Here is a 71796-nt window from a genome sequence, read left to right on the forward strand (position 1 = left end):
GCACCGCGTTTGGACAACACAAGGGGGAGTGTTTAAGGATATCTCTATTTTGTGTTTAGTCCGAACTTTAGGTTACTTGACCTAGTGGTAATAGGATTTAATTAGAAGGATCTAGAATCCTAATCAATGTAGAATTACTTTCCTTGTATGATTGAGATTCTATGCATTGTAATCCTCTATATAAAGAGGCCCCTATTATCAATGAGAATACACAGCGATTATCTCTCAATTTCTGATTTCCTAAAACAGTTTCATTATTTTGACAATATAAAAGAAAACATTGGTGGAATTGCCATGAGATTTTAAATAAAAATGTCTCATATTCAAATATCATCATTGTATTTTTTTAATATTTTAAAAAACAAAATGAAATTTTTGTGTTTGTAACGGGCCGGCCCACAATATGTCGTGGTCCGGCTGTGCTGGGCCCATTTCTGGCTCGGGCAGGGCCGGGCCAACGGGCCAATATTCTTAGGCCCAGCCCGACCCGTTATTCTAACATGCTCGGGTCATGCCGGCCCACTAACAGGCTTGGGCCGTGCCGGGCCGCTTTTAAGCGTGCCGGGTCCGTGCCGTGCTAGTGCTTAGTGGCCCGTTTGCCACCTCTACATGAAAGCATGCAGTGTGGTTGGTGAATGTGTAATGGTGGATGATTTAGTTAAGAGAGACCATGTGGGGTGAACTTATGGGGTGAAATGTTGATTGCTAGTGTGAGGAACCCTATGATGAAAGACCAACAAACAAGAAGTTTAAGAGAAAAAGTAGAGAAGGAAAATGTATGGTAGCAGTCGCATAAGAGAAATAAAGAGAAATGGCTGAAAAGTGTTGCTTAGTATGACACAAGAAAGAAGGAAATGATGAAGTATGAGAATTTAGATTCAATTCTAATTCTAGTAGTGATGGTTCAGACTTTTACATTGATAGAAACTATGATCAAGATGGAGAAGAAGATGTGGAATTTGAAAAAAAACTGTTGCAAATCTGAAATGTTGAGAAGTATGATGAGATGGGCTACAAGAGTTTATGTTCTTTTTATGGTCTTCACTGGATGGCGGGTTTGTGATGAAAGAAGATGAGGATGGTAATCCAATTCCTAAGAGTTTTTTTTGGGTGGGGGGAAGCAAAGCTCAAAATGAAGGCATGGAACATGACAAGGGAATTAGGGATTCCATTTTATTTTTTCTCTCATTGGTTTAGCATTTGCAAATACACAAGAATTTAGAGAAAGTAGAAATATGAATGGAGGGCTGAATTGCAGAAATGTCTGAGATTGCATTTCGATATCATAATAGGCGTTTTATCATGTGCTCCTAATTTGACCATTAAAATCAATCTCTGCCATCTTATCTTGGGGAGATCTGTAAAATAAAAAAATTTCAAGCTCACCCACCTGATTTAAGATCTAGTATTTGTTTCATAACTGAAAGAATATATGTACTTGTTCTCGAGTAGATTCCTCTCCGAGTGAGCAGAGTAGCATCCCAACTCACTACATAGTCATCACACATGGTAAGCATTGTTCTTTTTATCAATCTGTCTATTTTTTTTTTTTTTGTTGTGATTTTTAGATTTTCTTTCTTGTAAAACACCTTTATGACATGAGCACATTATCAAGTTCTATTTTATCTGCTAAACATGGATGATTAACTAGAAATTATGCAATTTGATACAAACTTAGAGTTCAACATTTGTGAAGAAAATAACTGGGACTTTCATTGGTACTCAACAACTTCATATTTTTCTTTGATAAATTTTAGTGATAGAAATAACTGGGAATTTCATTTATTTATTTTTTAAAGTATATATGCTTTTTTATTTCACTGTGAATTGAAATAGAAGCAAAAACAAAAGGGATCATAAGGCGTCATTCATGGACAGTTAAGGAAGATCAGAAGATGAATCATTATGAGATTCTATGAACTCATGATTGAAGTACTTCAACAGAAAGTTAGGGTCAAAAGAACTTCGAATTTGCAAAAGTAGGTGGACAGTTGTCTTAAACTCCAACAAGAAGAAAATATTATCCAAAAAGGGGAAATTATAAAATGGTCCGGGATCATAGTACACGTGGTGGTCCGGGGTGATATTATTGGCTCATATGACTTGAAGTTATTTCTGATTATTTAATTATTATTTTTTCACCCATGCATAGTTTCCACCAAATTCGAGTAATATTATTGGTTGGGACCACCACATGGCAGTATCACGTGGTACTCCGGGGTCACATAATAATTCTTTTTCAATTTTTTCAAAAAGAAAGTGAACAACTCTTTTGCCAACTATGGCTAGTGATGGCACCACATTGCACACGAGGTAACAACTTGTTAACAGTTCTAATTGAATAACTGGTTACACACATTTTCATATGTATAATTGTATCTAATGCAGTTGTTATATATTTATCCAATCCACTTTTATTTTATTCATAGCAAATAAGCGGAGTTGTCGATTTCAGGAGAAAATGGTGTGAAATTAGGGCAATTCGGGATTTTCGACAAATTGACGAATTAGTTGGCGTGGTCAAACATGATCAATGTCAGCAAGAAAACAAAACACGATCAAGAATGAGAATGTCTACAATATTACTTTGAAGAAATTAAAAGAAAAGAAGAAAAACAAAAATAAACTAATAATAATAATAAAAAATATAATTGCATCATCATTTAATTAACCAAATAGTTAATTCACATGTTTATTGATTAATATGATCGTTGCCACTTGCACATCATCCTTCATCTTCTTTCCATTTTATTTTATTTTCATAATGCCACAAATATGAGGATCCATGAGATTTGCATATGCAATTGCAATCTGTGCCTAAGTAATGTAATCTGTGTCACTTATTGCATACTATTAAGTCTTACATTGGTTCCCATTTATGTTGTAGGAAAAAACTTCGCAACCTTTAGTAATGAATATTAAGTTTTTTTTTTTTTTTTTTGATGGTTGCAGATTGATCTTTCCCACACCATTAGACATTTAAAAATTCTTGTGCCAAGGTATAGAATCATATCACACATAATGTCCGTATACGAATATTAGGCATTTTGTTGTTCTATTTGGAATGACTTCTGCTATTGGAATATCTTCGATGGGTTGAGAAAATTTACAAAATTGGGACAACATCACACTTACCCTACAAGAAGTATTGTCTGATGCTATCATACACAATAGAATTACTCTCGCTGTCGTCCCAAAAAATCAAACTACATTTAAAAATTTCGCAGTTGTCTGATGCCATTATTGGAGTAGCATGATGCTAATTAGACCGGCAAACGGTTGGGTGACGAGTGAAATTTAACAGGTTGCAGTCTTAATGAGACGTTCAACCCGTTTAACTTGTTAAGATATCAAATTGTAACAGGTTCAACCCGATGGGTTCGAGAATTACTCATTAGAACCTTGTTGCCTCTGAAAATCACCTCGGCCTATACAGCCGAGGGATCAAGGAACAAATGTCCTTCTTGATGAATAGATGCGGAGCGTGCCAGCACACGGCCAGAAGGCCAAGTGTGCAACTGTAGGTGTAGTGGATGTAGATCTGACTTATCAAGCAATCGTTAGCCGAGGAAGGAACTTATTCTCGGCTGCGGTTCGATGCCTCTAGATTAAGGACTTGGTGGCTGAAGGTCGGGTGAGTTAGGTGCGGTTGTGAGAGTATGAGCAAATATGAGAGTAATAGCTACTATGCGACTACGAACAGTAAATAGCACGATCAAACAAGTAAAGCACAAAGACAATAAGGAGCAAATAAAAGATAATAGCAACGAAACTGAAAACTAGAATGGCTGCAAATTATTAACTGTTGTTTGAAAGAAAACAAAGAGAACAATTCAAAATCGATACTAGGCTACAAGAAAGATAAAGTAACTGAGATTGTAACTAGCAGAGCAAATAAACTAAAGTAACAGACGGAAATTCTACCTAAGCAAAAGGTAAAACGAAATAAGAAAAGCTTGATGGCTTGAGTTTCTGGAGTTGTGTGTGTTTGTCTTCTGTCGATGCTGCTATTTATATTGGCTGCTTTGTGACTTGAACTGATCTCTTGACTCTTTGAAGTTGAGTGGAATTCGGCCTCTTCTTGCCTCAGTGACTCTATCTTGATTCGGCTTCAATACTTATCGTCGGCTGACTTGACGCTGGACTCTATCCGGATTGGCTTTGATGGACGTCATCAACGGCTGCAATTAATCTTGAAGTAGGCTATCTTGGATTGAATTCTCCTTATCGGCTGACATGAATTTCAAGTCGACTGAAATACTACTTGATCAAATTTCATCTTTATCGTTTATTGGCCTCTCTGACAATCGGCCATTATCCTTCTAAGTTGAGTTCGGATTGGAAACCAATTAGAGTATTGGCCAATGGGCTTTTAGACAATAAACCAATGACTACGAGCCGGCCGATAACCAATAACCTAGCTTCGTCTGACTCATCTTGGACTAACTGAAGTGTCCACTTATTCATCGGCCAACATTTCTAGCTACCGGCCCAAATTACTTGTAGAGCGGCTCATTGTAATCAGAAATGACTATGCACATTAGTTATGACCTAGTGGCCATGCAAATGTGGGTACAAACATTGCCCCCCCAAGTTTCTTAAGCATCGGCGAATGTCGCCGAGTGGTTGAGAAATTTGAGTCAACTTGGCCCCCTAATCGACTTCGAAAATTCATGTATTAATGCTCCACATGACCTCCCTGATGGCTAGAACATACTTCCTTCGTTGAATGAGATTTCGGAAAATTGACTAAATTGGCGAACCAAATTTAATGGCCGAAATCCAAGTTGATAAGTTGGCATCTATACCTATGTTCTAGTGAGTAAGTGACAGGACAACTTGAGAAAATGATATTCGAGTAAGTAAGTGAGTTGTTCGTTAGTATGCCAACACGGAAATATAGCTTTTGGTGGCCAACAATGCAATAGATACAAGGAAGCCAATGATTATTAATCAAATCGGCCAACAAAAGAATGAAGAGGCAAATCGGCTAATGAAGGCCAACAAATAACTTACTCGAGTTTAGCCGGTTGATAGAACTGGAGTTGGCCAACAAGTGAGAGTGGCTCATGGAAGCCAATTTGTAGTTCATGTTGGCCAACAAGTGACAAAAAAAACTTAAGTTAGCCATTAAATGAGTGGCTAGTGGGAGCCAGCACATGAAAAATCTTCAAGGAAGCCAACACATGAAAAAGTTCAAGTTGGCCAATAATTTTCAAGTTGGCCAAAGTAAGGAAGTGTAAGCCAACACATGAAAAAATCTAAGTTGGCCATTGAGCTCAAGTGAGGGAAAGTAAGCCAACGTGGGAGTTTAAATTTTAAGTTGGCATCAAGTCAGCCAACGTAAGGAAAATTTGGACAGCCAAATGAAAACTTGGGTAGCCAACGCAAGGAAAACTTGAGCAGCCAAATCAAATAATAGGTAGCCAAAACAAAAGCTTGGCAGCCAAATATTCCCTTCTTCTTTCGTTCTCTCTTTTTTTTATTTCCGGGTTGGCTGCACACCCATTTTGCTACGGGTCGACCCACTTGCAAGTTTCACTTTTCCCTTTTATATCACTTTATCTCCTTATCTGCTATTATCACCACAAAAATAAACTCTTCCATTTCTAGTAAAACACGAGCTGCCCTCTGTCAAAGCTTGGGATTGAATCGTGCAGCTCCAATATCTTCAAATTCGTCAATTCCTCCTCTTAACAGTGATCTGGGTATGAAGTCGATCCGATCCTCGTGACCACGAAAGGTATTACACATTTTGAATTTTGCATTCGAGTTTGTAAATTAGAAAACTCAGATCTGACGAATATGATGAATCTCCCTCTGTATATTTCGAATTTGGCTTTGCATAATCACCCCTCCTTTTGTTCCAGAGAATGAAATCATAGCTGGGAATCTCTTGATTTTGAGTAATCTCACTCTATCAGAGCTATACAGTGACTGGGTATATCATTGAATTGCAGGTACGGCTCTGGGTTTTCAAACGCAAGTTCATGTTCTGGGCTATCTAGTTATGCAATTATGCCATTCTGCACTTGTTTTCTCAATTTCTCAGCAATCGAAAGCACATACCATGAACTAAATAAACAACTTCATGATTGCAATTAAGCTTGCACTGACCCATAACAGCTTGTTCGTTGTTCATAATTGCTCCCGTTCAATATTTCTAATCAATATCCAATTACATGTAGCGTAATGATGTGATGCCCACCACGCAATTATATATGTGCTGCAATAACTTTCAAGTACCCAGATTTAGCTTGATGCAATTAACCAAACAACACTTTTGGCCTTGTCATTCACAGGCCCCGTAGTCACCCATATTTAATTAAAGCAATTGTTTATTATGCTGTTCATCATAGAAATGCTTTTCCTTCACTTTTTTGAATTATGCGCTATTTATTAATTATGCTGTTCATAATTGCTTTATTGCTTTTGCTCACAATTTCTGGCGGCATGTTTGCTCTCTGCTCATAACTTCTAATCAATATCCAAATATATGAGACCCACCATGTAATTATGGCTCATAAATGCTTGCTGCATGTTCTCTCTTTTTTTTTTTTTTATAAACACAAGCATGAATCTGCGTTTTATCATATAAACACAAGCATGATCTCACACTCCTTTAAATCATAATTCACCCTGGTCCCCATTGTATATATATATATATACACACACACACATATGCATACATTTAATGCTTGCTTCCTCCTGCCTGCTGCATTTGCACGTCAAAACAAAAAAAAACTTCAAGAATGAGCAGTCGGCCATTTTGCACAGTAATTAGACATGGAAGCCTGGGTCAATGGCCCATGTGTCGGCCATTTTACTTACCAATATTTTAGATAAATATGAAGAGTGTAATCAGACACAACTTCATAATTATCTAAACCTATGAAGTTACACTTAATGCCATTTTGCATACAATTGCACCCATTTGACTAACCTTTCCAAGACTTGCTTTAATGCAATTAGTCAAACATAATTGTATTCCCGTGTACAATTGGCCATATATATATATATATATATACATTTTTTTTTTTTTATATCGAGAATGTCTTGGCTCATATGCATGTAATATGCTTTTGCCCCCCCCAAGTTTCGTGGTTTTCGGTGAATAGCACCGAATAACTAGAAACTTGGTTTACGCTGAGAAACATGGTGTGCTAACCAATTATGCTCTATATCATGTAGGACTTGGTTATCCAAGCAATGGCTTCGAAAGGGACCGGAGAAGACAATTATGAAGGCAAGCAAAAAAGTATCACCAAACGCTCATTTGCATTGGCGGAAGCACTAAGTCAAGCCACTGAAAAGAATGCCTTGGCCTTCATGAATAGAATAACACAACGAGTCCAGAATGAAGGTGGGGTACGTCAACTTGGCCCAAGTTTCCAGAGTGATATACCGGCTGATGTGGAAAAAATTTTGAGCCAGCATGAAGTGGATGATTCTAGCTATTTCAGTGAAGGAAAAGCATGGGGAGCATGGGGAACAAAACCAGGAAAATGGCCTGGTGAAACAGCCAACTGGATTCCGTGGGTAGAACGAGTCGAGAAGCGATTTGGGGAAATATGGAAACGACTTGGGATCTATGACGCCATCAAGTTGTCCACCATTACTATTCCTTGTGACCGCTCCTTGCTGGCTGCCGCTATGTGTTTTTGGAGTTCTCAAACAAACTCTCTGGAGCTTCAGTTTGGTGCACTTAGTCCGACCTTGATTGATATAGCGGCCATTATAGGCCTGCCGCCACATGGGCAAGTGGTGGACATTGTATTTGCAGAAGGAAAGTTTGACATTGATCTTGGTGGTGAGCTAAGAGATCGAAGTAAGGGCAGACCAGCCGTTGCCAATTATAATACATGGATTGAGGTGTTTAACAGCGGCTTGGGAAATAAGTCACTTGATATTATTGGTAGTCCAGAAGAGAAAGAGGAAAGCCAGCAGGAGACAATGGAAGTAACTCATGTAGAGCATGCTGCGTTTCTTGCCTTTTGGATATGTAAGTACTTGGTGTGCACAACTTCTAAAAAAGTGAATGTGGAGTACTACAAGTTGGCTGAAGCATTAGCAAGTAAAGAAGTACAAGAGAGCGATCAGCCATTAGCTCTTGGTCCATTTGTGCTTGCCCACTTATACAGATGTCTTCACCATTGTGTGACCGAAGGACTGAACCCAAATTGGTCTGGGCCATTGTGGATTTTTCAGTTATGGCTGCACACTTACTTTCCCACTTTCAGACAGCCGGGTTTAGCATTGGCCGTAGACACCACTCTTGGACAACAATTGGCTCCTCTTGATTTACTTCCTCATTCGGCAGAAGAGTGTTTTGAGGTGTTGTTCAAGTGTCCAGGGTTTTCTGCAGAACAGTTTGCCGTTTGTTTCAGTAGGAAGTATCCATCCTACCTTGCAATGGATATCAGCAAACACGCCTCAGAAAGTGAGACGAGATGGGAGACTGCGTGTTCAGCTTGGAAGAGTGCAATAGGTATGAGGGATCTCTTCTGGGGTGCCTTGTCTGGTAAAACACTCAAGTGTGGAGTGGAGTTATATTCACCATCCTATTTCAGTCGTCAGTTGGGATATTATCAAGCTATACCGGCTCCGGTGCCGGAATCGTCAAACCGATATAGTTCATTGCGAGCCGTTTTCGCCAACAAGGACGACATTGAGCAGAATAACAAGGCGTTTGTGTACAACATGAGCTTTCCCATGAAGACAAGAGTAGCAACTAGCAAGAGTTCCTCCCAGTTCAGAGAGTGGTGGGCGAAACGAGTAGGTAGCCGCTTTAAAGATGGGTTGGTGTCGGCTAGGCGATCGGCTTTTGCAGGAAATCCATGGGCACAAGAGAAGCCGAAAGCTGTAAGGCGTGGTAAAATAACAAGCAAAGTTGCTAGAGCAATCCCAACTATAAGTAAGTTGTTGCCCCCCCAAGTGTACTTTCATTTATACACATGTTAGTTTGTTCACTAACTTCGGCTTTGTTGATTGTAGGTGGCCAAGAATCTTTGAAGAAGTGTGCTAAAGGGAGCACAAAGAGAAAGGCCATCCATAGTGCGGCCACTGAGGCGGCCAAAGGTAAGCCGAAATCAATTTGAATTGCAGTCGGCCATTATGTAAGGAATCATGGCCGATGGCTAATGGCATTTTTGTTTTGTCTCCATTGAATAATAGATGGTGCCACTTTGTCTTCAACGTCTCAATCTCCTCCAAAGAAACAACCGGCAACACAAGATGAGCAATCCTCTGAGAGTGAAGAACAATTGTGCGTGGCCAAACGAAGTTGCCTAGAGACATTCAAGGTATGACACATCACTAGAGTGAAGAATTGGCTATTAGCTTGAGCATAAATATGACATACTTTATATGATGAATTTGCAGAAGGCCAACGTCCAAAATGCCATTCCTAGTGAAAAAGAGGAATCCGTGGAACTAACCATTGATAAAGATGGCCAACCAAGTAGTGACGAACCTGTAGGGGAGATAATTTCTCCTGAAAGAATGGCCGAAAGCGAAGTTGTGGTAATGAATATGGGGGAAACACTTGTGCTCACCCAAACTTCAACGCAAGCCAGTATTCCTTCCTCGTCGCTTAGTGAGCAACACCTGGTGTTGGCTAACGAACTAGTAAGTATGCACCAAACATGTTTTGTGATTACTTCCCTTTTATTATGTTGAAGAACTGATTGTTAGTGGCTGACATTGTAGGAAGGTAATCAAGGGTTTGAAGCCGAACTTCAGGCTTTCATGAGGGCATTTTCGGCCGATGCTCTAATCCAAACAGAATGCTGCTCGGCCATTTCGCAGTTACCAACCGCACACTTGACATCAAGGGAGGAAGTTGATGGGGCTCTGAAGGTGGTAAAGGAAGCGTTAGCGCAGCCATTAAAAGAATTTGTGGAAACAGGCCAACTATCAAAAGTGAAAGTGGCCATGGATTTCTTACTTGGAGCCAAATACTTTGCCCCTCTCAAGGTAGCTCTCATTGGTGAGAAGCTAGAAGTGTTGACCCAACAAATATCCCGTGTAGCTGGTTCATACCAAGAAATAGAAAAAAGGAGACAACAAATCTTGGCTTGTGAGCAAATGAAGAAAGCCTTGGTTCCCGAGTTTGGGTGGTGTATGGAACAAAAACGGGTTGTGGAGTCTCTTGAAGGCAAGATAAATGAGTTGGAAAGACAATTGGCGACTTAAATGGAGGGTTGAGATGCCACTGGGTCAGTTGTTATAGTTTCTGGAATACCTATGCAAGATTACTATTTTCTTAGTAAGGTTGAATGCAAGGGAAGGAGGTTAGTCAACAAAAACAAGACAACCCATACAGTGTAAACAGGGGAAAGAAGTGTCTTCGGTGTGGAGAGTCAGGACATAATTCAACTTTTTGTCCATCACGGCCGAAGCTCGATCTTACTCCAATCAGAATGTCACTTGAGTCAAGTGGGAATGGGACCTCAGATGCTTCGTCGGTAGAGCAATCAGCCGATGAACGTAGAGCTCAAGAAGCAGCAAAAACTGCAGCAGCCGAACTAGCCGCAAGACAGGAGGCTACACAAGCAGCGGCAGCCGACGCCGCTGCAAGGCAAGAAGACATGAGACGAGCAGCCGCTGACGCAGCCTTGGCCAGGTAATCTACTGAAAGTCCGTCTAGAGGCTTGCCACTTAATGCTTTTCAGAGTGCCTCGAATAGTGTAACCACTCCCGGTGCTATCATCCATGCAGCACGAGATGGTAGAGTTAGAGATACTGTGGAAGATGATTATTTAGGGCCGGCCGGAGTGTCAGCTGAGTATATGTACAAAGCATTGAATGAAGTTTTTAAATTGCAGACGAATGAACTCGCTACTCGAGGAGAAATCAACAATAGAACGTTGGTAGATCAGTTAGCTACTGTTTTGGGAGAGAATACTAACCGATCAATCGGAGGATTGCAAACATCTCTTGAGCAACTGAACCAAACAATGGCGGCTATGGTGAATGGTCAGAACACTTTGCAAACCTTGCTGATACAAAATCAACAAGGCCAACTCAACCAAGCACTTCAACCTCCATGGCAGCAAGCTCATGCTTATGTTCCACAGCCACTAGCTCAGTTTCCTATTGGTGGACAGCCGTTTCAAGCTCAACCCCAATTTGGAATGGCCAATAATTACGTGCAACAGCCGATAAATAACAACAACGGTTTAGGAGGACAAAATCCACCTAGGAATGGGTTAACAGTCGAAGAAATAAGGAGAATCTGTGAAGAAACTGTAGGGCCGGCTCCTAGAAGAACGGCCAGGCCAAGATACACCAAACCATATCCGGAAAGGGTTGAAAATAGAGACTATCCGAGGGGATTCAAATTTCCCGACTTTCCTTTATTCAGTGGAGATGATTACCAATCAACTATAGCACATATTTCCCGGTTCACCGCGCGATGTGCTGAGCATTCTAGAGATGACGATTTGAAGTTGAAGTGGTTTGAGAACTCACTGACCGGCCCTGCTCATGCTTGGTATGTCAACTTGGCTCCTAATTCTATTCAAAACTGGGTCGACATGGAAAGAGCTTTCCATGAGCAATTCTACAGAGCCGAACCAGAAGTCACAATCGCTGATTTAGCAAAAATGTATCAAGCAGCACATGAGTCGGCCCAAGATTTCTTGGATAGATTTAAGGCCGCAAGAAACAAGTGCAGAGTTAACTTGGGGGAGCTAGAATTTGTCCGAATAGCTCAACAAGGTCTAAATTACGAGTTGCGCAAGAAATATGAGGGAGTTGATATTAGAGACATTTTTGAATTAACCACTAGCGTGGCTAGATATGAGGCAATCATTAGAGAAGAGACTCAAGCCAGATCAGCCTCAAAGGGAACTTATTATAAGAACCCTACTGTTCATGCTGTGGAGGCCAATTTCCAAGGTTTGAAGGTCGAGGAAGAAGATTCGGCCGAGATCAATGCTGCTGAACTATTTGTAAACAAGCCAGTGGTTTGTAAAGCCCTTGCAAAGCCAACAAACCCAATCAAGGATAAACCTCAGCCGATAACCTACCATACCAAAGATGGCACACCTTTAAGATTGACACCTACCCGCACTTACACTTTTGATATCACAAAGGCTGACATAATTTTTGATCAACTTCTTGCTGAGAAAGTAATTAAATTGCCAAACGGCCATGTTATACCTAAGGCCGATGAAACTAGAAATAAGTCTTATTGTAAATTTCACAATTCTTGGAAGCATTCTACTAACAATTGTGTGGTTTACCGTGATGCTTTGCAGGATCTCATCGAAAAAGGAAAGCTGAAGTTTCCGGAGACGAGCAAACCAGCTCAGCTTGTCGATACCGACCCTTTTCCAGTCAACATGGTGTACGTCAACTTCCCAAGAGGCCACAGGAGGAATTGGCCAAATATGAACTTTTCTGATCCTAGGGCCCGAAGGAGGTATATGTTTCGTGACCAGAGGAGGGAGCCAGTTTATGACAGTCAGGATGAGGATGCATACGATATGACAATGCCACCGGCTTTGAAGACCTCATCGTCATCTACTTCAAAAGTACCGCCGGCCAGTGCTGTGATTCTGTGCAGCCGTTGCAACTGTGAGGTAACCCTCAATAATCTTCTGCAAATCAAGCACCAAGAGTTAGCTACTGATCAACAGGTAAAGCCTGGGTTAAAAGCCTCAACTAATTGTGAAGAAAGTAAGAAGAAAGACTCAGGAGGGAAACATGCTGGCAATGAATTGGGGACTCCCACGGCCAATTTGGCCGAGGATGAAGTACTTAAGCTCTTTGGCCCTCACAGTCCCAAGGGATATTATCAGGCACAACAAACTTCCCAAAGTGTGTTTAAGAGAATAAAGGAATCTGAAAACGCCGAAAGTGGACGACTTTCGGTGAGGAGAAGGTTGACTTTTGAAGATGATGATCTTGAGGGAAATTTTGTTGATGGTTTCAATGGCCGACGACGATCAGGTTTTGACCAAGATGATCGATTTTATGACCAAGATTACTTTGCTAGAAATAGAGGCCGAAGACCTTATAGGACATATCGGCCACCAGTTACTCATGATAATAGGTGGTATGGCCGAGCGGCCAGAGATCAGCCATTTTCCCCTTTGACAAAAACTCAAAAGAGGCGTATGCAAAGGGAAGTGGCTGCTGCAAGGCAGCAAGGGTCAGAAGGGCAGGAAGTCAGACGCTCTACTGAAGCAGATAACAAAGAAGCCCTTATAATAAGAGAGGACTTTCATAAGGATTCAGGAGAACCTATGGAACTTGAGACCATCGGTGACCATATTGAAAATGTCCTTAGCTTCCCAAAGCTACCCCATCTGCGATTTACTGAAGGAGGGGTTAAGGTCTTCAAACATCTCAACCCTCCATTTAAGTTGGCTGAATTAGAAACAATGAGAAAGTTTCACCAGAAACATTCAGCCCTTGCAATTTATGGGCTTCCAAGGAGTCAAGACTATATTCTCAATACAATAGTAGCAAATTCTGATGCCGATCATGCTCTGATTCGGCAGGGTTTCCATAGCCGATTCATTACACCTGGTTTAAAAGCTTTGTATCAAGCACATCGCAAAGGAATCCAAAAGAAGGATATAGTCGCTCAAATTCCAGTTTCAGAAGCCGACCTTCATTTCCTTAGATGTTTTCATAGAAGCCACTCGGCTGAGGAAACTTATGGCATAACGCCAGAAGAGGTCCAGCTCGCAAGGGAACTTGATAATTATTTAGAAAAGAAAGACTTCGCAATTGAAGAGCAAGCGAAAGCCGATACCAAAGCTAAGGATATTGAACAACAGAAGGAAGTACAGAAGGCGGCTATGGATAAGACGCCAAATGGAAAAGTCCCTACCATAAGAGTACTGAGAGGACAGGATCCGCCATTCTCAAATCAAGATCTGGGGATGATGAAAAAATATCATAGGATGTATTCAGCATTGGCCACTTATGGCCTAACTGAGGAGGAAAGCGCGATGTTGAAAATGTTGGAAAAGGATCTGTCTTCAGAGTCATACCTAATCACTGAGGATTCTAGCATCGGCTTAAAAATAAGTTATCAAGCAATGATGGAGAATTGTAAGCTAGAAGCCAATACTGATAACTTACCTATTTCTGATGCTGACCTGACTTACCTCTGCACCTACCATAAACAACATCCAGCTGCTGAGATTTATGGATTCACATCGGCCGAGAGCAAATTACTAGATAATTTGTCCAAATACTTGCGGGCTCGTGCAATCGAGTGGCAAGCAGAGACAGAGAACGCATCCACCAAGCTGACAACTGGGGCCATCAAAGAATTGTAGAAAGAACAAGCCAGTCTCAATCAGCAGTTGAAGGATGAAGAAATGGTAGAAGGTGCTGCCACGAACAATGGTAAGCAAGACGATTATGGAGACGAGGGTGATGAGGAAGTCGATTATGGGGAAGAAGAGGAACAAGGTGACTATGACAATGAGAATGGACTCGATTACGACATTGGGGATGACACAGCTTTTGACATAGAAACCTTATCTCCATTTTATAAGGGCGAGGCCGCTTTTGGAAAAGGAGAAGGTAACACAATGGACATCAACATGGTTTATGTCCTACCTTCAGAACTCAAAGCTCAACCAGGTCAGTCAAATGAACTGATCGGTGACTTTGTTGCCGATCGACAACCTCGATTTGAGATTGATGAAGTCGATGCCCAATTGAAGGATGAAGAAGGCCGCGTGGTACTCACAAAACCAACGGCCAAAATGGCTCAACATTTGAAGCCGTTATACATCACGGCTTACATAGAGGGATATCCAATAACGAAAGTTTTGGTGGACAATGGTGCAGCAGTTAATGTGTTACCTACAGCCGTCATGAAGAAATTACGCAGGACTGAATCCGATTTGCTCCCTTCAGACATTACAGTGAGCAACTTCTCTGGAGGTAAGAGTAGGCCAAGAGGTATCCTCCCACTCGATGTCACAGTGGGGGAAAAGACAAACATGACGGCTTTCTTCGTGGTCGATTCATCTGCTCATTACAATGCATTGCTTGGCCGCGATTGGATTCACCAGAACATGTGTGTACCTTCTTCCCTGCATCAAGTTTTGATCTTCTGGCATGGCGACAAAATTGAGGTCATTCCAGCAGACAATAATCCATTTCAAGCATCCACCAATGTAGTAGAAGCAAGGTTTTATGAAGACGATATTGGTTATTTCACTTTCAGTGGAGGAGATAGCAAGGGCCGACCTACTCAAGTTACGGCCCAGAAAATTGTCAACCTAGGGAGTGAGGATGTTTTGCAAGATGCAGAGCGTCCAACCCTGGTTGACCTCTTCAAGGACAATATCAATGTCTAGAGACCCAAGGTCTCTAGAAAGAAAGGCCGCAGTCCGATCTATTTTAGGACGTTTGCTGGCCTATTGGGCCGATAGGACTACCAAGTCTAACTCAGCCATCAACTTAATGGAATATATTACAGAACAACAGGAAGAAGAACTGCAGTTGGAAGATATCGGCCCAGCCCCGGCCGAATTAGAAGATACTGAAGCCGAAACTCAAGATCCTGTAGACCAAATCAACTTGGGAGATGAAGATAACCCTCGGCTGATCTCTATCAGTAGACTTCTTGATCCAGAACTGCGAGCAGCGATGGAGGCTTTATTACGAGAATATAAGGATTGTTTTGCATAGGAGTACCATGAAATGCCCGGGCTCGATAGAAGCTTAGTAGAACATGTATTACCTCTTAGAGATGATTGTAAACCTTATAAACAAGCTCCTCGGCGATGTTCCGCCGAGGTGCAAATTGAAATGAAAGAGGAAATTGAACGATTATTACATGCTAAATTTATTAGACCTGCTAGATATGTGGAATGGGTTTCCAACGCTGTACCTGTAAGAAAGAAAAATGGCAAGATGAGAGTATGCGTTGACTTCAGAAACTTAAATTTAGCAACTCCAAAAGATGAGTATCCTATGCCAATGGCCGATCTCTTAATTGATGGAGCGGCTAAACATGAAATATTATCTTTCATGGATGGTCATGCCGGCTATAATCAAATATTTGTAGCCGAAGAAGATGTCCATAAAACAGCCTTCAGGTGCCCAGGCTTTGTTGGAACCTTTGAATGGGTAGTGATGCCTTTCGGCTTAAAGAATGCCGGAGCAACTTACCAGAGGGCCATGAATGCCATTTTTCACGATTTAATTGGCAAAACCGTAGAGGTGTACATAGATGACGTGGTTGTTAAATCAAAAACCCGATCAGGACATCTAGCCGATCTTGAGAAAACATTCAAACGTATGAGAAAACATAAACTTAAAATGAACCCCAAAAAGTGTGTTTTCGGAGTATCAGCGGGAAATTTTCTAGGTTTTCTCATTCACCAGCGGGGAATTGAGGTCGACAAGAATAAGGCTAAAGCCATTATCGATGCACCCGCTCCTTCTAACAAAAAACAACTACAATCATTCCTTGGTCAAGTTAATTTTCTCAGACGATTCATCTCTAACTTGGCCGGTAAACTTCGGCCTTTCTCTTCTCTACTTAAGTTGAAAATTGGAGATGAATACAAGTGAGAGCCAGAGCACCAACAAGCTTTTGACGAACTCAAGAAGTATTTAACACAACCCCCAGTGTTAGTACCTCCACAGAAAGGAAAGCCATTGAAGCTCTACATAGCGGCCACAGCTGAATCGAATGGGAGCATGTTGGCTCAAGACAATGATCAAGGAAAAGAGCAAGCCATCCATTATTTGAGCAGAATCCTCACACCAGTTGAGATAAGATATTCGCCGATTGAAAAACTATGCCTCGTGCTCTACTTTTCGGCGATTAAATTACGACATTATATGTTACCATCAGTTGTTCATATAATTTCACAAACGGATTTAATTAAATATATGTTGACTCGGCCGATCATCAAAGGCCGAATTGGAAAATGGACAATGGCGCTTTCTGAATTTACTTTCAAATACGTGGCCCAGAAGTCAGTCAAAGGCCAGGCATTGGCTCAATTTCTTGCTGACCACCCTTCTGTTGAAATTGAAGATATGGAGAACGTTGAAATAGATACTGCACAAGTCGGCCAGATGTACCACGAGCCTTGGCTACTATATTTTGATGGCTCAAGCACTAGTGACTCCGCCGGGGCAGGAATAGTGATTGAATCTCCAACCGGCCAAAAGCATCAATATGCCTTCAAACTGGACTTTAACTGCACAAACAACCAGGCTGAATATGAAGCCTTAATAATTGGCCTGGAAGTATTAGAGGAACTTGGAGCAACAAGAGTTAAGGTGTTTGGGGACTCCCTATTAGTCATCAATCAAATGCTCCAGGTTTTTAGATGTTCAAATCTCTCGTTGGCCACTTATTATGCCGCCGCACAACAACTGCTTAGTTGTTTTCATGATGTGGAATTTCACCATCTTCCGCGAGAACTCAATCGTGAAGCCAATGAAATGGCTCAAATTGCTTCCGGCGTCAGCATTCCAGCAGGCCAAACCAACAAAATCATCACAATTGAGAGAAAATCGTTGCCATCTTTGGCCGAGAGAGGTATGTCGACCGACGTCTTTGAGCTAGACGTGCCACTTGGTGATTGGAGATTTTACATAATCCAACATCTTTTGATGAAAACTGATGGCGGTGGGAGCCGAAAAATTAGAATGTTGTCTAGCAAGTTCACAATTAAAAATGGTGAACTGTTAAGGAAAAGTCCTGATGATGACCTCCTTCTTCGTTGCCTCGGCTCCGAAGATGCCCAGCTAGTAATGGCCGAAGTTCATGAGGGTATTTGCGGAGCACACCAGGCTGGGATAAAAATGAGATGGCTAATTAGGAGACATGGTTACTACTGGCCAACTATTCTTAAAGATTGTATTGAGTATGCTCGAGGTTGTGCTCCATGCCAACTTCACGGATCCATTCAGAGAGTTCCTGCTTTCCCCATGAATCCAATAGTGAAGCCATGGCCTTTTCGGGGCTGGGCAATGGATATAATTGGCCAAATCTCTCCCCCATCTTCCAAGCAGCACAGATGGATACTGGTAGCCACAGACTACTTTACAAAATGGGTTGAAGCCATTCCATTCACCTCCATAAGTAGTGCTGAGGTGATCAAATTCATTGAGCAAAGCATCATTCACCGCTTCGGTACTCCAGAAACTATAACAACTGACCGAGGATCAGTATTCATAGCTGAAGCCGTCATTAAACGGATGGCCGAGTATAAGATTACAATGCAGCAATCAACACCCTATTATGCTCAGGCTAATGGACAGGCTGAGGCCACAAACAAGGTCCTCATCCAAATTGTGGAAAAGATGATTTAGGAAAATCCGCGTGATTGGCACAATCTTCTATCAGAAACTTTATGGGCTTATCGGACCTCCAGACGCTCGGCTACAGGGACAACTCCTTTTGCTCTGACTTATGGACATGATGCAATTCTACCAATGGAAATGACAGTTAGATCATTGAGAGTCGCAATGCAAAACAATCTCACAGCCGACGAATATAGTCAGGCAATGTTGCAAGAACTAGAGGATCTTGACCAGGCGCGGTTGGATGCATATGATCGGCTTCAAGCTCAAAAGAAGGCTGTCGCTCGTGCTTATAATAAAAAGACCAAATACAAGAGTTTTGGCGAAGGCGAGTTGGTTTGGAAAGCAGTGTTACCCATCGGCACAAAGGATCCCAGATTAGGAAAATGGTCACCAAATTGGGAGGGTCCGTTTATTATCGACAAAGTTCTTGGAAAAGGAGCATATCATTTGAGAGATAAAGATGGTGAACGACACGCAATGCCCATCAATGGCCAATACCTAAAGATATATTATCCCACAATGTGGGAAGCGCGAGCTGCTGAATAATGGTGTAACCAAAAGATGGCCACTAGTTTATACTGTACATATGTTTAGGCCATCTTGATTCTGGCCGATGCAATTAAGCCGAAAAGATTATTTTTATCAGATTGAGCCACATACATCAATCATCATTACTCGGCTAAATGGCATTAATGGCTAAGTGTTCAATCATCATTACTCGGCTAAATGTTTACAAAAACCGGCCAATGGCCGACAAAAGAGCCACATACATCAATCATCATTACTCGGCTAATAAAGCTTTAAGAGCTCCCAAGGTACAACTAGTGTCCTGAAGGTCACTCTCAAGTTGCATACACCTAGGCTCGGAAGTTTTCAAATCGGCCTCTATCTTCTTCAGTTGTCCTTGGCTTTGGAAACACTGCTTACTCCTTTGAAGGAGCTTTTCCCCCACTTCTTGTCTCTCTTGTTTCAAGGACGCCAATTGTCTTTCCAACTCATTTATCTTGCCTTCAAGAGACTCCACAACCCGTTTTTGTTCCATACACCACCCAAACTCGGGAACCAAGGCTTTCTTCATTTGCTCACAAGTCAAGATTTGTTGTCTCCTTTTTTCTATTTCTTGGTATGAACCAGCTACACGGGATATTTGTTGGGTCAACACTTCTAGCTTCTCACCAATGAGAGCTACCTTGAGAGGGGCAAAGTATTTGGCTCCAAGTAAGAAATCCATGGCCACTTTCACTTTTGATAGTTGGCCTGTTTCCACAAATTCTTTTAATGGCTGCGCTAACGCTTCCTTTACCACCTTCAGAGCCCCATCAACTTCCTCCCTTGATGTCAAGTGTGCGGTTGGTAACTGCGAAATGGCCGAGCATCATTCTGTTTGGATTAGAGCATCGGCCGAAAATGCCCTCATGAAAGCCTGAAGTTCGGCTTCAAACCCTTGATTACCTTCCTACAATGTCAGCCACTAACAATCAGTTCTTCAACATAATAAAAGGGAAGTAATCACAAAACATGTTTGGTGCATACTTACTAGTTCGTTAGCCAACACCAGGTGTTGCTCACTAAGCGACGAGGAAGGAATACTGGCTTGCGTTGAAGTTTGGGTGAGCACAAGTGTTTCCCCCATATTCATTACCACAACTTCGCTTTCGGCCATTCTTTCAGGAGAAATTATCTCCCCTACAGGTTCGTCACTACTTGGTTGGCCATCTTTATCAATGGTTAGTTCCACGGATTCCTCTTTTTCACTAGGAATGGCATTTTGGACGTTGGCCTTCTGCAAATTCATCATATAAAGTATGTCATATTTATGCTCAAGCTAATAGCCAATTCTTCACTCTAGTGATGTGTCATACCTTGAATGTCTCTAGGCAACTTCGTTTGGCCACGCACAATTGTTCTTCACTCTCAGAGGATTGCTCATCTTGTGTTGCCGGTTGTTTCTTTGGAGGAGATTGAGACGTTGAAGACAAAGTGGCACCATCTATTATTCAATGGAGACAAAACAAAAATGCCATTAGCCATCGGCCATGATTCCTTACATAATGGCCGACTGCAATTCAAATTGATTTCGGCTTACCTTTGGCCGCCTCAGTGGCCGCACTATGGATGGCCTTTCTCTTTGTGCTCCCTTTAGCACACTTCTTCAAAGATTCTTGGCCACCTACAATCAACAAAGCCGAAGTTAGTGAACAAACTAACATGTGTATAAATGAAAGTACACTTGGGGGGCAACAACTTACTTATAGTTGGGATTGCTCTAGCAACTTTGCTTGTTATTTTACCACGCCTTACAGCTTTCGGCTTCTCTTGTGCCCATGGATTTCCTGCAAAAGCCGATCGCCTAGCCGACACCAACCCATCTTTAAAGCGGCTACCTACTCGTTTCGCCCACCACTCTCTGAACTGGGAGGAACTCTTGCTAGTTGCTACTCTTGTCTTCATGGGAAAGCTCATGTTGTACACAAACGCCTTGTTATTCTGCTCAATGTCGTCCTTGTTGGCGAAAACGGCTCGCAATGAACTATATCGGTTTGACGATTCCGGCACCGGAGCCGGTATAGCTTGATAATATCCCAACTGACGACTGAAATAGGATGGTGAATATAACTCCACTCCACACTTGAGTGTTTTACCAGACAAGGCACCCCAGAAGAGATCCCTCATACCTATTGCACTCTTCCAAGCTGAACACGCAGTCTCCCATCTCGTCTCACTTTCTGAGGCGTGTTTGCTGATATCCATTGCAAGGTAGGATGGATACTTCCTACTGAAACAAACGGCAAACTGTTCTGCAGAAAACCCTGGACACTTGAACAACACCTCAAAACACTCTTCTGCCGAATGAGGAAGTAAATCAAGAGGAGCCAATTGTTGTCCAAGAGTGGTGTCTACGGCCAATGCTAAACCCGGCTGTCTGAAAGTGGGAAAGTAAGTGTGCAGCCATAACTGAAAAATCCACAATGGCCCAGACCAATTTGGGTTCAGTCCTTCGGTCACACAATGGTGAAGACATCTGTATAAGTGGGCAAGCACAAATGGACCAAGAGCTAATGGCTGATCGCTCTCTTGTACTTCTTTACTTGCTAATGCTTCAGCCAACTTGTAGTACTCCACATTCACTTTTTTAGAAGTTGTGCACACCAAGTACTTACATATCCAAAAGGCAAGAAACGCAGCATGCTCTACATGAGTTACTTCCATTGTCTCCTGCTGGCTTTCCTCTTTCTCTTCTGGACTACCAATAATATCAAGTGACTTATTTCCCAAGCCGCTGTTAAACACCTCAATCCATGTATTATAATTGGCAACGGCTGGTCTGCCCTTACTTCGATCTCTTAGCTCACCACCAGGATCAATGTCAAACTTTCCTTCTGCAAATACAATGTCCACCACTTGCCCATGTGGCGGCAGACCTATAATGGCCGCTATATCAATCAAGGTCGGACTAAGTGCACCAAACTGAAGCTCCAGAGAGTTTGTTTGAGAACTCCAAAAACACATAGCGGCAGCCAGCAAGGAGCGGTCACAAGGAATAGTAATGGTGGACAACTTGATGGCGTCATAGATCCCAAGTCGTTTCCATATTTCCCCAAATCGCTTCTCGACTCGTTCTACCCACGGAATCCAGTTGGCTGTTTCACCAGGCCATTTTCCTGGTTTTGTTCCCCATGCTCCCCATGCTTTTCCTTCACTGAAATAGCTAGAATCATCCACTTCATGCTGGCTCAAAATTTTTTCCACATCAGCCGGTATATCACTCTGGAAACTTGGGCCAAGTTGACGTACCCCACCTTCATTCTGGACTCGTTGTGTTATTCTATTCATGAAGGCCGAGGCATTCTTTTCAGTGGCTTGACTTAGTGCTTCCGCCAATGCAAATGAGCGTTTGGTGATACTTTTTTGCTTGCCTTCATAATTGTCTTCTCCGGTCCCTTTCGAAGCCATTGCTTGGATAACCAAGTCCTACATGATATAGAGCATAATTGGTTAGCACACCATGTTTCTCAGCGTAAACCAAGTTTCTAGTTATTCGGTGCTATTCACCGAAAACCACGAAACTTGGGGGGGGCAAAAGCATATTACATGCATATGAGCCAAGACATTCTCGATATAAAAAAAAAAAAATGTATATATATATATATATATGGCCAATTGTACACGGGAATACAATTATGTTTGACTAATTGCATTAAAGCAAGTCTTGGAAAGGTTAGTCAAATGGGTGCAATTGTATGCAAAATGGCATTAAGTGTAACTTCATAGGTTTAGATAATTATGAAGTTGTGTCTGATTACACTCTTCATATTTATCTAAAATATTGGTAAGTAAAATGGCCGACACATGGGCCATTGACCCAGGCTTCCATGTCTAATTACTGTGCAAAATGGCCGACTGCTCATTCTTGAAGTTTTTTTTTGTTTTGACGTGCAAATGCAGCAGGCAGGAGGAAGCAAGCATTAAATGTATGCATATGTGTGTGTGTGTATATATATATATATACAATGGGGACCAGGGTGAATTATGATTTAAAGGAGTGTGAGATCATGCTTGTGTTTATATGATAAAACGCAGATTCATGCTTGTGTTTATAAAAAAAAAAAAAAGAGAGAACATGCAGCAAGCATTTATGAGCCATAATTACATGGTGGGTCTCATATATTTGGATATTGATTAGAAGTTATGAGCAGAGAGCAAACATGCCGCCAGAAATTGTGAGCAAAAGCAATAAAGCAATTATGAACAGCATAATTAATAAATAGCGCATAATTCAAAAAAGTGAAGGAAAAGCATTTCTATGATGAACAGCATAATAAACAATTGCTTTAATTAAATATGGGTGACTACGGGGCCTGTGAATGACAAGGCCAAAAGTGTTGTTTGGTTAATTGCATCAAGCTAAATCTGGGTACTTGAAAGTTATTGCAGCACATATATAATTGCGTGGTGGGCATCACATCATTACGCTACATGTAATTGGATATTGATTAGAAATATTGAACGGGAGCAATTATGAACAACGAACAAGCTGTTATGGGTCAGTGCAAGCTTAATTGCAATCATGAAGTTGTTTATTTAGTTCATGGTATGTGCTTTCGATTGCTGAGAAATTGAGAAAACAAGTGCAGAATGGCATAATTGCATAACTAGATAGCCCAGAACATGAACTTGCGTTTGAAAACCCAGAGCCGTACCTGCAATTCAATGATATACCCAGTCACTGTATAGCTCTGATAGAGTGAGATTACTCAAAATCAAGAGATTCCCAGCTATGATTTCATTCTCTGGAACAAAAGGAGGGGTGATTATGCAAAGCCAAATTCGAAATATACAGAGGGAGATTCATCATATTCGTCAGATCTGAGTTTTCTAATTTACAAACTCGAATGCAAAATTCAAAATGTGTAATACCTTTCGTGGTCACGAGGATCGGATCGACTTCATACCCAGATCACTGTTAAGAGGAGGAATTGACGAATTTGAAGATATTGGAGCTGCACGATTCAATCCCAAGCTTTGACAGAGGGCAGCTCGTGTTTTACTAGAAATGGAAGAGTTTATTTTTGTGGTGATAATAGCAGATAAGGAGATAAAGTGATATAAAAGGGAAAAGTGAAACTTGCAAGTGGGTCGACCCGTAGCAAAATGGGTGTGCAGCCAACCCGGAAATAAAAAAAAGAGAGAACGAAAGAAGAAGGGAATATTTGGCTGCCAAGCTTTTGTTTTGGCTACCTATTATTTGATTTGGCTGCTCAAGTTTTCCTTGCGTTGGCTACCCAAGTTTTCATTTGGCTGTCCAAATTTTCCTTACGTTGGCTGACTTGATGCCAACTTAAAATTTAAACTCCCACGTTGGCTTACTTTCCCTCACTTGAGCTCAATGGCCAACTTAGATTTTTTCATGTGTTGGCTTACACTTCCTTACTTTGGCCAACTTGAAAATTATTGGCCAACTTGAACTTTTTCATGTGTTGGCTTCCTTGAAGATTTTTCATGTGCTGGCTCCCACTAGCCACTCATTTAATGGCTAACTTAAGTTTTTTTTGTCACTTGTTGGCCAACATGAACTACAAATTGGCTTCCATGAGCCACTCTCACTTGTTGGCCAACTCCAGTTCTATCAACCGGCTAAACTCGAGTAAGTTATTTGTTGGCCTTCATTAGCCGATTTGCCTCTTCATTCTTTTGTTGGCCGATTTGATTAATAATCATTGGCTTCCTTGTATCTATTGCATTGTTGGCCACCAAAAGCTATATTTCCGTGTTGGCATACTAACGAACAACTCACTTACTTACTCGAATATCATTTTCTCAAGTTGTCCTGTCACTTACTCACTAGAACATAGGTATAGATGCCAACTTATCAACTTGGATTTCGGCCATTAAATTTGGTTCGCCAATTTAGTCAATTTTCCGAAATCTCATTCAACGAAGGAAGTATGTTCTAGCCATCAGGGAGGTCATGTGGAGCATTAATACATGAATTTTCGAAGTCGATTAGGGGGCCAAGTTGACTCAAATTTCTCAACCACTCGGCGACATTCGCCGATGCTTAAGAAACTTGGGGGGGCAATGTTTGTACCCACATTTGCATGGCCACTAGGTCATAACTAATGTGCATAGTCATTTCTGATTACAATGAGCCGCTCTACAAGTAATTTGGGCCGGTAGCTAGAAATGTTGGCCGATGAATAAGTGGACACTTCAGTTAGTCCAAGATGAGTCAGACGAAGCTAGGTTATTGGTTATCGGCCGGCTCGTAGTCATTGGTTTATTGTCTAAAAGCCCATTGGCCAATACTCTAATTGGTTTCCAATCCGAACTCAACTTAGAAGGATAATGGCCGATTGTCAGAGAGGCCAATAAACGATAAAGATGAAATTTGATCAAGTAGTATTTCAGTCGACTTGAAATTCATGTCAGCCGATAAGGAGAATTCAATCCAAGATAGCCTACTTCAAGATTAATTGCAGCCGTTGATGACGTCCATCAAAGCCAATCCGGATAGAGTCCAGCGTCAAGTCAGCCGACGATAAGTATTGAAGCCGAATCAAGATAGAGTCACTGAGGCAAGAAGAGGCCGAATTCCACTCAACTTCAAAGAGTCAAGAGATCAGTTCAAGTCACAAAGCAGCCAATATAAATAGCAGCATCGACAGAAGACAAACACACACAACTCCAGAAACTCAAGCCATCAAGCTTTTCTTATTTCGTTTTACCTTTTGCTTAGGTAGAATTTCCGTCTGTTACTTTAGTTTATTTGCTCTGCTAGTTACAATCTCAGTTACTTTATCTTTCTTGTAGCCTAGTATCGATTTTGAATTGTTCTCTTTGTTTTCTTTCAAACAACAGTTAATAATTTGCAGCCATTCTAGTTTTCAGTTTCGTTGCTATTATCTTTTATTTGCTCCTTATTGTCTTTGTGCTTTACTTGTTTGATCGTGCTATTTACTGTTCGTAGTCGCATAGTAGCTATTACTCTCATATTTGCTCATACTCTCACAACCGCACCTAACTCACTCGACCTTCAGCCACCAAGTCCTTAATCTAGAGGCATCGAACCGCAGCCAAGAATAAGTTCCTTCCTCGGCTAACGATTGCTTGATAAGTCAGATCTACATCCACTACACCTACAGTTGCACACTTGGCCTTCTGGCCGTGTGCTGGCACGCTCCGCATCTATTCATCAAGAAGGACATTTGTTCCTTGATCCCTCGGCTGTATAGGCCGAGGTGATTTTCAGAGGCAACATCTTTTGGCACCCCACAATTGTTAGTAGAATGCAAAGCATCACAGTAAACCACACAATTGTTAGTAGAATGCTTCCAAGAATTGTGAAATTTACAATAAGACTTATTTCTAGTTTCATCGGCCTTAGGTATAACATGGCCGTTTGGCAATTTAATTACTTTCTCAGCAAGAAGTTGATCAAAAATTATGTCAGCCTTTGTGATATCAAAAGTGTAAGTGCGGGTAGGTGTCAATCTTAAAGGTGTGCCATCTTTGGTATGGTAGGTTATCGGCTGAGGTTTATCCTTGATTGGGTTTGTTGGCTTTGCAAGGGCTTTACAAACCACTGGCTTGTTTACAAATAGTTCAGCAGCATTGATCTCGGCCGAATCTTCTTCCTCGACCTTCAAACCTTGGAAATTGGCCTCCACAGCATGAACAGTAGGGTTCTTATAATAAGTTCCCTTTGAGGCTGATCTGGCTTGAGTCTCTTCTCTAATGATTGCCTCATATCTAGCCACGCTAGTGGTTAATTCAAAAATGTCTCTAATATCAACTCCCTCATATTTCTTGCGCAACTCGTAATTTAGACCTTGTTGAGCTATTCGGACAAATTCTAGCTCCCCCAAGTTAACTCTGCACTTGTTTCTTGCGGCCTTAAATCTATCCAAGAAATCTTGGGCCGACTCATGTGCTGCTTGATACATTTTTGCTAAATCAGCGATTGTGACTTCTGGTTCGGCTCTGTAGAATTGCTCATGGAAAGCTCTTTCCATGTCGACCCAGTTTTGAATAGAATTAGGAGCCAAGTTGACATACCAAGCATGAGCAGGGCCGGTCAGTGAGTTCTCAAACCACTTCAACTTCAAATCGTCATCTCTAGAATGCTCAGCACATCGCGCGGTGAACCGGGAAATATGTGCTATAGTTGATTGGTAATCATCTCCACTGAATAAAGGAAAGTCGGGAAATTTGAATCCCCTCGGATAGTCTCTATTTTCAACCCTTTCCTGATATGGTTTGGTGTATCTTGGCCTGGCCGTTCTTCTAGGAGCCGGCCCTACAGTTTCTTCACAGATTCTCCTTATTTCTTCGACTGTTAACCCATTCCTAGGTGGATTTTGTCCTCCTAAACCGTTGTTGTTATTTATCGGCTGTTGCACGTAATTATTGGCCATTCCAAATTGGGGTTGAGCTTGAAACGGCTGTCCACCAATAGGAAACTGAGCTAGTGGCTGTGGAACATAAGCATGAGCTTGCTGCCATGGAGGTTGAAGTGCTTGGTTGAGTTGGCCTTGTTGATTTTGTATCAGCAAGGTTTGCAAAGTGTTCTGACCATTCACCATAGCCGCCATTGTTTGGTTCAGTTGCTCAAGAGATGTTTGCAATCCTCCGATTGATCGGTTAGTATTCTCTCCCAAAACAGTAGCTAACTGATCTACCAACGTTCTATTGTTGATTTCTCCTCGAGTAGCGAGTTCATCCGTCTGCAATTTAAAAACTTCATTCAATGCTTTGTACATATACTCGGCTGACACTCCGGCCGGCCCTAAATAATCATCTTCCACAGTATCTCTAACTCTACCATCTCGTGCTGCATGGATGATAGCACCGGGAGTGGTTACACTATTCGAGGCACTCTGAAAAGCATTAAGTGGCAAGCCTCTAGACGGACTTTCAGTAGATTGCCTGGCCAAGGCTGCGTCAGCGGCTGCTCGTCTCATGTCTTCTTGCCTTGCAGCGGCGTCGGCTGCCGCTGCTTGTGTAGCCTCCTGTCTTGCGGCTAGTTCGGCTGCTGCAGTTTTTGCTGCTTCTTGAGCTCTACGTTCATCGGCTGATTGCTCTACCGACGAAGCGTCTGAGGTCCCATTCCCACTTGACTCAAGTGACATTCTGATAGTAGTAAGATCGAGCTTCGGCCGTGATGGACAAAAAGTTGAATTATGTCCTGACTCTCCACACCGAAGACACTTCTTTCCCCTGTTTACACTGTATGGGTTGTCTTGTTTTTGTTGACTAACCTCCTTCCCTTGCATTCAACCTTACTAAGAAAATAGTAATCTTGAGTCCCACTGGGCGTGCCAAAAGATGTTGCCTCTGAAAATCACCTCGGCCTATACAGCCGAGGGATCAAGGAACAAATGTCCTTCTTGATGAATAGATGCGGAGCGTGCCAGCACACGGCCAGAAGGCCAAGTGTGCAACTGTAGGTGTAGTGGATGTAGATCTGACTTATCAAGCAATCGTTAGCCGAGGAAGGAACTTATTCTCGGCTGCGGTTCGATGCCTCTAGATTAAGGACTTGGTGGCTGAAGGTCGGGTGAGTTAGGTGCGGTTGTGAGAGTATGAGCAAATATGAGAGTAATAGCTACTATGCGACTACGAACAGTAAATAGCACGATCAAACAAGTAAAGCACAAAGACAATAAGGAGCAAATAAAAGATAATAGCAACGAAACTGAAAACTAGAATGGCTGCAAATTATTAACTGTTGTTTGAAAGAAAACAAAGAGAACAATTCAAAATCGATACTAGGCTACAAGAAAGATAAAGTAACTGAGATTGTAACTAGCAGAGCAAATAAACTAAAGTAACAGACGGAAATTCTACCTAAGCAAAAGGTAAAACGAAATAAGAAAAGCTTGATGGCTTGAGTTTCTGGAGTTGTGTGTGTTTGTCTTCTGTCGATGCTGCTATTTATATTGGCTGCTTTGTGACTTGAACTGATCTCTTGACTCTTTGAAGTTGAGTGGAATTCGGCCTCTTCTTGCCTCAGTGACTCTATCTTGATTCGGCTTCAATACTTATCGTCGGCTGACTTGACGCTGGACTCTATCCGGATTGGCTTTGATGGACGTCATCAACGGCTGCAATTAATCTTGAAGTAGGCTATCTTGGATTGAATTCTCCTTATCGGCTGACATGAATTTCAAGTCGACTGAAATACTACTTGATCAAATTTCATCTTTATCGTTTATTGGCCTCTCTGACAATCGGCCATTATCCTTCTAAGTTGAGTTCGGATTGGAAACCAATTAGAGTATTGGCCAATGGGCTTTTAGACAATAAACCAATGACTACGAGCCGGCCGATAACCAATAACCTAGCTTCGTCTGACTCATCTTGGACTAACTGAAGTGTCCACTTATTCATCGGCCAACATTTCTAGCTACCGGCCCAAATTACTTGTAGAGCGGCTCATTGTAATCAGAAATGACTATGCACATTAGTTATGACCTAGTGGCCATGCAAATGTGGGTACAAACAAACCTGTTAAGACACGCTAACAAAGATTTGTTTACAATAGGTACAGAACATAGAATTCAGATTTATATTTTGTCAACACATATTGCGGTTTAGCAATTAGAGACTGAGATTTTGATACTCAAAATTTTCCTTTAATCGCAAGTCATGAGATTAAAAGCTCAGTTCTATTTTGTAAGTAACTAAATAAACTGAATCAACAGTGGATTGAGATTGAGAGTTTGAAACTAATGGATGAGATTGTGAAATCTTGATTTCTACAAAACACATATCATCAATCTAATACATATTGTTATGAAATCCCATCGTATTTTTCTTTAAAAAAATTTTAAAAAAAATTTGCAAAGCATAGAGATGAAGGATTGGATTTCGAATCTTATAACGGATACATATTTTGCATTGAGAAAGTTTGGCCTGCTTCAATTGGAATAGTGATTAAATATGTGAGAAAGCCGAAGGAAGACGATGGTGGCTCAGAGAATTTTTTTTTTTTTTGGTACAAACTAAGAGAAAGCCGAAGACTCAAATGAATTGACTTAGTGAGGCTATGTGAAAGATGAGAGCTATGGAATATTTGAGTTAGCGGGTTATGCGGGTTTCATGGGCTAGCACGTTTCCGTACATTAAAAAAAATTCTGACTTAGTGAGGCTATGTAGACTAAATTCTAAAGATATCAATTTCTATTTAAAAAAATAAAAAAATTGGCCAACTTTTACTTTTCTTTTCGTTTCTTGCTAGATTGCTTGACACCCTCTAAAACAAATTATTCGTGGCAGCAGAAGTTTTTCAGATAAAGCAAATAAACAAGCCACTGCAGAAAGCTCAGAAAATCGGCGACAATATAAGGATAAAGTTTTTTCATGCAAGTTTTCATTAATTCTTTTTCTACAGTCAAGACTCTTTCCAAAATAAAACGGGGAGATTTTTGAGTTCTTAAGAGAGATTAAAGAACGAGGGAGGTAACTCGTTTGACTGAAAATCATTCATTTTTCTCTCTCCCTTTGAGAGAAAACCCTAACTCGGCGGCGTCCCAGTGCTAACCTCTAGTCCGGTGGTGGCCTGGGCAGCTCGGCTGGCCTTGGCCTCGCCGATGTCATGTGGTTTTGCTGCCAGACGGGGAATGAATGGGTTGTTCATGTAGTCCTTAGATTGGGTTGCTCAAGTTTTGGCAGGTGCAGTTTGATTTTTGTGTTTCGGATGGGTAATCTCTGGGAGGCGGCAGATCTTGTGTCGGTAGAAGCTTGGATCGATGGTGCGATTTGAAATCGGTGGCGGCGTCGATTGGGGACGGTGAAATCGAGACTAGTTCGTGGGGATTAGCTTGTGGCGGCCTGGTCTCATCGTGTTTTTCGTGTTGCGGCGGGGTTCATCGGGTTTTGGTCGTGGCAGACTGTGACGGACTCGGGGCGGCAGGGGCATGATGGAGCAAGCACCGAGGAGGAGCTGCGTTGGAAGTTTGGTGGTCTGGAGGTGATGGCTGGAGCCGCGCCAAGCCAAGCCTGCTGGGCCTTGGGTGGGCCTTCTTCTTGGGCTACTTGGACTGCAGTATTTTGGGCTAGGGTTTTGCCCTAGGCCCATGTTTAAGTTTTTAGTTAGTCTAATTACAATAATTCCTTATTTTAGGAAGCTAAGCGTTTGTGCGCACTCTATGTTTCTCTAGCGCTTCTGGAGTAGTACCAAAGGAGGATATCCGCTATATCTACATTCATGAATGTCTAATGGGTAGGCCTATTTCTATGTATCACTGTGGGTACTACTACTACCTTCTTGTCTGTCTGTAGATGGTAGCGGAAGGGTATATATGTAACGGCCTATTCTGGCTTTAGATGAATATATTGCCACCCACCCTTTGGGTTTGGGTTTGATTCAAAAAAAAAAAAAAAGAACGAGGTTTGATGGTTTTTTTTTTTTTCTTTTCGGTTGAATTAATTTGTTTTTCATTTTTTTTTATCAATCCCAAAACGGGTTTCAATTTCATTCATCACAAGCCAAAGTGGCCATCACATACCCTTATGCTGCCTTCTTTCCATAAAAATTAGGGAGTTGTGGTAGTACCCACCTTGGTACATAGAAATAGGTCCATAGATTAGACATCAAATACGTAGATGTAATGGAAATCCTTCTTTGGTACTACTCTAGAGGCTCTAGAGGTACATAGAGCGCATATAGTTGCCTGGGTTCCTAAATACAAGGAAACTATTGTAATCAGACAAAAAACTAAAAACATAGAGAAGGCCCACTCAAGGCCCAGGTCCAGCCTCCACCTCCAGACCACCAAACCTTCCAGAGCAGCTCTACCCTTGTGATAGCTCTGCTATGATCTCACAGCCTCGAGTTCGCTACGACCTAAGTCACGACGAACCACGCAGCCACAAGCTGCTTCACCACAAACCCACCTTGATCTTAACGTGCCCGATCCACGCCGCCATTAATTTCAAATCACATTATCAATCCAAGTCGCCATCAACACGAGATCGACCATCTCCCAGAGACCCCCTGCCAGAAACCTGAAGCCAAAACTTCACCAGCCAGAAAGCTTAAGTGACCCATTCACAAGGGACTACTCGAATAGACCCATTCAGTCCCAATCCAGTAGCAAAACCGTATGACGTCGGCGAGGCCAAGGCCAACCAAGATGTCAGGGCTACTGCCGGACAAGTGGTTTGCATAATTTTCCTGCCACCAAGTTAGGGTTTCTCTAAAAGGGAGAGGGAGAGAAACTGTTTTTTTCATTTCTTATTTGTATTCTATCATTGTTTTTCATTAATTTAAAAATTCTATGATAAAATTGTTGGACAAATGATTAAAAAAAAAAATATGGAGCAAGTTTGTTGGACAATCAAGTGCAACATATGATTGCAAATGTTAAATTGCTTAAGCTATTAAAGAGAGCTTATTTTCTCTAAAAAAATATATATAGCTTTTTATACAGATATCTTTAACCAGAACCGATGGTGATGGGCTTATTTGCAAAAACCATTTCATATTACGATTAGTAGGAAGATATCATATTCTGCAATATCCCTCATTGATCATGCACAAAGCGCATGAATACATTCATGTAGTCTTTCAATTAAAAAACTGATATTGAAACAATCATTGTAAAGGCCTGATTTGCACTTCATCACATCGATTAAATTATGGGGTGACTATATTAGCTATTGATATTACGTATATTTCTTCTAATCTGTATAGGAATAGATTATGTAAATAAGAATTTTACGAATTCCTTAAAATAGAGAAGGAGATAGAGACTGTTGAAGTTAAAAATTAAGAAAAAACATTATATGATATGTAAAAATAAGGGGAAATGATCATTTACCCAATTTTGGGGTCAATTAACCTCAATTACCCAAACACTCTAATAGATTGACTACTTAAACAACAAGTTACACTTTTTAACCCCATTTACCCATCTTTTCAAAACGGCCCCGCTTTTCCCCAAATTTTCTGACGATTTTGACCTTTTATAACTGAATTCTTTCAAATTCGTAACAGTAACGAGATATTGGAGAGAGAGAGGATTGGCTTTATTCCCAGAGTGAGGATTGGCTAATTTCCAGATAGATGAGCTCGCCTGTTTTCAAGGATTGAAGCTCTCAAATTTTAGAGAGAGAATGGAGCTGTGCGATTTGTAGAGAGAGGAGCTGTGCGTTTTCTAGAGTGAGGAGCTCTTCAATTTCTTTTGAGGGAAGACCTGCTATTCGTAGAGCGAGAAGGTCTGTTGCGATTATCACATGGAGCGAGATGGAGCTCCTCTTTCGGTTCCTCCATTGTGGTTAGCTTCTTCTTCTATATGTAATTGTTTTATATTCAGCACGTTTTGAATTTCTAGGTCTTTTCTATGTATGATTTGCTTTGTTAACTACTAACTAGTTTTCCTGAACCTGAGCTTCGTGTTAAGGTTGAACTGGTTGTGAAGTTTTATTGCAGTTATGATTTGAACTTCTAGGCCTTTTTTGTGTGCATTGTATTTTGGTGTTATCTTCGCGTTGTTTTTGGCTGGTCTGAGTTTCGTGTTTGTTTTGAGATTGGCTTTGAGGTGTTTTTATACTTTAGACTATATTATTAGGGTTCAATAATTTTTCTACTGGGGGCCAATAATATGTTCTAGTTGTTACTCAGATCCTAAATTTGTTGGTTAATGATCTTTTCATTTTTGTGCAGAGCTATTTGTTACATTTTCTGAAGCGTTTCGGTAGTTTTTATTACATTATTGGGGCTCGGTAATATTCCTAGTGGGGGGGGTAGTAATGTGTTTTAACTGTTATGAAGTCTCTCAATTTGTTGTCTAGTGATACTTTTGTTTAGTTTAAGAGTAATTTGTAGCTTTTCTGTTGTTTTTTTTGTAGTTCTGTTTAAATCATTGGGGGGCAATAATGTCTTTATTGGGGGGCAATAATAGTTTTGTTCTTTTACTTTCTTTCAGGATTATTCTCGAACCCCTGGTTGCTAGGTGCATTTATTATGGAAAATGTTATATAATTCCTCTGAATCAATGTATGAGCTTTTCTGACTTGTATGAAGACGTTTTCCGTATGTTCCAGTTTTTGCCAAGTGATGCTATTGAGCTTCAGTATTCCGTACCGGGTTGTGAAGCATGTTTTATTCGTTCCGAACGTGATTTCCAGATGCTGTTTTGCGGTGCTAGAATACATAAGTTAGAATGTGTTGATATTTCTGTTATAAAGATTGGTGGAAGTTGCAACAACACGTGTTCAGTGGAAGTTGTTGATGAGGACGATTATTTGGGGGAGGCATTTAGGATTGAAGTTCACAAGTCGTATTTGTCTGATGAGTGGAGTTCCTATATTCATCACGTTGGGGAGAAGTTTCATGGTGCAGCTGAGCTCCGTGAGAAACTCAGGAAGTATGCAATTGCAGTTGGTTTCGAGTTCGTTTTTTTGAGAAACGATTTGGACCGTATTCATGTAGTTTGTTCAAATATTGGAACTGAAGGCTGTGATTGGCATCTTCGCGCACTTTCATCATCTGCCAATAGTTGCCTTCATATAACGGAGTTGAATAATATTCACACTTATAAGGGTGTAGTTAGGACTCAAAAGCACAAGCTTCTGGGATCCAAGGTTGTGAAGACTTGCATTGCTGGCAATGTTAGCTATAATCTTTCACTGAAGCCAAGGGAAATTATGAGTAAATTCAAGTCAACATATGGTTTTGATATTTCCTACAAGGTTGCCTTGAAAGCGAAGCAAAGTGCTAAGGAAGCGATTTATGGTTCCGATGCAGGTTCATTCAGCAAGTTATCTTGGTATAAGGAAGCCGTTTTGGAGAGTAATCCGGGCTCTTATTTTGTGTTGGAAGTTGACCCATCCACTAATCGTTTTCATAGGCTTTTCGTAGCTTATGGAGGTTGTATTGAAGGCTTCCAATTCTGTTTGCCAGTGTTGTATGTTGATGGAACTTTTGGTAAAAGCATTTATAAGGGTCATATTCTTTCTGCCACTGGCAGGAATGGAAATCAAGGTAACTTCATAGTTTATTACCCCCCAATAATTTGTTTAGTGGGTACCGGTAGACTGACGTTTTTGTGTTCTGGTTTTGTGTAGGTTTTTACCCTCTAGCCATATGTTTTTGTGATTCTGAGACGGAAACAAATTGGACATTCTTTTTCAAGCATTTGAAGAGTTTACTTGAATCTCAAGGAAGAGTAATCACGTTTATTAGTGATCGGGGTACCGGACTGTTGAGTGCTTTCGATAAGGTATTTGCTGGACATCCTCACCTGTTTTGTTACAAGCATTTGGTGGCGAACCTTGCAGATAAATATGGGGATAAAGGCAATTCTGTGATGATAGAAGAAGTTAAGAAGAAGTTTTTTAAGGTTGCATATTCCTCTACCGAGAAGGAATACCGTTTCAATTTGCGGTTGCTTAGGCAAGAGGGTGGGGCTGAGATTATTGACCCATTTCTTGCTGAAATTCCAATTCAACATTGGTGCCATGTATTTTATACAGGCGGCCGATATGGAATAATGGCCAATGGGATTGCAGAATCATTTAACTCCTGGATTTCACTTGAGTGTTTGATGCCGGTATGTTGTATGTTGGATCAGACCAGAATTAAGCAAATGGAGCAGATAGGTAAGAGGAGGGATGAGGCACAACGTTGGACAACAGAACTGACTCCCAAAATGGAGGAAAGGCTGAAGGTGCAGATGGAGAAATCTCGTCGCTTCAGTGTCCATTACTCTAGCCCTGGTGTTTATGAGGTTCGATCTGACTTTTCGTACGTAGTTAACATTTCCGAGCATTCATGTTCATGTGTGAAATGGCAGATCAATTGTTTTCCTTGTCCTCAAGACCTTGCTGCAATACAAGCTGCTTCTGAAAATGTCTATGGTTATATTGATAAGTAATTTCGTGTTGATATGTTCAAGAAGAGCTATAGTTCTCCTATCCGTCCAATAACCAATGTTGATATGTCTTCTTCTGAATCTGCTACTGACTTTATATTACCTCCCCTTGCGAACAGGCCACCCGGAAGGCCCAGGTTGAAGTGGTTCAAGTCTATTGGAGAGGTCGAAAAGAAGCTGATTCGTTGCGGCTGTTGCGGAAAAATGGGCACTCATAACAAGAAGAGCTGCACAGAACCTCTCGTTCAATAGTAGTACATGATTCTGTAAATGGTTGATAGGTTTTACACTTTTCTATTGGGGGGAAGTAATTGGTTTATTGGGGGCCAGTAATTGTTTATATTTAGGGTCAATGAACCATTATTCTTTTCAGAATTACATATTTTAACTTTTTTTTTTTTAATTTTCGATTCCTTCAAGAGAAATAAAATGAAATTATTAATAGGTTTGAGTTGATGTTGTTGGTTGTAGAAGGTTTACTGGGGGCCTATAGACAGATTATTGCCCCCCAGTAATGCAAGAATATGAGAACTTTAGAACATCTTGTAATTGGAAACCTAAACTATACTTTTGCAACCTAATTTAACACCCAAAAAATATATATGTGACCATCTTCCTAACTATTATTGGGTTCCAATAATTATCTTATGACACCCCAGTAAACCTAATTTTAGATGAACTTTGATTTCATCATGTATTGGATTCGAAGATATTTTACCTACATAAACTAACCTAAAGCAAAACCGTCACCTTCTGACCAAAATTTGAAGATTATTGGGGGGCAATAAACTTGTCTATTTTAGTGCATGATTCTACTAGAAGCTTGTTGATAGGTCCTGTTATAAATTGAAAGAAACAGAGGTATATTACATCATCCAATACTGCATGTTATTTAACCATAATTCCAAAATAAGTTTAACTGCCCAAGTATTTACATAGGCTATCCCGGTTTTGAAATCCTAATGTTAAATTTCTACATATGCTATCCTAGGCCTGCTTTTGAAATCCTAATGTTAAATTTCTACATAGGCTATCCCGGTTTCCAGTCTTCACTTTCTTCCGAATTGTAGGTGCATGATTCTCTCTAGTATTCTTTTTCTCATGTTGTCCCCACCTTCCTTGCTTGGGTCTTAGCCATTCACTATGCTCTCCATGAAATGGAGCATAAACGGTCCGCAATCAGCACTGTATTGAAGTAAATAAATTCAGTATTTATTGGGTTGCAATAAACAGGTAGTTCATATTTGCAGCTTTTAGATGTAGTCAAACCGTGTTGTTCATGATTTATTGGGTTGCAATAAACAGGTACTTACGATGTTGTGTTCTGCTACGAGCACTCGAAGTCTTCATAGAGTTCATAGTCTGTTTCTACAATGTTGTTCTGCAAGATCCAGTTCCTGGTTTCTTTTTCCTCCTCGGTCATTTCCTCTTCAACGATAATTAGGTTTCCCTCATCTTCTCCTTTGCATTTTTCTCGCGTGACCTCTGGGTCTTGGCTATCACCTGGGAACCTGATCTTTGTCAAGTTCACAACATGTATGAACTTCTTGATGTGCCTCACCTGTTTTTTGCAGATATAAAGGATTAGTTATTGAAATTCATCCTCAACAGTATGGAAACAAACATGTCAGTAGAATTTGTCACATACCACTCTTGATGCATTTAGGTGGTAGTTCTCCTCATTTGTGAATTCATTGATTGGTGGCCTTAATGAATTCATGTGAGTGAAGCACCTTCTTTCATTGTCGATTACCAGCAAAGTGTAGTGCATGCTTGTGCTGTGGTGAATGGGTACTAGCATAGTTGGGAAACGGAAGATCGACCAAAGTGGTTCAATCAACATTGTTTCGACACCACACTCAAACGGTCCAGTGTCTTCACCTGCTTCCTTCATGTTTTATCGCATAGTACTGTGTACACAACATAACCAAGTTAATACAAGTTTACTTTCGTAAAATATAAGGTTGATAAACTTTTTTGGGGGCAATAATACGTCTACTACCCCCCAATAGACCATCACCAAACACTCTATTTACAATCAAAAAGCTGCATTCATCATAGAACTTTTATAGATACATGAAATAAACGATTACTAAACCACTATCAAAACATTATCCGGGGGCAATAATGTGTCTATTGGCCCCCAGTAAACAACCAAACAAAGACTACATTTAAGTAATTCACAGTCTACTAACATTAAATAAACAAAAAATTCCTACTGCTAGGTTTCGATTACTTACCGCTGCGTCTACACGGAGAAATCCCACTTTAGCTTTTAGCTTTCCGGCGTCAGACTTCAACAAGTCAATATAAATGCTGACCACCTGCAATTGTGACATATTACTCACCATCAGAATTGCCATTTTAATGGGGGGCAATAATCACATTATTGGCCCCCAGTAGACGTGTTGAATCAACCAAACTTACATCAGTTTCGACATCACCTTCTTGGATTATCACTCTGAGGTCATGCTTGGTTATCAGCTTAAAAGGTCACTGCTGACCCAGTAGTCGATACTGTACAAACAGAAACAATCAATTCTTATTGGTTTGTAAACCATATGAAATACATAAACTAAATGAAAACGGGTTGTGTAGTTACGTGTCTTTTGCAGTAGCATTGAAGAATTCTTGAAAGTGCTTTCCGATTGCCCGGTCCAGTGTCCTCCCAGTAGGTTTATCGCAGTTGACACCCTTGATTTTGATCTTGTTCTCCATTTTTCTAGTCGGCGGCACGATCCTAGCTCTCTTAGGTGGGGCTCTCTTCCTCATCTTTGCTTCCTCGGGTGTGTCGTACTCCCAATCATCTTCTTTGGCTTTCTTCGCACCCCACTTGTAAGTCTTGACATTTTTCTCTATAGACATGATCTCCATGTTTTTCTTCTCTTTTTGCTTGCCTGGGGCACCTTTTCCTCGTTTTTCTTTCCAATGTCCACATTCTCTTCATCTTCAGCAATCATGTTCACTATCATATCAAGATGGGCTTCCTCCTCTTGTTCCCCACCTTCTCGTTGCTCATGTAGTTCCATAGCCATAGGAAATGCTGCTATCACCCTCTCCGTCTCATGTCCCACAGTGGCTGCATAACTTGTTTCCTCTCCCAGACTTGCTCCAAAGTTTGGAGTTTCTTCCTCAACTTCTTCTTGTGACACTCTGGGTGTAAATGGAACTACCTGAAGCTGTGTTTGTTGTGGAGGCAACTCTCCCTTCTCCTTTCCGAGCCTAATGTATAGAGCCCTGATGAGGTTGTTCTTCGCTCTCTTTTCAACTTCGAGACCTTTAATCTTCTCGTCGGCCATCTTTAGCTTTGCCCATAAATCCCTGTTCTGGGCATTGAGGTCTTTGTTTGCTTTCGCAAGCCTTTCTAGCTTTTCTTCCATCACTTTGGGGGTTTCGTCTCACCAATTGCTGTCCCTGTCTCACTGATGAGTTCTTTGATATTCCTCGTAAGCCTTTTGTTTTGTTCCTCTTCAGCTTGGCTTGCCTGGGGAACCTGCAAATAGTGGCACAAAACCATTTAGGATACTGGGGTCTAATAATGTCATTATTGGGGGGTAGTAAACAAATTATTGCCCCCCAGTAGAGTACCATAAAAGCAGCAGTTTGAATGTTTTCCAGGCCAATGTTCTTTAATAAGCACAAAAATAGGTAGAATACTCTTCAAAGCACTAATTTATGTAATAACTTCACCAGGTGAAGACATTACTGGGGGGCAATAATCAAATTTTTGGCCCCCAGTAGACGCAGCAGACAAGACCAATTTGTTATACTCACCCAGGAGTCAAAGCTTAGGGTACCATTCACCTCATCATCTAGCTCAATGTCGCCCAGTCCTATGTCATCAGTCCACGGTCTAGCTTTGATTAGATCCTATTACATTTATAAGTCAATTCTACATAAAAAGGTAAGTAAAGTGCATGAAAATACAGTTTGCTCGTTTTGCTTACCACAGCCAGGTTCTCATTTTTGAAAACCTATTCCAAATTGAAAATTTCTTTTATTGACCATCGAAGAAACCTTGGAGTTTTAGTCTGCTTGCCTGGGATCCAGTTCTTCGCCTTTGTCTTCTCAAGGAACCAGTAATAAATCAGAAGCAGGCATCCATTCATTGTTGCAGGACTATTTCTCCTATATTTTTGCAGCCCTTCCATCAAGAAGTTCATAATCAACCTTGGCCAATTGTACTTGTTGATGGTCCCAATTTGTTCGCAAACAATGACCATATCCCATGTAATATGAGCCCTGATTCTGGTGAAGAAGAACGTGCTGAACAGGTACGTGATCATCAACACTGCCAGCTTCCGTGCGTCCTTCAGTTTTGCCGGCTTCTTCAACTCAGCTACGAGCTTTGTTTCCACATCAGATCTAAGTACAGCCTGCTTCTTTAAAGGGCTGCCAAAAATTGGGGAGTCTTCCATTTCTTCGCTGACCACCCTCTTGTTCACATTGAACACTTCTCCTTCGGCATGAAGGTGAAACAAAGCCGTGATGTCTGCTTCGGTAATTTCCATAATAACATCACCAAACTTCCAATTGCTGTTCTTGTGGTCGAAGTGCCTCATTATTACCTCCAAGTCTGCTTCATGCTTAATGAGCTGGTTCTCGGTTATCTTGTCTTCCCAGAATGGTTCTATCATCTCACCAAAATCTGTACCCCTCAAAATTTCCTTTGTTTCTTCTGGTATTCTCTCCTTGTGTGCATCTACCACTCTCCAGAAGGAACTGAGTGTGCACTTCTGCTGCCTCCATTCAATCTTAGCTTTTTGAACCTCCTTCTTCGGTTCTTCCTTCTTCACTGTCCCTTTTACTACCTTCTTCCCTTTACTCTTCGGCGGTTGAACATTTCTCCTCTTCCTTATTTCTGCTTTGCCTGAATTGGCTTCTTCTTCAACTGTTTTCCTTTTTGTCTGTTGTCTTGTTTTTATGATAAACCTTTTCGTTGTCTGTTCACCTTGTGATTCTGATTCGTTTGAAAGTGATTGCTCGGAACCTTGATTGACCCTTTCTTCTGCAGATGCTTCATCGATAATCTCTTCTGCCTCTTGTCTTTTCCTCTTTCTAATTTGGTTTAGTTTCTGCTGAAGTGGCTGGTTAAATGTACTCTCAGTTCCCGCATAGGAACTCTCCGAACTGCGGACAGATTCTTCAGAATCACTGAACAAGGTGAATTTAGGTCTAGACATTCTGCGCACCGAAAAAAAACCAACATTAAAAGATTTCTTGCCCTAAATAAATACAATATTGAGGCTCAATATTGTGTCTACTGCCCCCCAATAGACCAAAAAAAAAAAAAAACAGCAATTTCAATGGTTCACAGAGTGTTGCACATTTTTACAAGCAAAACAATAGATAACTTCTCAAATCCACAAATTTTTAGGAGTCAATATTGTGTCTATTGCCCCCCACTAGACCAGCGATAGACACACAATTTCAATAACACACAGACTACTGCTATTTAATAAATGAAAAAACAAAAGAACACGTTCCAAATACCAAATTACATGGGATAAATGAACCACTTTTCAGTCATTAGTGGTTGGCAATAATCTACCTATAGCCCCCCACTAGACCAGCAGATATATTTCCTTTTACATTCAAATAGCATATTATAGTACTGTAATAAACAGAACAGTGATCATTGACCCCCAATACAAAGTGTACTGGGTGGCAATAGAGTTATGTTTTTATGGTTACGACTTCAAAATAGGCTTTCAATCAGTCTGCATTACCACTCAATGGAGTGTTTTAAATCAATGAACAACTTCCCAAACAGTATTCCAGACATACAAATCAGAAACCCTAGTTCTCACAGATTTTCGCACATGCCAAGTCAATATCACTGATTTCATAGATATGAACCAAAATGAAGCCATCAACAAGTTGAAATGCAACAAGTATGTAATAGATTCGGCAGAAAACAAGAAAAACTAGTCGGAAATCGAATTTTTACCTCTTTCGATATTCCCAAAGCCGGAGGAACGTGAAGCGTTGCCGGACCGAGAAACTTGCTAGACGGTCTTCTGTGAGAATCGAGGTCATTTCTCCGGGATTAGAGAGAGTGAGAGAGAGCGAGCGATCTAGAGGGGGAGAGAGAGAGAGCGAGTGAGTCGTATATGGAGGGACTTTGGAGTTTCAAACAGATTTGACTTGGGAGTGAGAGAGAGAGAGAGAGAGAGAGAGAGAGAGAGAGAGAGAGAGAGAGAGAGAGAGAGAGAGAGAGAGAGAGAGAGAGAGAGAGAGAGAGAGAGAGAGAGAGAGAGAGAGAGAGAGAGAGAAAACAGGCACGATTTGAGACGTGTATTTAGTGGTTAGTGGCAGGTTTGTAAATCGTGATTTTTTCGGAGCCTATATGCGTCGTGTCACTGGTGGTTTGGGTAAGTGGGCACAAACAAAAGTAGGTGGACTGTTTGGGGAAATGTTGGGCCAAATTTGGGTAAGTGGTCACAGCCCCTAAAAATAATGTTTAGAGTGGTCACAGCCCCTAAAAATAATGTTTAGCAAATCTGTAGGAGTTACTCTAAAACCCACTATTGCTTGCTAGTTAGAAAATTGTCTCCACACCTCTATGAAATGATCAACTAGCTCATTAGAACAAGTCTGGCATTTGAAAAGAGAAAACTTCCAGTAAATTTTATAAAGATTTGGGCATCTCCAACAATTGTCAATTTAGAATATGTTTGTGCACTTGTAATGCTTAAGGACTGTACATGCTTCACATCATCCAATACAAGTTGTTCATATGTATTGCTAAAAAATTTGTCACATGTGCAGAGGCGTGTGAGAAAGTCAAGTGTTTGTTCAAAATTGAAAAGGAGAGAGACCACGCGTACGTGCTCCACATCAGCTAAAACAAGTTATCTATGCGTATGGCTTGAAAATTTAACACAAGTTTGGCGGCATGTGAGAAAGTTGTATGTTTGTCCCACATTGAAAATAAGAGGCCTTCCAATTTAGTTTCTAAGAGCAACTCCGGTAGATTGGTTATTTGCCAGTTGGAGTTGACAACAGTTTTGACAAAATGGTAGTTCTAAATATTACTCGCCACGTTATCCTTCACATTTGAATTTGGCAGATTTCATTTAAAATCTAAGGATTTAAACCTCTCTAACTAGTGTCAATTGATTTTGGTATTAAAATCCATATTACTTTTTCATTTCAATATTCAAGGGCAAGAACTGGCATAAGGTGGGTGATGCCTCAAAATGTCGACCTTTTTTTTTTTGTTTTCCTCGTAATGATAGGGATATCACTCTTATAAATAGGGAATTATCATAAATTGGCTTTGAATTTGATTATTTCTACTACATAGTTGTAGACAACTCGAGTAAACCTAATTTCCTACTAAAAACTAAACTAGACAAAGATGCCTTATATTTTGCAAATCCATCATTGCAAAATACATATTATGTTCACAATGGTTCATGGGACCTCCCTCATCTTTGACTGCACTATTAGGTTTAGTGTCTCTCCCTTCTTGGTGGAGATAGTTTACACTAAGTGAATGCATGGTATACATTGTATGTGCATTCATATACGCATGGAGAATTGAATGGTCAAGTTGATGCATTGTGAATAAATACATGATTAAAGTCTACTGGACCTTTTAGTCTCCCAAAGGAGATAATGTTGGAAATAGTTGGTGTTGAGATTCTACAACATGTAACTTCTTGATTCTCCCACAAAGTTGACAAAGAAAAGTCCCTACACATTCTTAGACCATCTCCAACCGTTCTGTCAAATGACACGGTAGAGACTCAACGACAACAAATGAATGATGAAAATGCTCCAACAGATCTGTCAAATCCTACGTGGATTTGACATTCCAATCTCACTATCAAATTTGACAGTTCTCACAACTCTGTCAAATTGTTTCGTTTCATTTTTTAATGCCTCGAGTCCTTCTCTTCTTCTCGCTCTTCCTTTTCTTCTCTCTTTCTTCCTACCCAGATATGTTCTTAGAATCTGGGCATTTGTTGATGATGAAAGAAAGAGATTAACCACTACTCCATCAGCAAAGACTGATGAGAGAACTCAAGCCATATAAAACCAATATTAAAAGTCGAATCCTTTTCCTGCAAACCAACACCCAAGCTGAGAAATCAAGTTATATGTTGTTGGCTTGTTTCCCATCAGGAGAAAAAAGAAACCCAAAGAAGAAGAACGAAGATTAGAAGAGATAAAGAAGAAAAGTCGAATCATTTTCCTATAGATCAACACTCAAGTTGAGAAATCAAGTCATATGTTGTTGGCTTGTTGCCCATCAAAGAAGAACAAAGAAATCCAAAGAAGAAGAAGAACGAAAATCAGAAGAGATAAAGAAGAAAAGTTGAATCCTTTTCCTGCAGACCAACACCCAAGCTGAGAAATCAAGCCATCTGTTGTTGGCTTGTTGCCCATCAAAGAAGAAGAAGAACGAAGGCCAAAAGAGATAAAGAAGAAAGAGAAAAAATAATATTCTTTTTGTTATAAATTTTTTTGAAAAATAATAAAATAATATTTAAATATAACTAATCTGTTGTATCAAAAAATTGTCAAAAATGACCATGACACGTCATCCTTCAAATTCAAATTTGACACAAAATTTTTGAATAATCCCGTTGGAGATGCTCTTAGGCAAATGGTTTCTTGGAAGACTCATGAACATGGAAGGTTTATGAAGAAAGCATGTGATTGGATGGTGGTCCACATGAGCACACTGATCAAGGGCTATAGAGTCTTCCATCCTTGACTATAAGAGGATGCACCATTTGCAGTGAAAGACAAAGCAAGATGTAGATGACAAGAAAAACTCTAACGGTCTTCAAGATGTAGAAGATAAAGGGAGTTGTGTTCAAGGACATCTATATCTATTGAGGGAGAGTGATCACAAAGAATAGATAGCAATTTCAAGGGTCTTCGTGTATAGAAACAAGGGGAGTTGTGTTCAAATGTGAGAATAGCTCTTGGACCAGAGTGATCTTCGATGTTAAGAGATAGTGTATAAGGGGTATTCGATCAGATACAAAGGGCTTGTGTTGAGCATAAACTTGAGCAGTAACCTTGTACTTATGTAATTCTCTCATTAGTGAAGGTGAAAACTCTCTGAAGACGTAGGTAAAGATTTTGGCCGAACCTCGTTCAATCTCGGTGTATTTGTTGGTTTGTTTATTTCTCTTTTCACCTTTTCTACTAGTACTTGTGAGGCGGGGCCGGGATTAATTTCCTAACATGCACTTTCCTACATTTTGTGCCTTGATCACCATGGTTACTATAGCTATTAATCCCCAGATCCAAGAGTTGGTGTTCATTATGGTTTTTTTTGCTTTCTGTTTCAGCTCGTTTAAAATGTTATCTTGGTTGTAATCATCTTCTGTCTAACATCTTTACTACTTTTTTTTTCTTTTAGAGAATGTGGGTGTCAATCCATTGATGAATATAGAAAATATTACATATTAGCTCACCCAAAGGAGGGCTACGACAAGACTAGGGCGGCTGAACCCAAAATATAACACTTAAACAGGATTACCTAAAATGTAACATTTTCCAACATCACCATAAGTCACCAGTAACATGACACTACTAGGGAAAGAACATGAATGAAACCAAGAGCTAACCCTAATATAATTCACTGAACCTGAGAAGCTATGATGCCCCGGAAATTAGTATTTATTTTCCGAGGATTTTCTGGAATTTAAATTGTGGGTATCGGACGGTTTCGTGGCTCGTGAATGGAGCAGAAGTGTTTCGGGCGAATAATAATTCAGGAAGCGTCATTTTAGGAGGGGCGCAAGGGTTGACTTTTTATTAGTTGGAATTCTCCAAAAACTTTCTTCACGAAAGTTGTAGTGCGCGTCGATACAAGTTCGTGGACATGTGAAATGCGAGAATCGGAGTTCGTATGAAAAAGTTATGGGCTTCGAAAAAACTTTCCATTTTTGTATAAAAGGACGAAGTTTTGGGAAATTTGCTAAAGAGCCCAGATTTCCCAAAATGGAAACCCGAGCTCGGTCTCTCCCTCCCGCGCCCGCGCGCAGCCAGCCACTTCGCCGGAGTCGTTCTCGCTCCTTTGGCCACCGTTTGCTTAGATTCAAAAGTGGGTTTTGCTCGCCTCAATCCTCTCTAGAGGTCTATGGAAGGATTGAAGAGAGATTCGAGCTATGGAGGGAGCTACATCGACTGGAAGAGGCCGCTTCAGGGATGAAATCGTCTTGATCGGAGTCGGAGATTCCGGCCACCATAGCCGGTGGTTCTTAAAGGCCTTTGGAGCCCTGAGGACGTGGATGGTTCTCCCAAAGTGGCTTGCATCGATTCAACTCGTGGAGGTCAAATTTTGGAATTGAAATTCTAGGGTTTCAATCGGTCCAATTTATTCTAAGGTAAAATTCAATTGATTAGTTTATAATTGGACTTTGTTGTAGTTATGAAAGTTGAAATTGAGGTTGAGATGAAGAACTTTGGTGTTGGAAGTTTGCCACATTCCGACTTTGGATTGGTGGCGGCACAGCCACTGTGGTTGTGGTTTTCGGCCACCTCAGGGATAGTTTCTGTTCTTGAGTTCGATCTAATCGTCGATACAAGCATTTCGATATATTGTTTGTAATTTTTGGAGATCGTATGAGTATGTTAGGGTTTTTAAGGTTTCGGACCGTTCGATGATTCGATCTGTGAGGATCCGACTATCCGATTGTCTTATGGTTTTGGCATATCGATTGTAGAAGTATTCTGGAGACATTGGGTGGTCTCGGATGTGGTTTCGCCTCGATAGGCGTCACTTTGGGGATTTTAGTTCAAAACAGGAGTTTCGGACTTACATCATTTGTGGATTGTTGCTAAGTTGAAACCGTATGTGATTACAAAGTTACCTTTATTGTTTTGAGAGTTATTTAGTTAACTGCAAACTATTGTTGGTATTAGTGGCATTCCTGAGTGAATGACCACTTGTGTATATATATATTTACATGAAATATGTATATTCTTGTGGGTTGATGGGTGATTTATGATATTGCTTGAGGCTTGACTTTTCGGGTGATAATGTGTTAGGAATTGGGAATTCCTATTGTTTGGGAAGTATCAAGATTTGTGTGGGTTGTTTAATGTTTGATCTGATGACCAGGGGATGTATGAGGATTCGGGGTTGCTGGGAGTGATCCGTGTGGTGATCAGTGTGATGATCTGTGTAGTGATCTGTGTGATGATCTGTGATGATTTGTGTGACGATCTGTGTGGTGATATGTCTGACGATCGGGACTTCATGCCTTTGATCGGGTGAGTGGATACTATCAGTTAGCGACCTGTGTGACCTTTGTGTGATCTGTCTGATGATCGGGACTTCACGCCTATGGCCGGGTGAGTGGATACGATCAGTTAAAGCTCTAGTCCGTTGTTGGTACATCATTGGGGGTAGCGGGGAGCTATCTGATGCTCATGAGTACGTATTTTTAAAAGAGAGTTTTGGGGATTCTTTCTTTTAAATGTCCTTGGAGGACTTGTGAATCATATTCTATTTGTTAGGTTAATGATAGATATGATTGAGGTGTGTTTTGATGTGTTGTGTGTCTAGGTTGGATTTATGTGTTGTGTGTCCAAGTTGGACTGATGTGTTGTTTGTCCAGGTTGGACTGATGTGTTGTTTTGTCCAGGTTGGACTGATTTGTTGTTGGTACATCAAGAGGCGTAGCGGGGAGCTATCTGATGCTCATGAGTACGTGTTTTTAACAATGTTCTAAAAGGCGGCCTGGGCGGTCGACTAGGCGGCCCCTAGGCGCTAGGCGCACCCTGACCGCCCCGATTATGGGGTAGGCGATGAGACAAATCGTTCGGAGCTTAGGCAGGCGCCTGGGCGGGCTGGAAAGCGACTAGGCGGTCTGGGCATTGGGCTAGGCGCTAGGCGCTGTTTCATTTTTTCTTCTTCTGGAAACTCAGACGAATGTTTCAACTTTGATTCTCAAAAGGTCGGAGGTCTGTCACTCTCTCCTCCACAGATCGACCACCATCTTCATCTTCTAAACTGCTATTGATTAATTTCATAATCGAAGAGAGCAAGAAAGATTGAGAAAGGAGAGAGGAGATGAGATGACTCACTACAATCTGCAAGTGAAGAAGAGTCGGGGAGAGAGGGGGAGAGACTGGAGGTAGAAGAGAGAGAGAGAGACTAGAGGTAGAAGAGAGAGAAAGATACCGGAGGCCGGTAGAAGACGAAGCTGAAGAGAGTTGAACAAGCACTTGAACCTTGTTAACAAAAAAAAAAGAAGAAATTGGAAGAGATGTGGAGTACTCCACATTCAACTATATTTGACCACTATAGATCACATTTGTGATAAGGTTTGGCCTTAACTATTCCAATTTTTTAATTTTTTTATAAGATAGGGTTTGGATAGTTATAAATAACTACTATTAGGTGTTATTTAATAGTGGTTTTAGTATTACTTATTATTATAGAATTAAATAAATTTAAAAAATAAAAACCGCCTAGGCCCCTAGGCGCTAGGCCCTTGGTCTCCGCCCGACTAGCGCCTAGCGATTTTCAGAACCTTAGTTTTTAAAAAGGGAGTTTCAGGATGCTTTCTTTTAAATGTCCGGGGAGGACTTGTGTATCATATTTAAATTGTCAGAGTTTCAATTAATATGATTTTTGTCACGGGGTGATTGTGTTGTGTTCTTTTGGGAAAAGAATGTGCTGTGTTGGGAAAACAAGGTGTGTGGTTCTTTTTCACGAGTTGATGGGTTTCCTCGTTGGACGAGTTGTGTGTGTGTGTTTTGAGTTACTCATACGGGCTTGCAAAAGCTTACCAGGTTTGTTGTGTGGCAACCCGGTGCACCATTCAGACGGTGTAGGGGTTGTTTCTGCAAGTCAGGATAATCGTGGCTGATGCTGAGGTAGCGTGCTTGCAGCTTAACGGTAAGAAGACATTTATGTGACTTTACCATTATTAAGACTTCCGCTTGTAGTGAGCTCTGAGGAGCATTTACGTTTTATTTTATTGTGGCAATTTAATTTGTAAGCTGTTGTATTACATAACTCTGTGGAGGGCGAGTATATGTTATTATTGTGGGTTCAGGGCATCAATGTGTACTTGGGTTAAAAGGGAAAAGTTTCAAGGTATTTTGTATTGATGGCTGAACGATCGCGCATATATAAGTATAAGATTATATATCGATTTTTAATTTTGTTAAAAATCAGGGGCGTGACAGAAGCACCCTACGAAAGAGGACAACCTTAGAGAATAATGATTAAAATTAAAATAAAGCTTAGCTTAAAAAAATTGTAAGTAGCATGGGCCAAACAAAGGACCCAGCTCCTAGCTGGCCAAGAAAGATGGGAAGCCCAAGCAGCCTAGCAGTCCACCCTCCTTCACGACCAGATCGAGATCCACCAGATCGCTGCCGTCAGTTGCTTCCATCTACACCTGTCGGACATCCACCATCACTCAACTGCTTGTACTTCATGAAGAACGCCGCACAGCCGAAGACCAACTTTGATAGGACCGGCCCCAAATTTCACCCTGAAATCTGAGGTGGCCTTACGGAACCCACTTTTAAAGGAGATTTTACCAAAAATTTTGGCATATGCTCCCCTAAAAGTAGGCAACCCAAAAACCTATGAGAAACCAATTTCACTTCTAATAACTCAACCACAAACTCATGGTGCCACCCTGCTCCCCTATTCCAAACCACCTCACAATCAAAAATAGAAAAAATACTTCAAATACTTAAAGTCCAACAGAATCTCCACAATTAAATACAAGAAATCATCATAGTTAGGTCATGAACCCCAGTTATAATTACTATAAGTCTGGGTCACAATTCTCATAGTAATCAGGGCAATATAAAAACAGAAATTGATATGGAGTTTAGTAGGTTAAACAGGTAACCTACAAAATGAGATATCGGAAACAGATGAGGTTAGTATAGCTCACTCCTAATGCGCCAAGCAGCAACACTATGAACTGGGCATTTGAAACCGAAAGGCCCAGTGGGAAAGCATTAAAAACATTAGCGTGAGTGGACAAAAAAGTTAATAATTATAATATAAGGAAAAAGGAAAGAGTTATATACTTTCCCACAATTTAACTTTGGAAAATAAATTCGCGATGCATGCAAGATTTAGAAAACTTATTTCTTAACTTCGAAAAGAACATAAGAAAGAAAAATAATCCAGCCCCGCTGGTTAAATAAACAATTAATATGGGGAAGACGAACATCACCATACTGTAAAGGAGCCTCCTAGGCCCTATCCTCGACTTCAACCCACAAACACAAAGTAAGTGAGAAGGAGCCTCGACTGCAACTCACATGAGGAGGAGAACAAGAAAATAAAGTAACCCGAGTATGGTGGAAGATAAAAATCGAGAACCTGTAAATCCATAAAGCTTCCCCAAAAATCTCAAAAAAAAAAATATGAGTACGATTCCCAACCGTACTTGGAAAATCTCGTAATAATTCTGAATAAAGCAATGACGTGTCCCACACGTCAAATTAATTTCAAACGGGTAAAAATTCGTAAGATTAAATTATAAATTATAATTATTCTCCCCTCAAAATCCCATTTCGAAAAAGTAATTATAAGCAATTCAAGTCGACAAAAGAAATTAACTTAATTTCCGGAAATTACCTCGGAAAATGATTTGTCAAAAAACAACCAATAACCATGTTATCCAAATCGAGCATAGAAAATTTAAAATCGAAATCATGCTAAAAGCATAAATAAATAAATAATGAGATAAACCGAAATTAAAATAATATGCTCGATAACTTTCATGTTAATTAGTAAAGTATTAATTTGATAAAGTAAATGCATGCATCATTTCTTAAAATAAAAGTCCACTCACGGTATTCGGCTAATCCTATCGTCGATCTGTATTCTCCTCGTATGGAGACTCCTCTCGTCCTGTACGAATAGCACTCGTAAGAAAAAATATAATCACAGGATGGGAATTTAAATTTACAATAATTGGAAATCGAAATACTAAACGTCTCCTTCAAACCCAACTCCTTCATCCACATCGGATTCTATCAAACTACACTAATAATGTCTATTCACCAATTTACAATTTTTAGGCAACTTCAAGAGAAATCTGACAGTTGGATTCTCGTAAATTGATAACTGAAATTCTAAATTTTTGGAAATTCATAATCGATTCAAAACTTCTCCAATCTTTACCAAATTTACATATTCAAGCTCTACAATAATTATAAGATTTAATAGGCTAAAAATAGGTACCAAAACCCTGCCCTATATGCCTCCACGAGCCACCTACAGTGGCGGCGCGTGGGTCCCACCACCAATGGCTACCAAATTTCATGCATAATATCGTCTCAACATTTCTAACAACTTTCTCAGCTGTGGCAAAGTCAGAAAAGCCCTCTAAGTGGCTGAACAATTAAGCAACCATAAGTACAGTGAAATTTTCCAATTATGATTTCTTCCTCCTCGCTTCGATCTGGGTTATGGAACTTGGAAAGCATGAAGGGTGGCTAAGGGTGGCTCAAGGCGCTTCTAAAAAGCCTGGATTTGTCGCTGGAGGTGGCAGGGTTTTGAGAAATAGGCGTTAACTGAAATCTGCTACAGTAAAATTACGGGCTTGATTCCTCTTTTCTCCGGCCAAATCATTGCAAGCCGCCACCACAGGCGTCTAGAGTAGGAGGAGATGGGTCGACCACCACTAAGGCACGCCTTTTGGTGGCCAGACGGCGGCCAATTGAAAGAGAGAAGGGAGAGGGCCGAAGGAGGGAGAGAGAGAGTTACTGAGTGGGTTTCCGGAAATAGAAACCTACCGTGGTAACTTTCCATATATATATATATATATATCAAATTGACATGAACAGTAAATTTAGTATTTTAGCCATAACTTTCGCATACGAACTCCTATTTAAGCGTACCATATGTCCACAGACTTGGTTTAATGTTTCCTACAACTTTCGTGAAGAAAATTTTCTCAAATTGATATCCTATAAAAAGTCAATTTCTAGCACGCCCCTTAAATGATAAAAACTGAAACTAAGGACAGTAAAACGTATAATAATTCACTTATATACAGTGAAAGGGTAAATCAGATATGGGGCGTATCAAACTTGCAACCACATGAAGCCATACCACGAAGATACGAACAAAGCCAGACCGTGACCGTACGACCATAAAAGACCAAAGCAATCCCGGCTAATCTCCCACCTCCACCGTGCAACCCCTAGCGTGCCTAGCGCTCCTGCTCCACCATCTCACGAATCACAGCCAACAGGCCGGAGACACTCCAGATCAAAACCGAAACTAGCAGTTGTACCAAGGCACTGAGGTGCTTATTCTCCCCAACCGCTCACCCTCTAAACCCAATAGGGATGGAGGATCAACGCTGAGGCAAGGAAGGCCCGTCCGACGACGACATCGTGGTGATACGCTGTCGAACGGAACAAAAGATGAAGGTAGCGGCTGTTCCTCTAGAGAGAAAACCTAGAGAGTAGCCCTATGGGTGGTAACATCTTTATTACTTAAGCAAACTCTAAAAAAGAAGGGTTAAATTTTTGAACTTCCACAAATACCTCATTTAAATCAAAATAAATTAAATAAAATATGTATATATGAGGACACAATAGTAATCCAATAATATTAGATTAAATGATATGATAATAAAGATAAATGCATTTTCTCCACAAAATAATGACAAGTTTTCCTTAAAAATAGGATGGAAACTTCCTTAACAAACAGTTTAAAACTGTACTAGCAATGTGCCCGCATTTCTTGCGGGTGATATAATGGAAAATAGATTGACTAAAAACAAATAGTAGTTATTTATTTTTTGGACATAAAAAAGTGGTGGTTTGGCTATTTTTTCAATTTACACTTTTATCTATTTATATTTTATTAACTTAATTTGATAATTATGTTATTGAAGGGTATTATAGGCACTTCAAAATTTAGAGAAACCCGTTGACACCAAAATAGTGCCTCCATTTATAGTAGTAGAGATATCTGCTCTCCATCTGAAAAAAAAAAAAAAAAAAAAAAAAGAAAGAAAGAAAGAAAGAAAGGATATCACAAAACAAATTATTATCCTTTTTCAGTATCTCAGTATCTATTAGCAGTAAGCACAAAAAAGAGGTGCATGCTAACTTCAGTAATGAGTATCTCCCCATAAGTACAAAGTGTGAACTTCGATCAGTAAAGTAAAAATGCCCACCCTAATCCTACGTACATATACACAAGAAGAAGCATGAACAGAAATCCCAATTGTCAATCAAATTACATGCCGGCTAGACCAGTAAAGCAGTTAATTAGAGGTACCACAGATTTCTTTCCTGACCTGAAACAAACGAAGAAGGCTTTAATAAGGCTTCATAATATGAAAAATTATATCAATTAAACTCAAAATGAGTCTAAACTGAAAGAAATATCTACTTATCTAGTTTTGACCAATTGAAGACCATATCTTGCAACTATAGTAATCCAAATTTTGAAAATTGATAATAACACAAGATACCTTAATCCAGCATTGGCTCTATTTTACCTAGTAAAATCATGATGGTTGAAAAAAGAAACACCTTAATCAAATCCTAGGGATCATCAGCCTATGGATTCAGAGACCCTTGTCAAGACAAGTCACCTATATTTGAAGGACGTGGTTGACCTTCTCCCTCAGATCTCTACATAAACAAAATAACAAATTACAACTTCAGTATATGCAGAATCAAAGGGAACACTGCAGTGTATAATTCACGGCATGCAGCATATCCAATCATGGTCCACACCTACATATCCATCTTTTCCAATAATTCAATACCTTAATGAATCTTTTTAACCAAGTTATAGCCCAAGTTTTCCTTTATGTTTCCGCTACATGGTATGAATTAGTATTCTATGAGGAAGCCAAATGAAATTATTCGCAGCGATGCAGAATATATGGAATTGTAATTTTAAAACTTGAGGTAATCATTGGTTATATCCATACACTAAGAAATATTCTATCAAAGAACTAGTACAAGCCAAGCTTCCAGGTAACTTGGGACTTGAGAAAGTAGACGGATCACAAGATATTACAACAACACAATACAATAAGGGGTTTAGCAGCTTTAGCTTTTGTTACCTGAACTACATACACTCCTGCGGTTTTTGACTCTTAGTGTACTTGTCCATCGCGGTTTTTATTTCATTTCGCCAATCCCCATTTTCATTCCAATGAGAATCATTGGTGTTCCGTGGAGACATGGAGTCAGAATCTACTATATCAGCAGTTAATCTTTGGTGGTGACATATAACAATATTGTTGTAAATATTTGTGGATAATCATGTAAATAGATGATGAGTAATAGGTGCCTATCCCTATAGACTGGTGATTGATAGGTTGTAATTGTAGGAGTGATTGGATTGTAATTAAGCATTACCCTTTTGTGTACACCATGTAGTCCTATATAAGGCTCCTCATGGTGAGATGAATAAGACACACAATCTGATTCTCTGTGTCCAAACTCTCTCTCTCTCTCAAAATTTTTATGTTTTACAACACGTTATCAGCACGAAGCTCTAACCCAAGCCCTAGCCAGAAAAAAACCCCCCCCCTGCTGCAGCCTGTTTGCACGCCCCGAAACCTCTTGATTGGGACCTCAGATCAAAATCTTTCCTTCATCAAAGTTGTTCGTCTCTGCCTCTTCTATCTGACCTCCAAATTCAGCCCTATTGGAGTCGTTTTGAGACCTGTACACCATTCGAAGTGAGAGCTGTCCAGAAGAGGCGAATAGCTCTTGGATTGGCTGAGAAGACAACCTTTTCAGTTCTGCATACATAAGCTGAAGATTTATCCGTCCTTCATCAAGTAATGTTTTCCAAAACCTAATTTTATATTCATGCTTCTTGCTTATTGAGCCTATTGATTGAATAATGAAAAATCACCATAATGCATGAACCCTAGCAAATCCTACATGATTTATTTACTTGGTATACGTATTTGTATATATTTGTTCATGTGTTTGGGATTGTTTGATTGGAAAAGAAAAGAGAAAAATTTATGGACTGCAACTATATATTTGTAGTACTTGGTCCAGTAGTACCAAATCAATATCAGTAACATCAATTCAACAAGAAAGAAAAAAAACAGATTATGCAATTGCTGGGATTCGAACCCAGCTAAAATAGGTACCAACTCAACATGTTGTCCGCTGTACCACTATGGCAAGTTAGTATGTGTTAACATTATTTAGTATTAATTCTGCCAGAAGCAGATTTGAGGCCAATTAATTGGTGATTGATCAACCCGTGATTTGATTTTGATTGATTTTATCCAAAGCAATTACCATTGTAATTAATGCTCATTACCACAATCACTTCATTATCACATTGAGACAATTCTGAATTATTGCGTGAATTATGACAGAAGAATTATGGGCTTAATTTTTTGTTACACAAATTTGAATCTGCCATTATAATTCTTTATGCTAGAAGCATTATGGGCTAAATTATTACGCGATTATTACATAAACATTGTGCCAGAAGCATTTGCCAAATTTATTACCTGTACGTAATGCCAGAAGCATTAATGGGATTTGAACCCATTTCCTTAGGTATATAACCGCTGCATTAATTTATTTATGTTACGATTTAATAACATATATTGAATTTGGTTATGTTATAATTGTGAATATTAATAGAGGCTGAGTCAGAAGCTCAAATCAAGCCCAAAGTCATAACAACAAATTCGAGCCAGAAGCTCAGCCCCAAGTTGCAAGGCCAGAATAGAAGCTCACTACATGTTACCATGACAGAAGTTATGAATCTTCTCAAACTAGGCTCATCCAGTTGGATGCGATGTCTAGGAAAGGTTCAGATGAGGCCGTGCACTTAAGCGAGCCTCGCTCCACCTAAACCTCATCTTTCCTTACCTGGTCGTATTCAATTGGAGTTACCGAAAGGGTTGAGTAATAACTTTTCATTCCTTGGCAGACTAGCCTGAGCCCAGCAGGCCCACTCTCCCTCTGCAGGACCTAGCAGCCCAGTAGGCCTCACATACTCTTTGACTAGCGCATGAAAGCCTAGGTCACGAGCCCGCAGACTAAGCCCGATAGGCTTCACTATCAAGCCCACTCCTTTGGTCCATCAGAATCAAATAAAAGGAAAAATGATTTGATATTGTAAATAGATTCACCATATTTAATATGTGTAATTAATTGCCAGAAGCATTTATTCACATAATTGTGTGATAATTAATCTGTTATATTACTAGCATGCAATTAATATCTCAATTGATTTGTGATTTCCATTTACCCAATTTGTGAGATATTATTACAATTTGCTCTATTCAGTATCATTTTGTTACTTGCCAAATTTTCGCATTAGAATATATGTGTAGAAAATGCAGGTATCTGATGAACCAGTAGTTCATACATAAATCGAACTTGTAGTTTCGATAATGCCATTTAAGAAACTTGAAGTTTCCTTCATATATTCACCACACATGATAAAACCAGTAGATTTTACATGTCTAATCCGATTTTTCATACCATGTTATAGAACCTGAAGTTCTCATTACTTGCTTATGGATGATATTACCCAAAGCACTAATATTATTTGTTCCTTTCCTGTAAGAAATGTCAAATCTCAACAAGTTTGACTTTGTTGCTTTGGAGGTCTCCAGAAGAAACTATCTAAAGTGAACTCAAGGTGTAAAAATTCATCTGACTGCAAAGAAGATGAGATCAACAATCAATGCTAACAATGTCGTCATTGAGGCTTTTAATATGAGTGCCATAATTTTCAAAAAGGAAACATATGGAGTAAACACTCCAAGTTGAGTATCCGATGAAAAGGATATACAGACTCTTTGGGTCGCTCTGGAAGAACACTTTCACCATCAGATGACCATTTCTTGCTTGAAGCAAGACATGATTGGCAGAACAAAATTAACCCATATGACCGTCTGCCACTTGGCCAAAGTCCAAGAGGCCACGTAATTAGGCTCCACGTGGTAGGAACCATGATGTCATAACTCAGCAAGCCCAAGTTGAAAGGAACACTGGTTCGGCCTATCACCACCAGAATCAGTATGATCTTTGTTATCGATGTGGAGGAATTGACTGCTGGTCCTGCACCTGTTATGCGATAGCCGAAGCAGTAGATGAGTATTACGCCGGTCGCGGAACTCGAAATACCGACTTTATTGAAGGGTAATTTTCTATCCATTCCACATTAGAGATCAGGGATTTTCAGGCAGTTACTGAACATACCGAGGATTAGAACTCGAAGACATGGGTATAATTGGCCCCTTGTGCCATATCTATTTCATCTTAATGAATGAAACATCTTCGGATTTTGGTGATTTATGTTTTCAATTATTTTGGATTATAGAAATGTGGTTATGTTCGAATATATTTAATTCAATAAACTTATTCATATATGTGATCCATTGAATTAAATAAATGAATAGGCATATTCTGTGGGGAAGTTTGTTGTCTGGTTGAAAGTGCTATTACACACACCATACTCCCAGATCGGAGATGTTTTTAAAACTTATTGTCTATTCATTCCTCTGTGACAACCATATCAGGGCAATCCAACCTGATAGAGGGCAATGGCAAAGCCTACTTTATGTTGTCCAATGGTACTGAACTTACCATTAATGAGGCCTTATATTCTCCACGTTCCAGAAGAATGTTATTGAGTATTAAGGATATTCGAACCAACGGTTATCACGCTGAAACCACTGAGAAAAATGAGTGTAATATCTTTGCATAACCTCCAAAGTGTGTGGCCAGAAGCATACATTGGAGAAATTGGAATCTGTTAGCTAGAAGCTAACTAATTCAAGCAACTACTTGCTATGGCATGACCGTTTGGGACACCCAGGTCAAAGTATGATGCACCATATCCTCAATTTATCGCAGGTGCATCCCCTTCTGAATAAGGGTCCTGTATATAATGACACACTATGCCATACTCGTTAAGAATATTTAATACTAGACCATCATATGCAAAGACTAGTACATACACCACCATTTTTCTGCACAGAATACAAGGTAAATTTGTGGACATATCCAACCACCATGTGGACCAGTTAAATATTAATGGTTTTGGTTTATGTATCGACAAAGTGATCACATGTTACACTATTGTCCACAAGAAAACGCTGCTTTTGCTAAACTCTTACCCAGATCATGAAATTGAGGGTTCACCACTTGGATTATCCTATAAAGTCTATAAGACTTGATAATACCGGAGAGTTTACATCGAAGTTTTTCAATGATTATTGCATATCCCTTGGGATTGATGTTGAACATATAGTTCCCTATGTTCATACCCAAGATGGTCTCGTAAATAGAATCTTGGTAATGCGCACCAAGCTCCTAGTCTTTGTGTGGGGTTATGCAATCTTGCATGCAGCTATGTTGGTCCCGTTGAGGCCCACTGCTACCCAACCTTACTTCGCGTTACAGTTGGTGACTGGGTACGAACCTGATGTTTCGCACTTACGCGCATTTGGGTATGCAGTCCTCGTGCCAATTGTGCCGTCACAATGTACAAAATTGGGTCCTCAACAAAGGATGGGCATACATGTCGATTATGAATCCCATCCATTATGTGCTCTTTCGAGCCCTTGACAGGCTATCTCTTTACCGCTAGATTTGCAGATTGTCACTTTGATGAGACAGTCTTCCCGCCGTTAGGGGGAGATAAGAACGTTACCATTCCTGATGAACGACGTGAATTGACATGGAATGTCCCCACTATGTCTCATCTTGATCCCCGAACCGCAAATGTGATAATGAAGTGCGGAGAATTCTAGATCTACAGAGTGTAGCCCAAAATATGCCAGACGCTTTCTCTGATCTAGCTAAAGTGACGAGATCATATATACCTGCTGCAAATGTGCCTGCAAGGATAGACGTCCCTGTAGGATGTGTCGTCCCAGATGGACGAGGTATGACCATGGCAGCTAACCAGTCATATGTCCCTGCCCTGAAGTGAGGTAGACCATTAGGTTTGAAGGATTCTTATCCCTAGAAGAGGGTAAACTTGGCACAAACGAATCCTCTTGACATCGCAATCTCAAACCGATTCATCTCACAAGATAAATCCGGATTATAGGTATGTCCTAGAAAAGACTATGTTGGGGGACTCTCCAACATTTGAACCCACTCCCGAGAATAGAGAAATCTCGGTAAATTTAGTGAGATTTGGAATTGGAATGAGATTATCATCGATGATATATTAGTATTTGCGGTGGCCACCGAAACTATAATATGCGATGACCTCGAACCTTGCTTTCTTGATCAAATTCAATGAAGAGATGACTGGCCAAAAAAGAAATAAGCAATCTAGGTCAAATTAGATTCCTTGATAAAGAGAAAGGTGTTTGGACATGTTGTTCCTACACCTCCCCATGTTAAACCCGTAGAATTTAAATGGGTATTTGTAAGGAAGCATAATGAGAAAAACGAGATTGTGATACACAAGGCTCGTCTAGTGGCTCAATAATTTTCTCAACGCCCTGTGGTTGATTACGAGGAGACGTATTCTCCCGTAATGGACGTCACAATGTTCCACTACCTTTTCAGTTTGGTAGTTTCCGAAAAACTGAATATGCAGCTTATGAATGTGGTCACAGCTTATCTCTATGGGGATCACGATACAGAGATATACATAAAAGTTCCAGAAGGACTTAATATACCTGATGCAAATAGTTCTAGACCACGGAACACGCTCTTCATTAGTTTTGAGGCGTTCACTTTATGGATTGAAACAATCCAGACGGAGGTGGTATAACCATCTAAGTGAATATTTAATCGGGATGGGATATGTGAATAATAAACTATGCCCATGCGTGTTTATTAAGGAAACAAGTTCCTGGTTTGGAATTGTGGCGGTCTATGTCAATGACATGAATTTGATCGATACTCCTGAAGAGATCAAGGAAACCGCAAAGCACCTGAAGTTGGAATTTGAGATGAAAGGCCTTGGGAGAACAAATTATTGTCTCGACCTGGAGCCCGAGCACAGTGCAGATGAAATTTTGGTCCATCAACCAAATTACATCCAGAAGATGTTAAGATGCTTTAATGAGGATAAAAGCAAGCACATCCATGGTCGTCTGAAGTCTAGAGAGAACCGTATCGTCCTGCAGATGATAACGAAGAGATATTGGTGCCAGAAGTCCCATATCTAAGTGCAATAGGTGCATTATTGTACTTGGCTTAATGCCCTAGATAGGACATCTCATTCGATGTGAACTTGTTAGCTAGATATAGCTCTGCGCCAACACGCTGCCACTGGAATGGCATAAAAGACATTTTTCGCTACCTTAGAGGTACGGCGGATATGGACTTATTCTATCCTTATGCATCAAGGAATGGATCAAACCCCCTTGATCCTCATAATGATACTATCTATCAGACCCGCACAAGGCATGTTCCCAAACTGGTTATGTCTTTACCATTGGGAATACTGCAATTTCTTAGAGGTCTACGAAATAGACACTTGTTGCTACCTCTTCGAATCATGCTGAGATACTAGCTCTTCACGAAGCAGTATGTGAATGTACATGGCTAAAAACTTACAAAGCATGTTCGAAGCACATGTGGACTGCATTCCACCACTGATGAACCAACCATTATCTACGAGGATAATGCTGCTTACATAGAGCAGATAAAGATGAGTTTCATCAAAGGAGACAACACCAAACATATTGTATCGAAGTTCTCCTTCAATTAGCAACAACAGGAGCATCAGAAGATTGAAGTTAAGCATATTTGATTTGAAGACAATCGTGCAGACCTCTTTACCAAGTCACTACCAAAGTCTACATTCCAGAAGCATGTTCAAGGTATTGGTCTACGTAAACTATCTAAATTACCTAACATGTAATTTTCAGGGGGAGTCGAAATCAGGGGGAGTATCTTGAAGCATACCTACTTGACCATTGTGTACTCTTTTTGTCCTTCGTCCAGGGTTATTTTGTCCCACTGGGTTTTGTTACCTGACAAGGTTTTAACGAGGCACATCTTTAGCATGGTCACCCTACTTATACTACATCCTGAATATGCTTTGATTCGACATATACATGCATTTGCTCATCTTTTCCCTTCGACCACGGGTTTCTCCCACTGGGTTTACCGGGCAAGGTTTTGGTGTAGCAACTCTAATGCATCCCTCTCGTAGACATACTACCTACTTATGGTGCTGATAAGAAGACTTCACCTATCTCTAAAGCTGTGATACTGCTACTCCACACTCAAGCGCGTTGTGCTCTTTTTCTCCTTCGACCAAGATTGTTTTTTTTCCCACAGGGTTTTTATTACTTGGCAAGGTTTTTGACGAGGCAACTTAGAAGCGCTCAGCCTATGCAACACTATTGACATGGAATATCCAAGGGGGAGTGTTGTAAATATTTGTGGATAATCATGTAAATCGATGATGAGTAATAGGTGCCTATCCCTATAGATTGGTGATTGATAGGTTGTAATTGTAGGAGTGATTGGATTGTAATTAAGCATTACCCTTTTGTGTACACCATGTAGTCTTATATAAGGCTCCTCATGGTGAGATGAATAAGACACACAATCTGATTCTCTGTGTCCAAACTCTCTCTCTCTCTCAAAATTTTTTCTGTTTTACAACAAATATAAATATTTTGGGGAAATCAAATGCAGCTAGATAAAGCATTATTTAGCAAGAGTTCATGCATGATTGAACATGGATGAGGGGAAATTTGTGCCAATCAATCAAAAAGGAAAAAAGAAATCAGAGAACCAGTTCCAAAAGGCATACAATTTTAAATGCTGCCAATTTCATAACTCGTATATAATTTCTTAACAATAAGAGCTCAAATAAAATGTACGATAAGCAAGTGTATGACACATGTAATTATCTATTGATCGAAGGCGTTTACATGAGATATCATTAATGCCTAATGAAAGATTTTCATTTTCCAGAAGAATTTAGCTATAGTAGTCATCAGCTTCTCTTGTCGAACAGATATAGATAAACTGGAAAACTTCATAAAAAAAAAAATGCAAACTAATGCTACATCGTAGCTTTCTATCCCCCTTTCTTGCTTGACAATTAAGCAATTTCAGTTCATACAAAACATAATTTTACTTGTCGATGACTGCCTGGGATATAAGACCAAAGATTCAGTTCCCAAGATTAACCATTATAGTGACATGTCAAAGAGCAAGTATGTACTTAGGCATGCAGGCATGTATCTGAGTGTATCAGAGGCATAAATGGTTTTCTTTGACCATTCCTATCCTGCAGTGCATGTTTATGATTAGTAGCCATTCAGATCGCTGTCCATGTTCACTTGCAGAGTATGTATGTCACCTCTTTTGAAACAACAACTGTGTAATATTTGAAACTAATGGGCAATCAAAATTTCTTCATACTTTCATGTTTTGGACCTTTTTTTTTTTTGGTAATAAGAAAGATTACAGAAGGCCTGAGAAGGCACAGGACAACAGAAGCATAAAAACTGAAATCTAAGAAACAGAAACTAAGAGCATATGAACATAAGAACACACAAACGTCTTGGAGGAGGAGCAAGTATTTCATGTGAAACCATGACTGGTGTTTCTGCATTTTTACATAAATTAACAGATAATGGTAAACTTCATATGCAGCAAAGCCTGTTCTCTTACGGTCTGTCACCATCAAATGCCTAACCTACTTTATAATTAAAAGTATAACAAACAGATGAAAAAGTAAGTTCTATAGAATTGCTGGAATTTTCACGCTACACTTCAATTAAAATTGTGTACTTGTGGTGCTAATTAAATAATAAAACTTTAAGGCTTTAAATTTCAGTGATGATCAGAATTACAGGTATCTTAGTCTGTTTAAGGGATACAAACATGCAGGCCATTACCTTTTGCTATATTTTCTTGCTTAACTGGGACAAAGTATTCTGTACCCGAGTTGTCATTCTTCTCATGCATGTTCCCATATATCTTTATTACTAGCCAGATCCCAAGAATTGCTTTCTCTGCTGCCAAACAAGAATAGCATGGACACCATGAGGAAAAGTCAAGACAATGTCTAAAAAGCCTATTCTTCAAACTCCAGTTGACATATTATGTTCTTGTAATGTTTATTTGAACATCTTTAGATGCATAGCGGCCATATTTGTTTACAGAACTGATGATATAACATTCTAGCTTTTCAAGGAAGTTGGGGCATTTGAGTCTACATTGCACACTCTATCCAGATGCAATGATATGTGAGTTGGAATGAGTATGTGATAATAAAGAGCACTTGCTGAATTGTAACAATTCAACAGCAATATCAAAATCTGTAAAGGTTTTACAACACACACTAGACAGTTTAAGATCACACCAAAAGTAAGGGTCCATTTTCTTCAGTGATTCAGCTATACAGCTTGACCCTTAATCTCAAGCTTTTCACTAAATTTCAAAATTTAAGCTATACAATAATGTGGGTACGTAATATATCCATATCTATAAGTCTGTAACCATATTCAAGTCTCTCAATAACAGTATTTAACATAGAAATCCTATTCATCTGTGCTACGGGATGAGACAAGCTTACTGAATATCTGAAACATCTGTCTCAACCTGCCCTCTATATCGATCTATAAATTTTTCCTCTGTTTATAAGATACTTGTGAACAAGCTGTCCCCCTAATACACATAGTAGATCAGTTTTAAGAAACGACTTTAACATGATATAAACATAGAAACAGTCCTGCACTCCTGCTTAGACTCCTAATCACAAATTGCGTACATTTCTAGACCAATCTCCCCGATAATCCCAATTTCCCTAAATTATGTGAAACTTCATGCTTAGTCTTACAAGAAATCATTGTCCATACTACGCAGTTATCACAAGTGCCATCAATCATAATGTGCAAGGTTCACAAGTAAGGACAGATTATACAATCAATTGGTCCATTGTTTTAGTGATGCGGACTGATGCCAAAAATCTCAATTGCGAGCCCTGACCCCTGATAAGAGTCAAAGTTCTTAAGAAATTCAAGGCTCAGTTAGTCCAACAGCCAACATTTCTTCATTATGAAGCTTTTTCATCAAAATGCATTGCCACTGCCACGTGTCACAAATCTGGAAAATCAGTTAGAAGTTTGCTTTGTGTGGCTGGCTTAGTGGGACAATACCATATTAGGATTACACTTTGTTCCTTTTCTTTTTGGCTTTTTCTGAGTCTCTTTCTTGATTTCTTCTGTAACAAACATATCAAAAGCTTTGGTGCCTTTCATGGCCTCTATATTGTGATTCAATATTATAGTTTTGAACTTTTGATGAATACAATTTCTCTCTTCATCTATTTTTTTATGATGGTGTCAGAGCCAGGTTTTTCTACCAAAACTTTAATCTATACATACAATTTGAGATGTATATGTGAACCTTGAAATGAAGCCAGCTACATGAAAACATTGATCCCCATAAGACCCCAAAATTTAAACAATTCTCTAAGCTCAAATTGCATAGCTTAGTGAACCTTCGTAATGAATGGATATTGAAAAGAAAAAAAGTGTCACATGACCAGATCAATCAAAACTCGGTAAAGAGCCCTAGTAAAAACACTAGTCGAAACTTGAATAACCCATACCTCATCATCTTCGCAGTCAGCAACTGACTTCGGCGTCGACCCATAACGGCGGCACCGCGCATTGTTAGTTGTCATGTCGAGAGATATCGAAGCATTCCTTTTGCATTCTTCTATTTGTAACTTTTTCTTAATTTCAAAAAAAAAAAAAAAAATAAATAGAAGCCGAAAAGAAATTGAGGCTTTCCTTATCTGCTAGGAACTTTCACCTAGGGCTGTCAATGGGTCATGTCGGGTTGGGTTCGTGTCGGGTCAATGTATTTGTCGTATCCCAAGATACAAACCCAAACCCAACTCATTTAATAATCGTGTCAAAATTTTTAACCCAAACCCAACCTATTTATTAAACGGGTTACCCGTTTCTAACCCACTTAACTCATTTAATAAATAGGTCATGTCGTGTTAGACAAAATGATCATTTAAGGGTTAACAATGTGACCCATTTAACTAAAAAAATGCACAAATTGATTAAATTCACTAAAAACTCCACAAGACGAAGAATATAAATAATTATATATAATTCATAAATAATTAAATCCAATTATTATAAAGCAAAATATTTCAAATTGTCTAATCCTATGATCAAATACTCCCAACATCCAAAATTTCAAGAAGAAATATAGCATAATCGGGTTAAACTGGTTCACTTCGTGTTGGCGGGTTGACCCGTGGCCAACCCATTTATTAAATGGGTAATGGCGGGTTACCCATGGCCGATGCGCTTTTTAATCGTGCTGGTTCAACCTGCTTTATTTCGTGCGAGTTTCGAGTTGTGTTATCGGGTCGAGTCAGAATTGACAGCCTTACTTTCACCTAGAAGAAAAAAGAATGAGGAGAGACGCTCCTACTGACGTCATCACCCAATGGTCATAGAATCGACTTTCCTTATATGCTAGGGAATTAGCCTAATCGCCCAGATACAAATCTATTCCCTCTCATTTCTGTCTACAAGTTAGAAAGAGAAACCCTCAATATGTTCCTTTTTGGTCTTTCTTCTCATCGATCTATATCAATTCAATTCACCTGCTTTGATAAATTGATAATGGCTCTCATCAATCAGGTCATGACTCTAGAGGAACTTGGTGCGGGTGTTGTGAAGACATTCCACCCTACTGATGCCGAGTTGGTGGTATCTATCGATCTCTACATTAAGCTCCTCATGGCCCCAATCTCAGGCAATAAGACATTTCCCGAGATTCATATATATGGCCAGATAGTTTTACCGCCTTGTGAGATGTGGAGAATCTATCAGCCATTCAAGTTTCCACACAAAGATTTTATCTAGGGATGGGATTGGGCCCGGCCCGTGTAAAATTTATAGAGCCCGGACCCGGACCGAAATTTTCGGGCCGGGCCTAAATAATATTTTTTCAGTTTTAGGACCGAGTTGGGCCCGGACAGTTTTTTTCGGGCCCAAAAGGCTAACAAAAAAAAAAGGAAAAGAAAACAACAGATCTTGCTCCGAAGCCACAGCTCAGCTTTGTCCTCCAATCGGCATAGCTACAGAAAAAGTGAAAAACTAGAGAGAGAGAGAGAGAGAGAGAGAGAGAGAGAGAGAGAGAGAGAGAGAGAGAGAGAGAGAGAGAGAGAGAGAGAGAGAAATTTCGGGGATCAGATCTACAATTGATCTTATGGGGAAGGAGGGCTAGGGACTAGGGAGAGAAGAGAAAAGAAAAGAAAAAAAGACAATGGACTGAAAAAAGAGAAGAATAATAAGATAAGAAGAGAGAAGAAAAAAAATTAGTGGGGAGGGAGGAACAAGAAGAGACGGGAAAGAATGAAGAAAGAAGAAAGATGAAAGAAGAAAGAATAAAGAAGAGAGAGAAGAAGAGAGTCCAGATTCGAAGAGAGTAAAAAACATGAGTAATTGAAGAGAAAGAAGAGAGAGAAGAAGAGAGTCCAGAAAGGAGGAAGAGAGGAGAATAAAAAAGTAAAAAATTAAACAACTCTGAAGAGAGAAGAAGAAGAGAGTCCAGAAAAAGAGGAAGAGAGGAGAATAAAAAAGTAAAAAACTAAACAACTAAGAAGACAGAGAGGAAGAGAGTCCAGAAAAAGAGGGAGAGAGAATAATAAAAAACTAAACAAATATACTCACTATACATCAGTTCGGGCCTTCGGGCTTTTTTTTTTTTAACTTTTAAGGACCGAGCCCGGCCCGTTATATAATGTTTTCGGGCCGGGTCTTAAAAAATTGTCAAATTTTTTTAAAGGGCCCGGACCGTTCGGGCCGGTCTCGGGTCGGTTTCGGGCCGGGTTTCAGGTTTTCGGGCTAAATTCCCAGCCCTAATTTTATCTACTTCTCCTGGGCCAAGAATGTGAACCCCAACAGTTCACTCAATTCTTGCACATTTGGCTCTGATGGGGGCATATGGGGCGAGACCGAATCTGCAATTGCTCTCTATGTCAGTGGAATCAGTCATAGGTCACAGGTCATAGGTTGTTTCAACATGTTTCAATGTACTAGCACAAACGGCCTTTACTCCAACACATACCAAGTTTCAGACAAACACTAGTTGAATAAGTCGTGCACACATTGATGCAGAGAATTTAGATAAGATACGCCAGAGCTAAAGATAAGAGTCATAATGTGATACCCCGGAAATTCGTAATTATTTTCTTAGGATTTTTCAGAATTAATTTTTTGGTTATTGGATGATTTCGTGGCTCGTGAACGGAGCGGAAGTGTTTCGGATGAATTTTCATTCGTAAAGTGTGGATTTAAGGGGGGGGGGGGGGGTTTCAAGGTTGACTTTTGGTACATTGGCATTATCTGAAACCTTTATGAAAGTTGTAGAGCGCGTCGATACGAGTTCGTAGACATATGGAACGCGTCATTCGGAGTTCGTATGAGAAAGTTATGGCTTTTTGAAAAAGTTTCCGTTTTAGTATAAATAGGGAAAATCTGAAATTATTTTCATAATTCGATTTTCCTTTTTTGGAGAGCTTTCTTTTCTCTCTCTTCTCTCTCGGCTACACCTTCGGTATCTGAGTTTTTCAACTGACCCGACCTGGACCAGGCCTACCCGACCCGGCTTTTCCTGCGAACTCTGGCGGTCTCCGGCGGTGAAACTCTCCTGATCACATCGCCTCCTTGCTCTGATCATCCCTATGGCATCCTCTAGCGGCGATTCTAGGTGGTGGCGGCGGTAGAAGGCGGCAAAGTTTGAGTAAATCGGACCCAATCGGAAGACACAGTTCCGGCGACGTCGTGGCTTCATGCTTCCTGTTGTGAGTTTGTAGCAGCCTCTTGGTTAGATCCTTGGTTGTTGTTTGGGTCGATTTACGTGGAAAACGGTTCAACTCGGATTGAGTAGAAATTCAAAGCTTGTGAGGTAGTTTTCGACCCTTTCTGCTTGTTTTCTGACTTCGAGCTAGTTATGAAAATTCACAAGCTGCTTAGATGAACATTTTTATGTTGGGAGTTTTGGGAAATAATGGGTTTTGGCCGGCTGCGGTGCCCCACCACCTGTGGCGGAGTTCCGGTGGTGTTCTGGCTATTTAGGGGACTGTTTCTGGTATTATGTATGTTCTATTCGTTGATACGAGCGTTTCGATATATAATATATAAATTTTGGAGTTCGAATGAATTTGTTATGATTTTTACCGTTTCATATCGGTGAATTTATTCAATCCTTGAGGATTTAGGCATCGGATCGACTTGTGAGTTGGACACATTTATCGTGGAAGTGTTCCGGAGACTTTGGGAGGTCTCGGAAGTGGTTTCGCCTAAATTTGGCGTTACCTTGAGATTTTGGTTCGATTTGGGGATTCGAACTTTATTAAATTGTGATTCGTTGACTGAATCAGAGCTGTATTTCCTTAGGTACGTGACGAAGTATTCTTTGGACAGATATTTTGGGTGGTTGGCTGCCTTGTTCTGTATTGAAGACACAGTGGGAGTTTCGAGGTGAGTAATCTCACAAGGTTCATTAATGAACGGAATTACCTTATCGTTTTGAGAGTTATTGATTTAACTGCAAACTATAGTTGGTATTAGTAGGCATTCCTGAGTGGATGACTACATATATATATATATATATATATTTACGTGAAATATATATGTATTTGTGGGTTTTGTGGATTTATGAAAACAATATGCATGAAATGATGCTTTTTATTGTTTTGGGTTGTGGCTTTTGGAAAACAAATGATTGTGGAAATGATTGATTTCGATTTGTTTGAAAAGCGTTGAGATTTGTGTACAAAAACAATATGCATGAAATGATGCTTTTTATTGTTTTGGGTTGTGGCTTTTGGAAAACAAATGATTGTGGAAATGATTGATTTCGATTTGTTTTGAAAAGCGTTGAGATTTGGGTATGAAAACAATATGCATGAATTAATGCTCTTTATTGTTTTGTGTTATGGCTTTTCGGAAAACAATGATTATGGAAATGTTGATTTCGATTTGTTTTGAAAAGTGTTGCGATTTGTGTAGCATTTTGGGTCCAGTGTAACTCCTTTAATGTTTTGCTCCAAGGGACTGTGCGGCCAGAGGAACGAAGGTCTATGACCTTGGGCAGAATATCAGGTAATCACGTCTTTGGCCGGACGAGTGGTTACGTTTCAGTTAGAGCTCTAATCTGTCTGCCATATAGATAATTCATGGGGTAACGGGAACTGGTTATTGATAACTCATGACATTATGTGTTTTTAGGGAACAAGTGTGAGTTGCTTCCTTATTAACGGTTTTTAGGGAGACAAGATGCAAGTTGTTTTCCTTATTAACGAATTGATAGAATTCAAGTGTGCGTTGTTTTCTATGGTACGATTTTGGTACAGTTGATAGAAATCAAGGAGTAAGTTGTTTTCTATGTTATACCGATAGAATTCAAGTATGCGTTGTTTTCTATGGTACGATTTTGGTACAATTGATAGAAATCAAGGAGTGAGTTGCTTTCTATATTATCTTGATAGAATTCATGTGTGGGGTGTTTTCTACGGTACGATTTTGGTACAATTGATAGAAATCATGGAGTGAGTTGCTTTCTATGTTTCGTTTTAAAAGGAACCAAGGTGTAAATTGCTTTCTTTTATTTCTATTTGAATGGGAATTAAAGTGTGAGTTATTCTCCTTTATTTCGTGTTTTAAGAAATCAAAGCGTGAGTTGTTTTCCTTATTTCTGGTGTGAGTTATGTTGACTGTTTTGAGTTACTCATACGGGCTTGCAAAAGCTTACCGAGTTTGTTGTATGGCAACCCGGTACACTATTCAAACGGTTTAGGGGTTAATCCTGCAGGTTAGGAAAATCGGGGTTGAAGTTGAGATAGCGCCTTTGCAGCTCTACGGTAAGAAGCCATTTTTGTGACCTTACCGTTGATAAGGTCTTCCGTTGTGTAGTTAGCTCTGAGGAGCATTTACGTTTTATTTTGTTGTTGACAATTTAATTCGTAAGCATTGTAATATATGACTCTGTGGAGCGGGTCAATATTGACATAATGGGTTCAGGGAATATGTACTTGGGTTAAAAGGGCAAAAGTTTCTAGGTATTTTGTATTGATGGCTGAACGTTCACGCATATATAATTATGAGATTGTATATCGATTTTTTTTTTGTGTTAAAAATCAGGGGCGTGACACATAAGACAATATAGCATCATCCAACGAACAATATTATGTTCTTAATTTGTTCATAAAGTCGAGCATTCAGAGGTTGGGTGGAAATATTGTGCATACCTGACAAATTCTAGTTCTGGTTATTTTCAAAGCGAAAGCAAAGTAAACCTAACAGATCCCTAAACGAGGAAATAAAGAAATGCAGACTTTTCTTTATTTTCTTAGTTTCTTGTGGTTTTACGGGAGATTTGCTAGCTTGTACATTCTGTGAAAATGATGCATTTGATCGAGATGTTAATATAATAACTCGATCAAATTGAGTAGAAGGATAAGATTAATCATTTAGAAAACGTGTTGCATCTATATTTGAAATTAAGAAAGCAAACCTTTTCTGGGTCGTCGAATCCTCATAATTAAAAAAAAATACATTTTCTTGCAGCAGCTGTATTTAGCTATTTCGTTTCAACATTGGTTTGCATTGAAATAATGTTTCTATAGTTTGAGGACCCAAAGTTGTAAACCCTAAGAGAGAGAAAAACTGAGCGCTCCCTTCCCTGTCCGGCGGCGAGCCCTGCGCCGTCGTCGGACGGGCTTTGTCCACTCTGTGTGAGTCTGGTGTGTTCGAGGTGGCTATTTGGAAGAGGAAGGCCGAGTTGGGAGTCGGATTTTGGTTCTGGACTTGCGGTACTTGTCAACGGCGTGGATCGGTGGGGGGTTGTTGGCTCAGATCAATGGGGTTTGGATCGATGCGGAGTGGATTGGAACGAGTTGGATCGGCGCGATATCGGAGATTGACTGGCGGCCTCTAATCCGTGGTAGCGCTGGGTAGTTCGGATCGGATCTGGTTCGTCATGGATCAGATCTGGGATGCGCGCTGGGTGATCTGTCGTTGGAGGCGGCCGTGATGAGGCTGGTGCGAGGTGGGGTGGTGGAGGGGGCGGGGATTGTATTCTATCGGGGCTTGGCCGGCGATGCCTGGTTGATGGTAGTCGGGGTCTGATGGCGGGGGTGGGCACTGATAGAACCTCCTCCTCGCTTATGTCGGGTGTGGTGGTATGCCGGTGGAGGTGCTGCGGTCGTGGTGGAACGATGGTAGGGACGAAAGGGCAGAGCAGGTTTTGGCTAATGGGCTGGAGCAGTCCGTATGGGGTCTGGGCTTGGTCTTGGGCCTGGATTCAGGTATTGGGCTGCTTTTTGTTTGATTGGTTGATAGGTGGAGATCGTGGTGGATGGGGCGCCGCTGGTGGTGGTGAGATGGTGGATCGGGTTTGCCATGGTGGCGGGCTTGGCTGTTACTAGTGTTTTCGGGTCTGGTTTTATTTTATTGTTGGTAATAAGACACTACTAAAGGTGTGGCAGAGACGATCTTCTCTGTCGCGGTCTCGGAGATCGTTCCTGTTCTGGAGTTGGGTCAGCAGCGGTGGCGAAACAGTCTGACTAGACAATCACCCTTGGCCTTCTAGTGGGTCCTTCCTATCTGGGATCGGGTCGGAGGCGATGGTGTTTTGGAGCAGTGGTGGATGGATGGTGTCGACAATATGGTGGTGATGGTGTTGGGTTTTCTTAAGTCCCAGGTCTAAAAGTCTGGCAATCCTTTTGGTTGAGTTTGGGTCACAATGAGTGTTGGCTTGGTCGATTAAAAGCTGGTCAGGAGGACTCTGGTGGGTGAGTTTAGTGTCGACACAAGTGAGTTGTCTAGTTTTAGAGTTCTTACTGGCTGGACGAGAGGTGAGATGTCAAGGGTTCACTGCTCCTGCGCTTTTTGTCTTTGTCATACAGTTGTAGTGCAAGTTTAGAGTCAGTATATAGAGTTCCAGTGGGAAGTCTAGAGGTCATTTCTGAATAAGAGATGTCGCCTAAAACTCGTTGTAAGCAGTTCATTATTAATGAAGTTCTTATTTGATCAAAAAAAAAAAACATTGGTTTGCATTGTCCTCATGGTGAATTGCCCCTGGGTTTCTAGGTTCATGAATCATATGCTTTCACTTGCATATAAATATATATATATATATATATATATAT

General features: G+C 40.3%; 4 protein-coding genes across 6 annotated transcripts; 3 read left to right on the forward strand and 1 right to left on the reverse strand.

Moving 5' to 3' along the window:
- Positions 1-5587: 5587 nt before the first annotated feature.
- On the forward strand, positions 5588-10219 carry LOC112174204. 2 transcript variants are annotated; one of them, XM_024311942.2, is made up of 7 exons: positions 5588-5743; positions 5871-5960; positions 7192-8914; positions 8995-9078; positions 9175-9302; positions 9382-9627; positions 9709-10219. In XM_024311942.2, exons 3-7 carry the CDS (start codon positions 7210-7212, stop codon positions 10192-10194), a joined length of 2649 nt encoding a protein of 882 aa, XP_024167710.1. In that variant the 5' UTR covers positions 5588-5743; positions 5871-5960; positions 7192-7209; the 3' UTR covers positions 10195-10219. The 2 variants fall into 2 exon arrangements, with proteins under 2 accessions (XP_024167710.1, XP_040364749.1); XM_040508815.1 differs by lacking the exon at positions 5871-5960 and having other exon boundaries at positions 5595-5743.
- Positions 10220-17010: 6791 nt separating this feature from the next.
- Positions 17011-18781, forward strand: LOC121050087. Its single transcript, XM_040508817.1, has one exon. It carries the CDS (start codon positions 17032-17034, stop codon positions 18313-18315), a length of 1284 nt encoding a protein of 427 aa, XP_040364751.1. The 5' UTR covers positions 17011-17031; the 3' UTR covers positions 18316-18781.
- A 421-nt stretch (positions 18782-19202) lies between these two features.
- LOC112174752 lies at positions 19203-23884 on the reverse strand. 2 transcript variants are annotated; one of them, XM_024312544.2, is made up of 7 exons: positions 23728-23884; positions 23511-23600; positions 20559-22281; positions 20396-20479; positions 20172-20299; positions 19847-20092; positions 19203-19765 (listed from the first exon to the last, which is right to left on the reverse strand). In XM_024312544.2, exons 3-7 carry the CDS (start codon positions 22261-22263, stop codon positions 19685-19687), a joined length of 2244 nt encoding a protein of 747 aa, XP_024168312.1. In that variant the 5' UTR covers positions 22264-22281; positions 23511-23600; positions 23728-23884; the 3' UTR covers positions 19203-19684. The 2 variants fall into 2 exon arrangements, with proteins under 2 accessions (XP_024168312.1, XP_040364750.1); XM_040508816.1 differs by lacking the exon at positions 23511-23600 and having other exon boundaries at positions 23728-23878.
- A 9929-nt stretch (positions 23885-33813) lies between these two features.
- LOC112170964 lies at positions 33814-35939 on the forward strand. The gene is made up of 4 exons (XM_024308226.1): positions 33814-34798; positions 34882-35543; positions 35610-35686; positions 35807-35939. The coding sequence occupies exons 1-4, from the start codon at positions 33814-33816 to the stop codon at positions 35937-35939; spliced, it is 1857 nt and encodes a 618-aa protein (XP_024163994.1).
- Positions 35940-71796: the final 35857 nt, after the last annotated feature.

This window comes from Rosa chinensis, chromosome 6 (genome assembly GCF_002994745.2).
Source record: "Rosa chinensis cultivar Old Blush chromosome 6, RchiOBHm-V2, whole genome shotgun sequence".
Taxonomy (NCBI): Eukaryota; Viridiplantae; Streptophyta; class Magnoliopsida; order Rosales; family Rosaceae; genus Rosa; species Rosa chinensis.

Bases quoted from the DNA above. Each gene is read 5' to 3' on its own strand.
- LOC112174752 (XM_024312544.2), bottom strand. From the start codon at position 22,263: ATGGCTTCGAAAGGGACCGGAGAAGACAATTATGAAGGCAAGCAAAAA. The intron at 20,300-20,395 runs GTAAGCCGAAAT...ATTGAATAATAG, and splicing joins GGCCACTGAGGCGGCCAAAG to ATGGTGCCACTTTGTCTTCA. The intron at 20,093-20,171 runs GTATGACACATC...ATGAATTTGCAG, and splicing joins GTTGCCTAGAGACATTCAAG to AAGGCCAACGTCCAAAATGC.
- LOC121050087 (XM_040508817.1), top strand. From the start codon at position 17,032: ATGGAGAACGTTGAAATAGATACTGCACAAGTCGGCCAGATGTACCAC.
- LOC112174204 (XM_024311942.2), top strand. From the start codon at position 7,210: ATGGCTTCGAAAGGGACCGGAGAAGACAATTATGAAGGCAAGCAAAAA. The intron at 9,079-9,174 runs GTAAGCCGAAAT...ATTGAATAATAG, and splicing joins GGCCACTGAGGCGGCCAAAG to ATGGTGCCACTTTGTCTTCA. The intron at 9,628-9,708 runs GTAAGTATGCAC...CTGACATTGTAG, and splicing joins TGGTGTTGGCTAACGAACTA to GAAGGTAATCAAGGGTTTGA.
- LOC112170964 (XM_024308226.1), top strand. From the start codon at position 33,814: ATGAGCTTTTCTGACTTGTATGAAGACGTTTTCCGTATGTTCCAGTTT. The intron at 35,544-35,609 runs GTTCGATCTGAC...GTGAAATGGCAG, and splicing joins CTAGCCCTGGTGTTTATGAG to ATCAATTGTTTTCCTTGTCC. The intron at 35,687-35,806 runs GTAATTTCGTGT...CCTTGCGAACAG, and splicing joins GTCTATGGTTATATTGATAA to GCCACCCGGAAGGCCCAGGT.